This window comes from Gossypium hirsutum, chromosome D02, assembly GCF_007990345.1.
Source record: "Gossypium hirsutum isolate 1008001.06 chromosome D02, Gossypium_hirsutum_v2.1, whole genome shotgun sequence".
Taxonomy (NCBI): domain Eukaryota; kingdom Viridiplantae; phylum Streptophyta; class Magnoliopsida; order Malvales; family Malvaceae; genus Gossypium; species Gossypium hirsutum.
Genome location: NC_053438.1, coordinates 12,657,873 through 12,729,961, shown reverse-complemented (window position 1 = coordinate 12,729,961; position 72,089 = coordinate 12,657,873). Strand labels below are relative to the sequence as shown.

The 72,089-nt window shown below is 32.8% G+C and overlaps 1 protein-coding gene across 4 annotated transcripts; it reads right to left on the bottom strand.

The window, feature by feature from the left end:
* Positions 1-37,006: 37,006 nt before the first annotated feature.
* LOC107910368 (ubinuclein-1) lies at positions 37,007-43,686 on the bottom strand. Of its 4 annotated transcripts, none has more exons than XM_016838193.2 (14): positions 43,069-43,629; positions 42,716-42,802; positions 42,542-42,634; positions 42,322-42,398; positions 41,264-41,870; positions 40,626-40,725; positions 40,428-40,537; positions 40,214-40,297; positions 39,391-39,522; positions 38,850-38,984; positions 38,700-38,747; positions 38,044-38,145; positions 37,587-37,707; positions 37,007-37,495 (listed from the first exon to the last, which is right to left on the bottom strand). In XM_016838193.2, the coding sequence occupies exons 1-14, from the start codon at positions 43,321-43,323 to the stop codon at positions 37,482-37,484; spliced, it is 1,965 nt and encodes a 654-aa protein (XP_016693682.1). In that variant the 5' UTR covers positions 43,324-43,629; the 3' UTR covers positions 37,007-37,481. The 4 variants fall into 4 exon arrangements, with proteins under 4 accessions (XP_016693682.1, XP_016693681.1, XP_016693680.1 ...); XM_016838192.2 differs by having other exon boundaries at positions 37,604-37,707; XM_016838191.2 differs by having other exon boundaries at positions 37,007-37,707; positions 43,069-43,686.
* Between the last annotated feature and the right edge of the window lie 28,403 nt (positions 43,687-72,089).

The following is a 72,089-nucleotide window of genomic DNA, read 5'->3' as shown; positions in this document are numbered from 1 at the left end:
ATGATGTTATGCTCCAGTAACACTCTATATCCCTAATTCGACGACAGATACGGGGCTAAGGGTGTTACATGTGTAGTTGAAAACATAGGTGTGAATTTGGTTAAGGGTTTATTGCTCTGAATATCACAAACCGACTCAATTTTCAAATTTTTTATTCTTCATTGTGCAAGAAAACCAGTCGAACCGGATTTTTTCCATCACCTCGAGGATACAATGAAGCCCAGATTGTTGTGTTGGATCTAGTTCCCTGATTATATTTTTCGAATAGATTAGTTTAATAGAATAACCATTAGTTGCATTAATACCCTTTGTATATTGTCCTCAATGCTTTTGCATGCAAAGCAAAATGGAAAAAAATATTGACTCAATAGTTATTTAACATTTAACTAATTCTAAGGGGTATTACGTGGTCCGATTGTAATAAAGAAAGACAATTTATATTAGTAAATAAACTTAAACATGTCCTTAGTCTAATTGAAAAAGGGCAAACCAACTGAAAAACTAGTATGTTGTCTATCAAGTCCAATTGAGGAGATGCTTTGTCTTGAGCATCAAAGCAAATGAATCCTAAAAGATAAAGACATAGATATGACTGACAAAACTGACACTACATCGAACATGAACTAAGTAGAATAGATCCTAGAATCCTAAAAGATAAAGACATAGATATGACTGACAAAACTGACACTACATCGAACATGAACTAAGTAGAATAGATCCTAGATCCGTTTATGAATTTATTCACTTTTGACGTTTATAGTGTGGCATACCTTAGTCTTGAGTGGATGATGGACTATGTATTCATGACTCATATACTTTGATGCAAGTAAAAGCCTGAGTTCAAATAGAAAAGGAGCCGAAAGCTGGTGCGTTAGGTATACGACTTTTGCAATATGTAGCATCATTCCTAATAGCAAAATTTATAGCCCAACTAATGGGTAAACGATATACTCTCATCGGCACTACATGATATATGAAAAGTAAATGTGGCCACAGGTCTTTTGTCTTTGTGATAAATGACTTGATTGTTATTTGATAGGAATTGATTTTTCATGAAGGAATATGTAATGGTTATCATAAGATAAAATATGATCATATTGGGAGAACTAAGTTATCCCAACAAGATTAATAATATTCTATGAGGGTAGCACACGTATGGCAATGTCATTGGACAAGCACTGATTAAGTAGCTTTTGTAATGGTATGTAATTAGGGAAAGCTAAATCATGTATCATAGTGGAATGAATTCGTTACTAAATAAGTTTATAATTAAGTTGCTTTTGTAATGGTATGTAAACATTCTCTTAAAACGGTGATTTGGTGGAAGATGTAAATTATTACAAGGGTTGGTTACAAAATAGATCTACACGCCACCAGCCCAAATGGTCATGCATGATATAAAATTAGCTAAGTGGCTCACTATCAATAGTAATTATGGCATAGTCCCCTTCTATAGAATCACTTTCTACCTACACACTTGAGAAGGAAAAGATAACAAAGTAAGTTCAAACGAATTTAGTGAGTTCCATACAAAAAGAAATTCACAAACAATGTACAGGGATACCACTAGTAAACAAGCATTAACACTCATAAAGAGTATCGGACCCTTGTGTGAAACCATGAGATTCTAACACAATACGCCAAATGGCATACACATTACTTAGAGGGACCCATTTCGCCAACATAAACACAACATGTGGATGGTCACTACCCGCCAACCCTTCAACTTAACCATGACTTTCCACAATCGAGTACGTTTTCAAATGATCCATCCTTGTGCCAACCACGGACTTAAAAATTCATAATCATATCATTTAGAAATATTCATATACATATACCACCTTAACTCCTCATATCATTTATGTTAAGCTAAACACATGTTTTTGTGATTTGTCTGTCTAGTTTGTAGTATAACTGCCCTACCGGAGGCATCACAAACAAATCTCCTTCTCATATATTACATATTACATATCACATATAATCGACACTGGGCTCGTGCAACAATGAGGGTATTTACATCATAACTGACCATACTCACACAGAACAACACCATTTTATTCACATGTATAACCAAACACCACACCTTAACTTATTAGGAGTAGGAATACTTACCTTACACAGTTTATAGTACTTGGAAATTTTATAATACAAAGGAGTAAAGAAGGAACTCACCAGAAACTCCAGAACAAGAATCTACTCTACAAGTCCTTTGCCTTTATTGCTCGAACCTTCACTAGCTTCTTGAGATAGATGAGAAACAAATATAAATATCATATCATTAAACTATTGAAATTTAACATGCATGCATGAATCGATTGCATGCAACCCAAAATCAAGAAGTTCCCCTTCTTACAACCAGTTCTAAAATTTCATGCATGCACAATTCCAAATACATAAATTCCTTTGATAAGGACATAAGGGTTTACCATAAATTACTAGTAAGCTGGTATTAACAATGGTGTCGAACAATTACTGAAAACCTTCTTCGTTTGAAGCTTTCTACCTTAAGTTTTTTCAGAAACTTAGAGGATAATTATAGGAAGAAGATGTAAAAGTAATACATGCAGGCAATTGATATCCTTATATACCCAGGCAACGGAGACAAGGTTTAGTGGAAGGATCAGAAAAATCCCACTATCGCCCTTGATTTCTGTCAATAAACTTAATATTTTTAAATTCTAATCATCTACAGTACCCTAGTTCAATTCTAATTAGTTCTCAACAAATCTCCAACAATACTTATTGAGCTATCGTATTCACGTTATAACACAAAAATGAGTCTATCGAGCTGCGAACTAACAAGTTTACCCAAAACATCTGGGTTGGTAGATTGCTTAACAGAAGAGTTCGCCAAATGATGAACCCACAGAATACGCCACCTAGTCAAAAATAGATATTTCACTAACTTAATCATTTTCTACCCTTAGTGTACATGACCTAAACGCCAAACAGTGACTCAATATAGTTTGCACCAGGTAGGCTATTACAATTCTCCCCCACATAGAAAATTTCATCCTCAAAATTCCTACCTGTGAATAGCTGAGGATATTGTTCTTTCATCAAACACTCTCTTTCCCAAGTGATTTCCTCCGAATTTGATTCTCTATAATACCTTTACCAATGAAATTCTTTTGTTTCTCAATTATTTCACTTCTCTTGCCAAAATGTGAATAGGTTCTTCTTCATAAGACAAGTTTGGCTCCACTTCTAGTGCTTCGACTTGCACAATGTTTTTTGGTTTTGGATTGATATCTTCTAAACATGAACACGTAGAACACATTATGTATGTTTGACAATTCTGGTGGCGGTGCCAATTTATACGCCACTGGACCGACTTGTTCTAGAACTTCATATAGTCCTATAAAACATGGGCTTAACTTCCCTTTTTGACCGAAGCTTATCACCTTCTTCCAAGGAGAAACCTTCAAAAACACCTTGTCACCTACTTCAAGCGAGATTTCTTTCCTTTTTAAATCAACATACGCTTTCTCTCGATCTTGAGAAGCTTTTAGATGGGTTCGAATGATTGAAACTTTCACCTTTGTTTCTCATACCAGGTCAGGATCAACCATTTTCCTTTCTCTGTGTTCCATCCAACAGATAGGTGATTTGCACCTTCTTTTATACAATGCTTCAAATGGCGACATTCCCAAACTGGCATGATGACTATTATTGTATGCAAACTCTACTAAAGGAATATATTTTTCCCAATTCAGTCTGAACTCTAACACATAGCTTCTGGGATATCCTCCAGAATTTGAATCACTCTTTTAGATTGCCCATCTAAATGAGGGTTAAATGCAGTACTGTATCGTAACTTGGTTCTCAAAGATTCTTGTAGATGCTTCCAGAACCTCGACATAAACCTTGGGTCTCAATCTAATACTATGGATGTTGGAATCCCATAGAGAGGTACAATTTCATAAAAGTAGATCTCAGCCAACTTTTCCAAAAAATAATTCGTGTGCACAAGCGAGAAATAGGCTAATTTAGTAAGTCGATCTACAATTACCTAGACTGAGTTCTTCTTTGAAGGACTAAGAGGATGACCCAAAACAAAACCCATGTTGATTTTCTCCCACTTCCACTCAGGTATCTCTAAGGGGTATAACTTGCTTGAGGGAACTTGATGTTTTGCCTTTATTTGTTGGCATGTCAAACAACTTGAAACGTACTCTGATATTTCTTTCTTCATTCCAGGCCCAAAACCTCTCTCACATCGGGTCAATAACGAGTATTTCATGAGCGTTTTTGACTTAGTACTCTATAAGATGATCTAACCCGATTCAATTTTTCTATTTCTAAAAATAAAATTTAATATCTACATATTAAATAATTTTCTCACCCCAATTTTATCCCAATAAAATATTGACAATTTTACCCCTAGTAAAATATTTACGATTCTAGCCTTAATAAAATTTTGAAAAAATTCGTTCAATATGTCACAACTCAACAGTTCACTATGAACGAATGATTTATTTTCATTTTCGGACTTCAATATAGTCCAAAAACATAAACTCATTCTTCCATCATTTTTTAAGTAATCCTATATAAGATTGCAAGTTTCCATTTTCTTTTTTATTTCCATTTCCATTTCCATTTCCATTTCCATTTCCATTTCCATTTCTATTTCCATTTCCATTTTTGGAAACCTATATTCATTTTGCAATGATTTCATTTCTCCATTTTGGAGAAAACCATAATCATTTCTCAATGTTTCTCATTTCTCATTTTCTGTTCATTCCGTTCATTTATATTTAAACATGCAATTCATTTATGGTTTCAACGAGCTAGCGGAGGGACCGATTGACATATGTGGTTGATGCCCAAATGATTTATAATTAACTTCTGGTTTTTTCCCTATTCATTATAAACTTATTTAGTCATGAAGTCATTCCACTATAATATCCTGACTGAGCCTATCCCCAACGACATACCATTACGAAAGCAACTACTCAGTGCTTGTCCAATGACCTTGTCATTAGTGTGTTACCCTCATAGGATATCATTGATCTCTTTGGGATAATATTCATTCTCCCAATATGATCCTATTTTATCTTATGGTAACCATTACATTTTCCTTCATGAAAATTTAATAATTATCAATAAGTGATCAAGTCATCCATCACAAAAGACGGACAACTCGTGGCCATGTTTACTTTTCATTAACCATGTATTGCCAATGAAAGGCTATCATTTACCCATGTGATACGAGTCACAGAAGCCCAAATTCTTGAAGGCAAGGCTCAATAAGAAGATTCCAAGCCCAATCAAGAAATCCACCCATACTTAGTTAAAAATCAGGCCAAATTGTCAAAGTGGCCCAAGTTGTAAAGTTTTATTTTTATTTTTATTTTTTTTTATTTATTTTTACTTAGTTTAATTTTTATGTAAATATTCAGTCCAAGAGTCCCAAATAAAGACCCTTGGCCGAATTTTCATATTAAAATAATTAGGAGTTTTTTTTATTTTAGTTTTCTAATTAGATTAGGACTAGTTATAAGGCCTATTTAAAGGCATGGCTGGCCACCTTGTAAACAACTTCTCAATTATATCAAAAATATCAGATTTGTTTAAGTGCAGAATTCTCTTTGAGTTTTTCTCCAAGAATTCTCTCTTGAGTTTTCTTTAGAAGTTGTTTTAACAATCTTTTGATTGTGGGAGCCATCTTCAGCCTTCTTCTTGCCATTGATATTCTTTGGAGGGGAGATTAGAGCCGTTTGAAGGGAGTTGTGAGATCTTTCGGGATTTCAAGGCTTCTTAGGACTTATCTTTTAATTTCTTGATGTCAATTCTTTCTTTATTTCTACTTGCGCTGAATCTTTATCTAATTTATTTTCTGTTCTTATTGTGTTTTCAGCCTTTTTCTATCTTAAGGAATCAGCCCAAAAATCCCCAATTTCTAGGGTTCTTCCATACTCTTTTTGGGTGAAATTAGATTGTTGAAATTTGGGGAAAACTATCTTGGTGTTCAATTGGGCAGAATCACAATCTTCTTTAGGGTTTCAAGAACCCTTATTAACACTTATTTCTATTCTCAATTTGATTCTTTGCTGATTTGGGAATTTTATTTCAGATCTGGAAATTCAAAGTTCTAATCTTTTAATTTTCTGTTTCGTTTCAAATCTGATTGTTTAAGGTTTTCGTAGGAGTTTCCCGTGACTTGGCAACTTGATCTTGGTCCGCGTGCAACCCTCTATCATTTGGTATCAGATTTTGGGCGTTTTGGGTGTTCTTGGTTGATTTCTAAACTGATCTCAATTTTTTAAAGCAAAAACAGCAGTTTTACCCAAAAAAATCTTTCAAAAAAATTCATTTGAGTGGGTAAAAGTTTCCCAATTGATCTGAAATTTTACATACATATTTTTGGCACTGTGATTGAATATAAAAAAACTATTCCTGTAAAAAAATCAGTCAAAAAATTCAAAAAATTGAAAAAATATGAAATCCAATAAAAATTTAAAAAAAATATTCAGCGGGTTGAGTTTGGTGCCCAAAATTTCCAAATCAAAAATTCAATATTTAAGGACATTCCAGATTTATTTTCATGATTGTTTGAGATCAGGAACACCTCGAACGAAGTTGTCAAGTTACTCCGCAGTTTTTCGAGTTTTCTGTTTTCAGCAATTTTTATTGATTCTTAGCTGTAGGTTCATTTGTTTGCTTTTTATTCTCCCTTTACAATATCTAACACCTTCTTGTTTCTTGTGTTAGTAGGATTTAAACGTGTGCACAATCCTTCCTCGGTGCAACACGAATCAATTGGTGTCTCGTCAGTTTTTGGCATCCTAGTGGAAATTAGGATTCTTTGGTAGTTTGGTTCATACACTCTAATTGGTTGATATAAACTCTGATAAAGAACTCGCAAGATCGAATTCTACCTCATTGAGAATTTGAATTTTCTTTTTGAGTGATTAACGGTGAGGTTTGCTAACTTTTATTTTTGAGTGTTGAGTGTTTATTTTTTGCAGGTTTTTGGAAAATGTCTAAATATGACCATAATGATACACTTATGAAAGTCGAACAACAGTTAGACGGACATGTTGCTGCAATCACACAAATAAATGCTACACTTCAAGCATTGAATACTACTTTGAATGAGGTACGATTGAATCAAGAACATCAATATCGAGATCCAATCAAGGAAGATAGGGATAACCAGCACCATAGGCGCGGCCCTCGACGTGTCCCTAGAATGGATGATGATCTTCATGATCATGGACAACCCTCTTTGGCAAAACCAAAGAGCGAGCAGCAATGAGAACATCTCTTTCATACTCGCTCCCATGTACAAGGTAAGCTTTGTAGAGTTATTATTGATGGTGAAAGTTCCTCGAACGTAGCCAGCACGACGATGGTGGAAAAGCTTTGCTTAACCACTACCAAGCATCCATGACCTTATCAACTACAAGGGCTTAGCAACGAAGGCCAATTTAAGGTCACTCAACAAGTGCGCATCGCCTTTTCTATCGGTAAGTATCAAGACGAAGTTGTGTGCGACGTAGTGCCTATTCAAGCCTGCCATTTGTTGCTAGGAGAACCATGGCAACTGGATAGAAAGGTCACTCACGATGGTCGTACCAATAGGTATTCTTTCAAGCATCAAGGAAGGAAAATCACCTTAGTGCCGCTCACTCCGAAACAAGTCCATGAGGACCAAATCAAACTAAAAAATGATGTTGTTAAAACAAGTGAGGAAAAAGAAAAAGAGAATGAAAAAGAGCAAAAAGAGATTGAAACTGAAAAGGAATGTGAAACAGACAAGAAAATTGAGAAATAAATTGAAGAAAGAAGAGAAAATGAGTTAGAAAAAGAAACAAAAGAAAAAGACAAGGAAAGGGTAGTGAGGAATGTTTCCACTAACCAAGATATGAATTTTTCTTGTGTTGTTACTTTTCAGGTTCCCGAAAGACCGAAAGATAACTTTCAACTTCAATACCTCTCAAATGAAAGACGCTTTCATACGATCAACATAGGCAAAGATAAAATCACACCACATGAGCTCGAAGAGCTTCGACTACACTATGCCCCCGATGAGCGAAGATTTGTATTAAATGGAAAAGGTAAATCGACCCTTATTATTCTGCTTATAAAGTGGACTCAATTGCCATTAGTCCCGTTCGATCGAGGAAAGTCGAGTCCATTTGATTTTTCAAATTCGAGGACGAATCTTTTTGAGGAAGGGGGAACGATACGAGTCACAAAAGCCCAAATTCTTGAAGGCAAGGCCCAATAAGAAGATTCCAAGTCCAATCAAGAAATCCACCCATACTTAGTTAAAAATCAGGCCAAATTGTCAAAGTGGCCCAAGTTGTAAAGTTTTATTTTTATTTTTATTTTTATTTTTATTTTTATTTTTATTTTTATTTATTTATTTTTACTTAGTTTAATTTTTATGTAAATATTCAGTCCAAGATTCCAAAATAAAGACCCTTGGCCGAATTTTCATATTAAAATAATTAGGAGTTTTTTTTATTTTAGTTTTCTAATTAGATTAGGACTAGTTATAAGGCCTATTTAAAGGCATGGCTGGCCACCTTATAAACAACTTCTCAATTATATCAAAAATATCAGATTTGTTTAAGTGCAGAATTCTCTTTGAGTTTTTCTCTAAGAATTCTCTCTTGAGTTTTCTTTAGAAGTTGTTTTAACAATCTTTTGATTGTGGGAGCCATCTTCAACCTTCTTCTTACCATTGATATTATTTGGAGGGGAGATTAGAGCCGTTTGAAGGGAGTTGTGAGATCTTTCGGGATTTCAAGGCTTCTTAGGACTTATCTTTTAATTCTTTGCTGTCAATTCTTTCTTTATTTCTGCTTGTGCTGAATCTTTATCTAATTTATTTTCTATTCTTATTGTGTTTTCAGCCTTTTTCTATCTTAAGGAATCAGCCCAAAAATCCCCAATTTCTAGGGTTCTTCCATACTCTTTTTGGGTGAAATTAGATTGTCGAAATTTGGGGAAAACTATCTTGGTGTTCAATTGGGCAGAATCGCAATCTCCTTTAGGGTTTCAAGAACCCTTATTAACACTTATTTCTATTCTCAATTTGATTCTTTGCTGATTTGGGAATTTTATTTCAGATTTGGAAATTCAAAGTTCTAATCTTTTAATTTTCTGTTTCGTTTCAAATCTGATTGTTTAAGGTTTTCGTAGGAGTTTCCCGTGACTTGGCAACTCGATCTTAGTCCGCGCGCAACCCTCTATCACCATGCTTTTTCTATTAATTCCACTACTATGAATGGCAATACATACTACAAAATTCGTACACCCAACGCACCAGTTGTCGATTCCTTATCTATTTGAACTTAGGCTTTCACTTACATCAAAGTGTACGAGTCACATATACATAGTTTGCCATCTATTCAAGATTTAGGTATGCCACACTATGAAAATCACAAGTGAATAAATCCATAAACGGATTCAGGATCTATTCTACTTGGGTCATGTCTGATATATTGTCCATCTAGTCAGCTACATCTATGTCTCTATCTTTTGCGAGTCATCTGCTCTGATGCCTAAAACAAAGCATCTCTCCAATTTGACTTGATAGACGACATATTAGTCTTTGAATCGATTTGCATTTTCAATTAGACTAAGGACATGTTTAGGTTCATCTACTAATACAAACTATCTTTTCATACCACGATCTGACCACATAATACTGCTCAATATTAGTTAAACATTTAGAATACCAATGAGCAACATTTGCTTCCATTTTTTTAGTACAAAAACCATGTAAGGACAATTATAAAAATTACATTAATGTAATTAATGAATTTGTTTTATTAACCAATATGTTCAAAAAAGTTACAAGTGCTTATTGATGAAAATACTACACTTAGGGCACTAGATCCAACAGGTCAAATCAATTCCACAAGTAGTGATCCATCATCTGTCACAAAAACATTTGTTCAAAGGGATGCCAAAACTGCCACAGTTTTCTTGCTCAGATGGTATTCAATTGTCAGATCATGATCTTTCAAAAGCTCCATCCAACGTCATTAGCACAGATTTAAATTTTTCTACATCATCAAATACTTTAAACTTTTATGGTCTGAAAACACGCGACACTTCTCCACATAAAGGTAGTGTCTCCAGATCTTTAATGCTAGAACCACAATTACAAGATCTAAGTCATGAGTTGGATAATTCTTTTCATGCGGCTTGAGTTGGCGAGATGTATATGCCACAACTTTTACTCTTTGCATAAGCACACATCCTAGCCCATCTAGGAATGTGTCTATGAACACAGTATACACCACGCTAGATTTTGGTTGGGATAAGATCAGTGCTTCAGTTAGAACTACTTTTAACTTATCGAAACTCTTATGACACGCCTATGTTCACTTGAACTTTTCTTTATTCTTTAACAATCACGTAAGGGGTGTCGCCAACATGGTGAACCCTTTTACAAACCTCCTGTAGTAACCTGCCAAGCCCAGGAAGCTACGTACTTCAGTGAATTTTTTGGTGGATTCCACTCAAAAATAGCTTTTACTTTATCAGGGTCTACTTTGATGCCTTCAGCAGAAATAACATGACCAAGAAAATAAACTTCTCTGAGCCAAAATTTGCAGTTACTGAATTTGGCGTACAACTTTTTTTCTCGCAAAGTTCCTAGTACAATCATTAGGTGTTCCTCGTGATCAGCCACACTTCTAGAGTAGACTAAAATATCATTTATGAATACAACTAAAAAATGATCCAAGTAAGGCTGAAGCATCCTATTCATCAAATCTATAAATACCACCGATGTATTCATTAACCCAAACGAAATTACAAGAACTCATAATGTCCATATCGTGAGCGAAATGCAGTTTTTGGAACATCTTCACCACATAATAGCTAAAACACAGATTGATTTTGGAAGAGATGGTAGCTTCGCTTAACTGGTCAAACAAGTCTTCTATTCGAGGTAGTGGATACTTGGTTTTCACAATCACTTCATTCAGTTAGCGGTAATCAATGTATAAGCAGAGAATCTCATCCTTCTTCCTTACAAACAAGATTGGCGGCCCTAAGGTTAAACACTTGGTCGAATGAATCCCTTGTCCAAAATATCTTGTAATTGTGTCTTTAATTCTTTCAATTCTAGTGGCGTTATTCTATAAGGGGCATAGGATATGAGCACAGTACCAGACTCTAACTCAATAAAAAATTCTACTTTTCTATCTAGTGGCATACTTGGAAGTCCTCCAAGAAACACATCAAAAAACACATTTACAATCAGAACTTGGCTGATATTCATTCTTGACTCAAATGAATCCATAATATACGCCAAGTAGGCATCCGCGTCCTTAACCAATAACTTTCTGACGATTGCTGTAGAAATTATTCTACTCGCCAAACCGGTTTGTACGCCAGATAGTAACACTTCTTTGCCTTCTACAGTTAACAAACATACACCTTCAGCTCTATAGTCAACTACGGCGTTGTGCCTAGTTAAACAATCTAACCCAAGGAAGGCAACGAAATCATAGAAACTTAATAACAATAAGTCCACCAAAAAGGTGTACTCGCCAAAAATTAATGGACAGTTCTTAATCACTCTATTAACTACCGTACTTCAAGCAAGGGGGTTGGTCCCTAACACTGTTAGCTCGATATAAAACATCGAGTATCAGTACCACATAAAAGGGTATAGATAATTTTTTCAATAAATGCTAAATTTAGTGACCGTTAGAGATTCGTTATCAAATACCAAAAATACTTTTATTGATACTTATAAAAAGGTATCAATACCGTATTGATACTTTGTAAGTTTTGTTAGAAACAAAATGTTATTTTGGTATCGTTTTTAAGACGGGATATCGATATTTAAGAAAATATCGATACTTTACCAAAAGGTATCGATACTTAATTGGGTTTTTCAAAAAGAGAATGTTATTTTGGTATCGCTTTTAATGGTATCGATAATTCAAAAATTATCGATACTGGGCCAAAAAGGTATCGATACTTTTTGGCCTATAATAATTTTGACTTGTTTGAAATTTATTTTGACTTGATAAAATGAAGAAAACACTTTATTACTTAGTCAAAATTATTTTAAATTGATTTTAAAATTATTTCAAAAATTTTCTAAAAGTTCAAAGTTGATATTCAAAGTTTTTATCTCTTAGACTTCAATTTTAACAAATCATTTTGTCAATTTTATTTAATTTTAACTTTTATTCAAAAACACTTCAATTTTTTATATCAAAATATTTTATCAAATAAAGCTTGGTTTAAGAAACACATTTTGTCTCAATGGGAACAATTTCTAAACTCATACCTTCTACGACCTTTGTGCAGATGTACGAATAGGTTGACCCTAGATCTATTAATGCATGTATGCTATGGTCAAGAAAATAAAATTTGCCTATTATACCCTCTGGTAAACCAGCATCTTCTTTGGCTTTCATCACATAAGCTCTGGCAGACACTCCAAAGTCGGGCTTAGTGTAGCTTTTTCTCGGAGCTTCTTGAACTGATCCTGATTTTGCTGCAACTCCAGATCTAGCTTCCTGCTAAAAGTTTGAGGGCCCACTCATGGATTGTTCTGATCTTACTTCAAACTTGGAAAGGTAGTCTCTAAGCTAATGGTCTAAATACTCATCTCCAAAACAGGCTCTCACTTTTCTCCAACACTTTCCTCGATGATTCATCCCACAATGTTCACAGACAGGGTCCCTCATCATTTTGGATCCACATGTACCCACTATTGAGGTAGCTTGTCAATCACTTCCATCCCGTCTAAAACTCGTGGGATGAGAATCTCTTCTAGATACAAAGAAACTTATGTCTTTCAGCTTCTTGAAATTCTCTGAGGGCGGTGGACTATAAATTCTATGTTTCATTCTTTCTCTGTCATGCGTTCTACTCTTTCCTTGAACAGTCAACTCCATTTTATGGGCCTTAGCTGTCATGGCCGCTAAACGCTGACATTTAGATGCCGCCACCAAGGCATGAATTTCATCCCTTAAGCCCCATTCAAACTTCACATAAGGCTTTCTCAGTCTAAAACATATTTATTACATAGCGGCTAAGTCTAATGAACTCTCGTTCATATTCCATCACTGACATTCTTCCTTGCTTGAGATATAAAAACTCCTTCATTTGTTCAATATACATCTGGTTCACATGATTTTCTCTAAATTTCTCTAGAACGAATTTTCAGTCTATCTGCTCATCAGGGGTTACACTTGTTAGCGTTTCCCACCATTGATATGCCTCCCCTTCTAGCAAGGAGATTACAAACAAAAGGATGTTTACCAGTGTGCACTTTAACTCATTAATTACCTTGAAAACGCGTGATAACCAATGCTTTGTTATCATAGGGCCATCGCTCTTATCCCCCATAAATTCCTTGGTGACTCGTTTTAGTACCTTTCTCACAAAATCACCTTTAAATTGGGTTGCAGCTGATGCTGGAGGTGCAGAAGGTACTGGTTGTACCATTTCACGCTCAGGTTGTTGAAGTGGAGGTACTTGGGCTACTCCAGATTCCATAAATTGGTCAAACCATTGACCCATCATGACAAAGGCATTACAGAAAGCACTTCTGACTATGCCCTAATCAGGTGCAAGAGCCTGTCCCTGTGCCTGATGTACATGGCTCTCAAATTCTTCACTCGTTGCTTCTCTCAAACTTTCAAACACATTCTTTAGTAGCTGCAACACAACTGAAGTTAATTTTTAAAACTGCATAGATTTTGCTAGAAATATATCTTGCATGATGGGGAGTAACTTAGCATTCAATTTTTTGAGAATTGGCTCAGCTTAGGCTCTGATACCAAAACTTGTAACACCCATGCCTGACCCGATCACCGGATCTGGGTATGGTATGTCACAACTTAAATCCATTTCAGCTTGACAAAGACACTTGAAACTCTTATACCTTTGAAGTTTCGACATATACCCCCAAATTAGCAATAACCTCAATATAACAATGACAAAACATTCAAGTCAATACTACGCAAAGTAAAATAAAACATAGTTTAAACAAACATCTGGTAGAAGCCTTATAAAATTGATAGGGTTATATAAAACACAAGGTGAGTTATTTCCCACACAAAAGTTTCAAGTGCATCACTAGCAAATAAATATCATTTAAATCAGTATGGCTTATACGACTAAAATATGATTTCATAAACCATAATATCATTTAAATAGTGATTTGGTGAAAGATGTAAATTATTATAACAGTTGGTTACAAGACAGATCTACACGCCACCTACTCAAATGGTCATGCATCATATAGAATTAGTCAAATGGCTCACTATCAATAGTAATTCTGGCGTAGTCCCCTTCTACAGAATCTCCTTTTACTATCTACACGCCTGATAAGGAAAATATAACAAATTAAGTTCAAACGAATTTAGTGAGTTCCATACAAAAAGAAATTCACAAACAATATACAAGGATACCACTGGTAAACAAGCATTAACATTCATAAAGAGTATCGGACCCCTGTGTGAAACCATGAGATTCTAACACAGTATTCCAAAAGGCATACATATTATTTATACGAACCCATTTTACCTACATAGACACAACACGTGGGTGGTCACTACTCGCTAACTTAACCATGAAATTTCACGATTGTGTACGTTTGCAAATGACCCATCCTTGTGCCAGCCATAGACTTAGAACTTTTGAATCATATCATTCAGCCATATTTGTATACATATACCACCCTAACTTCTCATGTCAATTTTGCTAAGCTGAACACATGTTTTCATGATTTGCCTATCCAATTTACAATATAATTTTCCTACAGGAGGCATCACAATTAGATCTCCTTCTCATATATAACATATTACGTATCATATATAATCGGTACTAGGCTCATGCAACAAGCAGGGTATTTACATCATAACTGACCATCCTCACGTAGAACAACGCTGATTGATACACAAAGTATAACCAGACACCACACCTTAACTTATTAGGAGTAAGAACACTTACCTTACACAGTTTATATTACTTGGGAAGTTTATAATACAAAGGAGTAATAAGGAACTCACTAGAAATTCCAAAATAGGAATCTACTCTGCAGGTCCTTTGCTTTTATTACTCAAATCTTTTCTAGCTTCTTGAGCTAGATGAGAAACAAATATAAATATCAGATCATTAAACTACTGAAATTTAACATGCATGCATGAATCAGTAGCATGCAACCTAGAATTAGGAACTTTCCCTCCTTACAACCAATTTGAAAATCCTATGCATGCACAATTACAAATAAGTAAATTCCTTCTATAATGACCTAAGGGTTTAGCAGAAATTACCAGTAAGCTAGTACTAACAATGGTTTTGACTAATTACTAAGAACCTTTTTCGCTTGAAGCTTTCTAACTTAAGGTTTTTTAGAAACTTAGAGGACAATTCAGGGAAGAAGATGTCAAAGTAATACATGCACACAATCAATATCCTTATGAAACGATTTAGTGGTTCAATTCTAACTAGGTCTAACTAGATTTTAAATTCTAAAAATTTATAACATCCTAGTTCAGTTCTAACTAAGTCTTAGTTGAACTCCAACAATACTTACTGAGCCATTGTATTCATGTTAAAACACATAAACGAATCTGTTAGGCTACGAAATAACGAGTTTGCCCAAAACATCTCGAGTTGGCGTATTGCTTAACAGAAGAGTCCACCAAATCTCAGAGTTTGCCAAATCCTGGAGTCTGCCAAATGATGGACCCACAAAATATGCCACCTTGTCAAAAAATGGATATTTCACTAACTTACTCATTTTCTACCCTTACTGTAAATGACCTAAACGCCAAACAGTGACTCGATATAGTCTTCGCCAAGCGGGCTATTACAAACCAAGTGACATAACTTTTGGTATTCAAGATACATTACTTATCACTATGAAAAGTGACAACTCTTAACCAAAAGTTACAACTTTTGGTTACTTGCAAGTTTTCACTTGTAACTATTAGAACACTACATATATTTTGAAAATGTTCCCATTCCTAGTGAAGTGTTCAACAATTTTCGTTATTGACCAATAATCTTTCCAAGACTACTCTACAATAGCCAAGCTAAAAAAAAATCAAAAGGGCCTATAACCCTTTGGAGCATTATTCTCGCTCACAATAATCAGAATTAGATGATGATTAGATTTAAGACTTTCAAGATGGTAAAATTTAGACAATGGGAAAAAATCATCTCGTTCTTGATTACAAAAAAAACTCTACCCAATCTTTCAAAACTATTACCCTTGTTCTAAGTAAATTTAGCCCTATAAAACCCATATCACAAAGGTTGCAATCAAACATGAATTCCTGAAACCAATGGCACCCATGTAAAGTTAAAGCCACCCTCTTTGTTTCTTTATCGTAAAGAACAAAATTGAAGTTTCCTGAAGAAATCCATAGACCTTGCACTTCATTTGCAACCTACGAAGACATTGTTGGTATGTAGGCATAAAAATAAACTTTTGAAAAATTAATAAAGACTTCAAGGCATACATCAATGCCATTTTCTTTAAGGTTCTATCCACCTCAACCTATATTTTAGTGTGTAAAAGAGTTACTAGCAAATGAACCTTGAGGACACAATGAAGCCAAATGACTATTGACATTTTGCATTGACGTAAAAAGTCCACTAAGCATTGACTGGGCATAACAAGAATATCAATTTTCATAGAGAACTTCTGAATTAATTCCTTACAAAATAATCTAAGAATATTAGAAGATGGAGGAGAACATAAAGAAGTTTTTTATTTTTTTCTGGTGTACCAAATAATGAATTTTGACTCCTATTTATAGGATTTCTCATGTCTCTTTGTAAAGACATAACTATTCAAATGAATAGTCAAAACTTTTAGCAATAAACATTATTATTCAAAAAATATCTACTTGAATAATTATGACTCTTTATTAATAGTCAAATGACATAACTTTTGGTAACAAGAAGCATAACTTATCACTATGAATAGTGACAACTCCTGACCAAAAGTTACAACTTTTGGTTATGTACAACTTTTCATTTACAACAATTGGAACACTATATATATTGAAAATGGTCTAAACAATCTCCATCCATTTTCAAAATATTCTATACTTTTGATAATCTTGGAAATCAATTGCATAAATTAAGGTGTCTTATAACTGAACCTTCAACCAGTGAAAACATGTTAAAGTTAATCAAATTTACATGGTAGACTAAGCTTTGAACCAGCTATTCCATTTGACTAACCAAACACATATCACACAACAATTTCAACACCAGTCAGTGTACAGTATCCAAGGACCCTCTTATGGCAATGTGTTTGTAACCTCTTTTCTTGAGTGTTGTCAAAGCCAACCTTTTGAACTCCTAGAAGCGACTACACTTCCACTCACATTGGTAGATCCCATCAAAAGTATTCCTGTAATTATAACACTCTAACATATTTATGTTATGGGTCTATTAAGAGTATAATATTCCCATCCTTTCCTTATCAATATAGATACCTAACACTTTTTACCTTAAGATGATATATTATATAATATTTTATACTACTAGCAATCACATATTGATGATGTCAATTATCTCATTGAACACAAGATGTGACGTTTTACCAAGTGCAGAGTTGAGTTTCCAGCATAGGTGACTTAAATATTTCGCAATTGCACCTCATCCCTAAATTTTCAAATTTCCAACATACCTATGTTAATTTTCTATATCACATGATGAAAATTTATATTTATTTGTGTTGTCACACCCCAACATCGGTGGATTCAAGAAAAAGGGTAAGTAGGCATTCATGTTACCTGTTTTGACGCACCATAATAGCATAGTTCGCCATTTTATAGAATTCTGGAGTACAAAATTTTGGCTCATAAAGTATCCACCCGTGGAAGTATCTAAGTATTTCATCTCGGGGTATTCTTCAGTTGAAGAAAAAGTACGAAAAGTGAAGAGTACGCCTCAAACTTTGGCTAAGCATGAAGCGCCTACTAAGTATACGAGAAAGATGCAGGCGAATAAAGTACATTTAAGACCAGCCACATACGAGTTACCTCTAGGGGTATGCTAGCTCGGTTTACTCAAAAACTGTGCAAGTAGGTCCTACAATAAGATTGGATAAGAGTCAACTGAATAGACTTGACTAGTTAAATAGTAGCTGCACCAGAATTTCTTTTTTATATTCCTAGTTTTGGTAGGGAATTTAAGTGACGATTTCAATATGCATTTGACACTTATCAAGATCCACTAAAAGGGAAACTTAGTAAATATAGTAGGAAGGGAACATTTCAGATGGTATTTCTTTCCTTCTGCTCTACGTTCTAGTTCTTCTTATTAAACCTAAGCAATCTCTTCTTCTTCATTAGGACTGGATGTTTGGTTTAATCAGTGGATGTTCAATCTCCTGCTAAGCTCTATACTTCTGCATGTTGAGATTTACAAAGAATAGGGATGTTATAAGGCATAATAACAGTAAAGTATGAGTGGAAGGCCTTGCATGGGGGTCGCATGAAATTGATATGTTGGTAAATTTTCTATAAATGGAGTTTTAATGAAACTTCCATGATCTTTTAAACAGTTGTTATTGCTGGTTCTGGTAGGACTATTAGAACAGGAACTCTGGGTCGAGGTAAAGGTAAGTTTCAAGTGAGTCTTTAACTTGACTCATGCATGTTAATTTAGAATGGTTGTTCATACGTTGATGTCTTCTAGGATAACTGATGAATGTATGTGCGTGAAGTATCGTAAAGTTAAGCATGTTCACAAATGTGGTATGATGTGTTGCATGAATAAAATGATATGTGGTGTGTATACATGTGAAATTAGGTATTGTAAAGTATGAATCTATCAGGAATATGAATGAAATCTAAGTGTGTACAATGTTAAATGATAAATGCCTAAAAATTTTGAGATATGTAAAAATGTAAGAAAAAGATTTGTTTGTGTTGCCTTCGGTAGGGCAGGTACATTGCAAACATAACAAGCAAATCACTGTGAAAATAGAGATTTATTGTGTAGTGTTCGATGGGGTAGCTATAATGCTAATCGAACTGGCAAATCATGAAATAAATCTATAGAAAGACCATAACCATGGAACTTTCAAGAAAATCAACACAATAAGGTTAATTTTGTTATGCCTTTGTGGCATATTCCGTAATTCCTTTAAGGAAAAATCTAGCTAACTGCATTCATGGTGAAATTTTTATTTACCCTAGGGGTATTTCTTGAAAGAGTTCTCAACAATGTTTTTGAATAGTGAATCTGCCATAGTAGTTCGTCAGTACAGAGAACTTAACGTATTCGTAATTATGGATGGTCTAAGTGTCCACCAGGCCTGAGTTTGTCTACGCTATGTATGGAAGTTATCTAAATTCTATGGTATCCTTCAAATCAGGGTATTTTCATTCTATGAATAGAGGTTATATAGAGCCTAAGTTGTCCACAAAACTTGGGCGTTCTCATGATATGTAATATGGTTGTCCATGATTCAAGAGGATGAATTAGAATGTTTCATCCATTAGAATAAGTTGTGGTCTGGGTTTATTTAAGCATCTAACTGGTATCCTGATAGCTGCCAAATTCAATATGAGAATCCTCTAGGGCTAGGATCTGTATGAAGTTCATTTTAAAATATCAGTTAGTATAAGTGTTCACCAATGTTAGTATTTGTGAGTACACCATCCTAGATGAAATGTTCAACATCTGTCTATGTGAGAATCTGTCAAAGGTAGATTCTGTGAATATCTTTCTGAAGTAATGCATCTATTTTCTGAAGAGGAAATGTGATCTGCATTGAGCAGAGAAATTTATAATCTACCTAATAAGTGAATTGGCATATGTGTAAGTGCTCGGTATTAAAAAAGTATCTACCAAAGACTGAAAAGAAACCCAAAATCTTCAAGTTGAGGAATTCAACAATAAATGTTTAAAGGTAACCTGGATTAAAATTCACTAAGTTCGTTTGAATTGAAAAGTGTCTATTTGTGATGCAGGTTCTGATTAAAAAGTTGGTATGCCAGGAGGGACCAAGCTAGGAATGCACTAGGGTGGCAGTTCGAGTTGTGGTATTATGCATACAGAGGACATCATAGGAACATGGCGCTTAGTACTCTACACCATGAAAAGTCTATATTTGACAAAGTTTTAAGTTGTAACCTCATACGTTGTTTTTAAAATTTTGATATATTTATTAAACATTCTATTTCCTTAATATTTTGTTTTAAGGACAGAATATAAGGAAATAAGAAGTATGTTTTAAAATGGTTTTACACCTTTTGAAAAAAATTTGCTAAGTATTTAAGTTTGTAACATCCGATATCCGGATCCAATAATTCAGGCCGGGTATAGGGTATTACATGTATCTTGAAAGTTTATGAGGCCAACATCCTCACTATATTTAATTATTAATTCTTTCACAAAAGAATGCTATCAAGGATACCTATTGTATGATTACCAATTCACAATGATCACTTTATTGTTATTATCGTGATGATTTCATATGTGGCTACTTTATTTCTTGATACCCGAGACATTAATTTCACAATCACCAAATATATGAAACCATATATTATGTCTTTTTCACCAAGTTGTTATAAAGAGGCCTCATATCCCTTGATGAAATAAGACAACTTATTTGTTATATTTCATATGTTCTTTTAATAGCTAATAAATGAACTTTATAACTTATCATGCATGCATACTCAAATATTTCTCAGCAAACCGAGGGTGTTTCAAATATTTTAGTACATAGTCATATTAGAGGACCATCAATTACATAGTTTGACTATAACATTACACAGTTACACCTTTTATCATGGACATTATTAGTCAATTTGTGATTATGGTTAAAACCATCACCACCACCTAAATGGATCAAGCAGCATTAATATTGTTATTTCCTTATTCACGAGATCTTTGATTCATAGCTTCTAAAGTGAATTTCTAAATTTCACAATATCTCAAATTTATAGAACCATAAGATTATAAATCATATCCAAGCCATATATATAATATAAAATACCATATGTGTAACACCTCATACCTAGTTTGGTTGTCAGACCTAAGAAATAAGGTGCTAGAAACAAAAACAAAACATTTGATTTCATTTCATAGTCCAAAATTTCAATTCAATAACAATTTATTCATATATAATCAAGAACAACATGTAATACAACCAAATTTGGGTCTATATCGAGCTTACGAAAGCTTTAACCTAACCTGGTATCAATCAGGGATCAAACTGCCACAAAAACAAAAGGAGAGGAAAAATATGTAAATAGGGGTCACACACCCGTGTCCCCTGACCGTGTGAAAGGCTGAGACCGTATGGGACGAGACACGTGGCCATGTAAGAAAGCTGTGTGGAGATAGAGTCACGATTGTGCGAACAAACCGTGTAACTCACTATTGCCGTGTAGGCTAAAAGTGTAAATATTCAAAAATATGTCACAATCTTGTCGTTGGGTCGTGTAACATACAGTTTTCGTGTGCATCAAAAATTACCCTAAATGTGCAACCCACACGAAGTGCCATATGCATGTATGGCACGCGACCATGTGCTAGGCCGTGTATCATGTCGTGTCTACTTGTAAATACCTTCCAAATCAAGCTTTTATACCCTAATCCATTTATACCACAAGCAACACTTATACCAAGTTTCAACTAGTTCAAAAGCATCAATATTGTACCAAAAAATATCACTTATAATAATCAAATTAAGTGCCTAACCAATATAACACATTTGGCACCTCAATCCAACAATTCAAGTTCAAACATAACACCATATTCAAACAAATCTAATATGCCTTTCAAGGCACCTCAAAACAATTAATATAGCATGCATCATTTGACCATTTTAAGCACTTTATAACAATGATTCAGTATCAAGCATATAAACATGCACAAAGCCACGCCAAATCATTCAACCTAACATGAACATACCATTCATTAACTAGCATATTTCAAGTATATTACCTTATCAACTTATAAGAGAAAATGATGTGTTATGAAACTAACTAAATATTTGACTAAGGCAAGTGCACCTATCAATTAATAGTATAGTTACAGTGAACAAAGATATAGTTCCCACTAGGACTAAAAGTACTAGTAATTATTGTCTTTCTATTATTTAACCAAATAATTCGAGTAATTGATTAAAAACTAAAATTAACTAAATTAATTAACTAACAAACACGACAAAGAACAAATCAGGAAAATAATCAATTAACAACCAAGAAGTGAAACAATACCTAGGAAAGAATCTGCCTAGATTTCATCTGTCACTATCAATCTAAATTACGCAATTTCTTTACTTGGCACCTTGATCCATAGAAATCCTTAAATTATGCTAATATCTCTTTCGAGCATAAGAGCAACTAACTCTAGGTTGATTAATTGAAATTTCTTTCTAATTAAAACCATTATTAACGCATTAACTCGTGCTATGGATTCCCCTATTAGATTTGACTCTAATTCGATAGATTTATGTCATCCCATTTCTAGGATTGTATACAACTCCACTCAATTAAGCAATATCTACTCTTAAACAGGATCTATTCAACCACCAATTTAAGCTTATCGAACATGGATCAATACTCTAGAAATATTAAACCAAGAATTAAGCACACATAATTGAGAAAAAGACACTAAGTATTTATTCCGTAAAATAAAGATCAAACAACAGAACCCATCATAGGGTTCATCTCCCCTAGGTATTTAGAAAATTAGTTAATGCTTGAATATAAAAAATCCAATAGACAGTATAACAGGAAGAAATAAAGAAACTCATGATAACTTCCTAAGAAATCAACTTGGAATCTTTAATCTTGACGAAAATATGCTTCAATGATGTTTTTCGAGTTGTTTTCTTAAGTATTCTCTGACAGCTCTCCCCTATCTTCTTATTTTGGTCATATATACATCTTAGAATGCCTGAAAAACCTAAAAATTATGATTTTCCACTGTTCAGTGCGCAATCTTGTGAAATCGACATGGCCTACCACATGTCCGCGTGGGTCACCAGCCAAGTGGTCTGGCCGTGTGGAATGGTTCAACCCATGTGGCTCCTATAGCTTGTTCTAACACTCCGTTTTCACTCCTTTTTCTCCCAAGCTCTCTATTAAGCATTAAACATGAATTTAAAGGATTAAGAGATAAAATTCATAATTAACATCGAATGATCACCCAAAAATATGTTAAGAAGAGGTTTAAACATGTTACCTTTAGCATTTATCAAAAAACACCAACCAATTCAACAAGACAACATTGCCATAACTCATTTATATATATATAAGCATATGCACAAGGTTCTCAAAATACAAAAAAAAATTCCAAGATAAACATTGTTTACCCAATGGCTCCTTAGCCATGACCAAAATAAACTATCACCAACACTTGAGTCCAGAATTGTTGTTGGATGCTGAAGTTGATGATTGAATTAAAAAGTACCTAACTTGCGCACGAAAAAAAAACCGTACGTTGAGTCTACTCAGTGGTATTTCTATAATCTGAACATTAAAACATAATGCAATTCATTCAAATGCATAAGATAAAAATAATTAATATTATGCAAACTATCATGTAAACTTTTCTATTTCATAGCTTTATTGTCCAACTTCAACAGAAGGCATTACTATGCATATCACACTTCCATTTTATATCCATTGAAATATCAAGCATTAATATCTCATCCCATTTCAATTTCCATTGTAAGCATTCAAGATCATATTCATGTTTATTTCTATTTGTTTCACATATCATTATTTCAATTTACATGTTTACTTTCCTATTAACATAACTCGGACTTAAACGGATATGTGAATCCAATCAACACACCAATTTAGCATCCAGTGCCTATTAGATAAATCTGAAATAAAAAGTTATGTCTTGTGTTGGTCGGTAAAAACCAAAAAATAGAAGTGCCCAACACTAGTCGGTATGCACAAAAAATGGGGTGCCCAGCACTCCTCGACACGTAGTCGTATAACCCTGAACTCTTCCTATCCTATGGCATGTCAATTATACCCGACCCTGCCCAAACAGTTAATAGGGTAACAATTTCTCACATTCATTTATAATCAATTATTCATTTCAATACCATAATCATAATCATCCAATCCATAATTCTCATTTATAACAGCATAGTTCATCACAACATTAGCACAATTTCACATTTCAAATAATATCTAACATTTCTAAACCTATTCAATTTAGTAATTAATACAAATAACCAATTCAATCACATCATTTCAACTCATTGAATCAAATATAATTCACCATATGAACTTGCCACACTTGCAATACAAAAATGCAACAATTGAGATAGTTCGGATTATAGAAACACAAACCGTAAACTACAAGCTATTCGTCGACAACTTTATCTTTTCCTCTCTTATTTTTTAAAGATCTGGGTCGACATTAGCTGCAAATTAAAACAAACATACAAAATTATCAGGACACAAACAATTTCACATTGAATTGCTAATTCATGTAACTTTTGCATTTTATTCAATTTAGTCCCTAAAATTTGGACTAACATGTCTTTTAATTTAGAACCCGTATTGTCAAATTATTTTCACTTTAGTCCTTCTAAGACTTCCTATTTCTCATTTTTAACAGAAATTTTGAAATTTGTGCACTTTAATCCCTATTGAAAAAAACCATCAATTGACTTTACAATTTAGTCTTTTTTCAAATCTAACTTAAAATCTATTAAATTAACCCCGTAAACATTCAACTATTCATCACTGGCAACTTTCTCAATCTTTAACACTATCAAAAAATACGGCATGGGTCAGCTAGCTTAAGCTCCTGGGATTCTGAAAACATAAAAATTACAAGAAAATGACTAAATTGCACAAACCAATTTGAAGATTTAAACCTTGAAAACCTTAGCCATTCTTCTTCTTCTCTTCTTCTATGTTTATGTTCGGTTTTTACATGAATAGATGAAAGGAAATGTTGTGGTTTTCCACTAAATTTATTTTTATTACAAATGGTTTAATTTTAATTTACTTTAATGTTATTTTATACATTAATTAAACAAAAAAATTTATTATAACCACAATTAGAAATCGACCAATAAAGTCCTAAGGCATAATTACTATATAAGCCCCTTACTTTGTATTCTTATTAAAGATTCCTTAAGAATTGAACTTTTAATTTTTTACAATTTAGTCCCTAAGCCTTAATTAAGCACTAATTTGACAAAATCTGAAATCCAATTCACTTTACATATCACTACGTAAATATTTAATAAAGATATTTACGAGTCCATTTTATAGAAATAGGATTTGAGAACCACACTTTCCCACACTACTGACTTTCAGGATGTTTTAATTCCCCCTTAAGAAATTTTGTCCCCGAAATTTACCTGAAAAGAGGTGGGAATACTAAGATCTTATCGTCTTCTCCAGTTCCCAGGTCACTTCTTCCACACTATGGCTATGCCACAAGAATTTCACGAGTGAAATGCATTTAATTTGTAATTCTTTTACCTTGTGAGCTAAAATTTCAATCAGTTCTTCCTCGTAAGACAACTCAAGTTGAATTTCAATTTCTTCCGTCAAAATGACATGAGGCAGAACCGATCGATATCTTCTAAGAAGCGATACATGAAAAATGTCATATATTTTTTGTAACTTTTCTAGTAATGCCAACTGATATGCAACTAGTCTAACCCTTTCGATGATTTCATACTGTCCTATAAATCGAGGACTCAATTTTCCTTTTCGGCCGAATCACAAAAGCTTTCTTCCACGGAGATACCTTTAGAAATAATATATCACCCACAACAAACTATATATCTCGATGTTTTAGGTTCACGCATGATTTCTGTCTATCGAAAGTTGTTTTCAATCTATCTCTGATCACTTTAACTATATCTTCTATTTCCTGAATCAATTTCGACCCAGCAACTTTTCTTTCGCTCAAATCCGACCAACAAATAGGAATTCGACACCTTCGACCATATAATGCTTCATATGGAGCCATTTGAATACTTGATTGGAAACTATTATTATACACAAATTCAGCTAACAATAGATAACATTCCTAGCCTGATTCAAAATAAATTACACAAGCTCGAATCATATCTTCCAAGATCTGAATAACTTGTTTCGATTGTTCATCTGTCTGCAGGTGAAAAGCAGTGCTGAAATTAGTCTCGTACCTAAAGATTCATCTAATTCTCTCCAACATCTTAAGGTGAATCAGGGATCCCGATCGAAAATAATAGACATAGGTACGATGTGCAATCTGACTATTTCTCGAATGTTCACCTCAGCTAGTTTTGAAAGTGACTAGTCAATTCTAATAGAAAGAAAATGAGCTGACTTTGTTAGGTGGTCAACTATCACCCAAATAGCATTTCTTTTGCTCGAAGATAGCAGTAACCCTATCATGAAATCCATTGTTATACACTCCCATTTCCATTCAAGAATCGAGATAGGTTGAAGAAGTCTAGTAGGAACCTGATGTTCCACATTAACTCGCTGACATGTCAAACATCTAGACACAAACTCGACTATCTCTTTTTTCATACTGGGCACCAATACACTTCTCCTAAGTCATGACACATTTTCGTTCCGCCAAGGTGCATAGCAAAGGGGCTATCGTGGGCTTCGCAAAGTATTAACTCTTTTAATTCGACAAAATTTGGAACACAGATTCGATTACGAAACCTCAAATAACCACGATTATCAATACTAAAGTTTTCTACTATATAATGCTGAACCAATTCCTTTTCCCCTGACAACTTGGCATCAACAATGTGTGCCTCTCTGATTTGTTCGAACAACACAGGTTTAATTTTCAATTCGGCCAACAAACTACCATCACTGCTAATATTGAGTTGAGCGAACATCGTCTACAATTCAACTATCATCTTTTTGCTCAATGCGTCAGCTACAATGTTAGCTTTACCAAGGTGATAATCAACAACGTAATCGTAATATTTTAGAAGTTCAATCCAACTACGCTATCTAAAATTCAAATCCTTTTGGGTTAAGATCTATTTAAGACTTTTTTGATCGGTATAAATAAGACATTTTTTACCATATAAATAATGTCTTTAAATCGTGCGTTGAATAGTTACGTTCATGTATTTTTAGCTGGCAAGACGCATACGTAATTACTTTTTCGTCTTGCATCAAAATGCAACCTAGACCGCTCAACGAGGGATCGTTATAAACCATGCATATTACATATGACATTTATTTTCTAGTCAAAACCACTTCTAGTCCAACATTTGTAATGGCTTAAATTCAAGGTTATCGGAACAGTGGTTTCGGGACCACAAATCTGATGAGGAAAATTTTATTTTTCTTATATTTTTATGGTATACGATTTCACAAAATGATTTCATGAAAATTTTGTTTGAAAATTTCGACGTTTGGGCACTTAATTTAGTCAAAAGGACTAAATTGTAAAAAGTGCAAAAGTTGAGTTCTACATGTTAGAGGTGTCCAATTGTTATGAAACTTTAAATTGGAGGTCCTTATATGGTAATTATACCATTGGTTAAGTTGGTAGACAAAAATGGACATGAGATAAGTGAAATAGGAAATTTTTAAGTTAGGGGCAATTTGGTAATCTAGTAATAAAAAGAATTAAAAAGGGAAAAAGATGGCCAAAAATATCATCTTCTCCATATTGAACGAAATAATCAAGGAGGAAGCCATATTTAGGGTTTTTCAAGGTTCCAATCTTCATAGTAAGTGATTCTAAGCCTCGTTTTTAATACTCTTTACGTTTTTGAGATCCTAGTAACTTAATTTAGTTATTTCTAGCAATAATTTAACCTAGGGTTTTTATTTGAAAAAATACCCATAGGTGAAAACTGTTTGTTTTGATGTTTTAAGGAAGAATATGAAGCTAGAAATTATGTTAAACAATTTTTGCTAGTCGATTTTAAGCGAAAACGAGTAAAACTCCATAATCGGTAAAATACCTAATGTTCACAAGTACATGTTAGAGTGAGAATTTGATGTTGCCATAGAAGATAAAAATGTTCAGCATGTTATAAAACATAATAATAATAGATGAAGTTTAATTTCCGAGCCATGGGGCAAAAATGTAATTATGTAAAAGTTTAGGGGCAAAATTGTAATTTTGCCAAAGTTAGATTCGAGGGCTGTTTTGATAAATTTGAGTATTAAATGAGTTAAATTTTCTATTTTAGATCAAGAAGAATGAAACTCGAGGTTAGACAAAGGGAAGAATAGAGTTGAAGACTAAGTTAGTGAATTGGGCTATATTTGGTACCGAGATAAGTTTACGGTAAATAAATGCAATATTTCAATAATTATTACTAATGCTTCCATTTTCCTGAAACTATGAATTTATTCCATGAATTTATTTGATGTTGATTCAAGTATAAAATGATAAAGAATTTAATATTAAAAAGTCTCGTTGATACATAAGGAAAGTACTGGATACGAATGTCATGACATTTGGGTAAAGAGATCTCATGTAAGACCATGTTTGGGACATGGCATTGGCATCCTTGAGATCATGCGAGGTCCCATGTAAGACCATGTCTGGGACATGGCGTTGGCACCGAGATGAGAGGTCCCCCGTAAGACCATGTCTAGGACATGGCTTTGGCATGTTATGATCAGAAGAGACACAAGTATCCTTATTATTCCAATGTGGCTCAACGGGCTAGTAAACGAATCATGTACATGAAAGTTCAGTTAAAAGCAAAAATGGCAAGCTCAGGTGAGTTATAGGAGTTAAGAATTTATTAAATTAACAATTGATGTTCAACGATGTAGCAAGAGAAGAGTAAGTTATGCACACAAGTATACTAAGTAAACAAGCAAGAGAACTAGAATGAGATTAACTAAAGAGTAAACTAGAGATATTGACACTTGAGTTTAATTATTTGTGTTTAATGTTGTTATTTATTTGCTAGTAAACTTACTAAGCTTTATGCTTACTTCTTTTATTTCTCTTTCTCTTATAGTATTGCAAAGCTACTTCAAGGATCCTAAAGAAGGCAAAGATCGTCCACACTATCAACCACAACAACTCGGTATTTTATGATGAACCATGTTTGGGTTATGGCATGTATAGGGACTTAGTTATTTTGAATGTTGTATTTATGATTTTGCTAAAGAATATTATGTAAGTATTTGATGATGACTGGTTGTTAAATATGGCTAAGTATGAAGGTGTTTGTTATTGCAAATGTCTAGGTGATAAATCACGCATAGAAATCATGAAAGGGTAAAATTTGCAAAGAAACAGATTTCAAGCAGCAACAGTGACTTGACTTTGAAAAATCACCTAGGATAGTATATAATGATTTAGAAGGTTAATGATATATATATTGAAATCTTATTGAGTCTATTTTCATGGAAAGTTAATGGTTTAACAAAAGAAATTTTATATTTGGATATATGTGAATTTTAGTGAGACAATGTCAGATCTGTTTTTGGAGTCCCCTTGTTCTGAGTTTAGAAAATCATTAAAAATTGTAAAAAAAATGTTTATGAGTTATATTTTATATGTCTAGATTCCTTATTGAGTTTATTTTCTGTAGAAACAAGTAAGAACTTTACATGAAAATCCTATAGTGAGAAAACTTATTTTTAGTGGTAAGAGGTTAGGACAGTTAAGTCGTGAAATAGAGGAGACTTTAACTAATAAACTGTACTAATTGGCTAAACCAAAAATTCTAAAAATTTTATGGTAGGAAGATATATGAGTTTACTTTCAGTGAAAATTACAGAATTAAATTTTGAGTCCCGTAGCTTGAATTATAATCAATTTAGTAACTGCTGCGCGATTAGATAGATTTGCTGTAAATAGTGAAATTAATTTTCAAAACAAGTTTTTATGCTCCAAATTAGTAAGATAAGCTAAGTAATGCCTCGTGCTCGACTCCGGCAACGGTCTCGAGTAAGGGGTGTTACAACATTTATAACATAGACTAAAGCATGTGCAATCATATACCATTTAGCTTATGGTTATTTTAAATCAACCAAGATAACTCATATTTTATGGTCATCTATAAACTTAGATTCAATGTATCATTTAGCAATGAATATACTCAGAATAATGTCTCATGAATAACATACAAATCTGCTACTATTAGTATCATGATTTGAATAAAATAAATAACTTTATATCTCAAGTTAAATATATATCCTGAAAAAGAAAGAATATTTTTTGTACTAAAAGGTTCCACTCACAAATTGGATGGAATGAATTGAATTTCAATTCTTCAAACTTATTGTCTATTTATAATGCAACAATAAGTGCTTAAGTGGCTTTTTAAAACATCACTTTCCAAGTTGCACTTTTTTATTTGAAGAAATACCTAACATTTTAAAAGTAATTGTTAGATTCAATAACATAACTTTTTGGTTTGGGAAGACTCTCCTGATTGATCATAATGCTTCTACTGGATAGAAGCTTGTTCAGCTAATGTTTGAACAATGTTATCACCATTCAAAATAAAAATATTTCTTTATTAATAGATCCTTTCCTAACCATGCATTTTCATTTCATCCATGCATTCCATCCATTTTCATTTCATTTCATCCATTTTAACTTAATTGTTGAAATCTTATTCATGCAACATGAGTAAAACAACAAATTTGACATACCTTTCTTAGCGATAAAGATTTCTTCAAAATCAAAATTTGACAAGATTGCTACCTCAATGTTGTTTCATTGTCAATAGCCTTCCTAATAGTACCAAATTTGTAGTGCCATGTGAATATTTAGAAAATGACATGTCTTCTTTAATTTCTCATAAATATGTAAATACAGAACCTTAAAATTGTTAGTGTGTAGAGATAAAAATAAACTTATAAGAAATTAACGACGGCTTCAAGGCATATAACAATGTCACTTTCTTTAAGGTTCTATTCACCCCACCTATATTTTGGTGTGCAAAAGAGTTACAGACAAATGAACCCCGAGGATACAATGGAGCCCAATAACTATCGTTGTTTTACACCGACAAAAAAAATCCACTGGTCATTGAGCGGAGCATAGCAAGAATATCAATTTTCATAAAGAGTTTTTGCAATAATTCCTTAGAGGACAATATAATAATACTAGAAGATGAGGGAGAATAAAAAGAAACTTTGATATCTTTCTAGTGTACCAAATAAATGAAATATGACTCTTTATTAATAATTAAATGGCATAAATTTTTACAACAAGATACATAACAAATCACTATGAATAATAACAACTCTTGGTCAATAACCAAGTGACATAACTTTTGGTATTCAAGAGACATAATTTATCACTATGAATAGTGACAACTCTTGACTAAAAGTTGCAATTTTTCATTTTCAACTATTGAAACACTATATATATTTTAAAAATGTTTCAACATACACCAACACAACATTTTCCTCTTACGTTGATCAAAGACTAGCATAAATGATAGTGAAGTAAATAGTCAAACTCCTTCCTCGAAAACAAACAAATAGCAAATGGTTATAAATAGCTTCATTAACAGAGTTTGTATCGAGGATTCTCTCAAGCTTGTAGCCAATCACTTTGGAAACCAAAGGGTATATTTGCAATAATAAATGTGAATTTTAAGAAAATGTCATCTCTTATTTTTGAAGGATTAATTTAAAGGAAGTAGAATTGATTTGGATTTACTTCAGCGCATTATTAAATAATGATAAGAGGCAACCTGATCAATTAAGGTATTTAAAATGTAATTTATAAATATATAATCTCAAATTTATTTAAAATATAAGCTAAAAAATTATTTTTTCATTTAAAACTGTTAATAAAATCTAATTGTTTTCCTTGTTTCTAGGCAAGTAGTTGCTGCACATCAAGGATTTAGTGGTTGAAAATTATGGGTTTATTTTGTTTAAATTTTTTCTCTAGTTATTAAGAGTCCTTTGTGAGTTTTATTTTGTTAATACCTAATTTTTAGTTTTTATGTTATGTAAAAGCCTATATAAATAGGCTATTCCCTTTCCTTATTATCTTCATCTTGTTGTTATCTCTTTCAGTAAGTTAACAGTGGTGTCAGAGTTGGTTAAAAGAATAGTGTTTTTGGAGAGAGGAAAAAGTTTATGGTCCTTCCTATGGCTTATGAAAATTTTGTGCAGCCAGCTATTCCATGTTTTGATGGTCACTATGACCATTGGAGCATGCTGATGGAGAACTTCTTACGGTCTAAGGAGTATTGACAGGTCATTGAACTTGGTGTAGTAGCACCAACAGATGGACAAAGGTTTACAGAAGCACAGCCAAATGACCTAGATGGGCTGAAGCTGAAAGATTTGAAAGTAAAGAATTACTTATTTCAAGCTATTGGTTGTTCGATTCTGGAAACCATTCTTTGCAAAGAAACTTCCAAGGAAATTTGGGACTCTATGAAGGTAAAATATCAAGTTTCTTCCAAAGTGAAGTGTGCACAACTTCAGACCCTACAGAGGGACTTTGAGGTTTTTCAGATGAAGGATAGTGAGTGTATTACAGACTATTGTGCACGAACCATGGGAATCGAGAATAATATATGATTTCATGGTGAGAAGATGAATGACACAGCCATTGTTGAGAAGATAATGTGGTATTTATCACCAAAGTATGATTATGTTGTCTGCTCAATTAAAGAATCCAAGGATATTAATGCACTCACCCTTGATGAACTTCAGAGCTCCTTGTTGGTCCATGAGCAAAAGATGAATAGAACTTCTACCTCAATATAGCAGGCTTTGAAAGCTTCAACTCATTCTTTCAGAGGAAGAGGCAAAGGTCGAGGAAGGGGAAAAGGTAGAAGAGACAGTTGGAATAAATATGGTGGCAGGAATGCCAAACCAAATGATAAAGGCAAACAACGGGATCAACAATTTGATAGGTCAAAGGTAGAATTTTTTAGATGTCACAGGTTTGGTCATTATCGTTCTAAATGTCATACTAATCTGTCTAATGATAAGGAAAAGGGACAAAAGTCAACACTTGTAGAAAAAGAAGAAGTTGAAACCTTGTTGATGGTAGTTCATAACTAGTAGGAGGAGTCGCAGAACTCATGTTTATGGTGTGTGGATACGGGCTGTAGCGACCACATTTGTGGTACTAAGTCTTCTTTCTCTTATCTAAATGAAGACTTTCATACTTTTGTGTCTTTTGGAGATAAATCTATTGTTGATGTAGTGGGAAAGGGTGATATTAGTTTAAGAACCAAGAATGGTTTTGTAGAAACAATTTTCAATGTTTTTTTTGTGCTTACTTTAAAAGGTAATTTTTTAAGTACTGGTCAATTGCAAGAAAAAGAATATGTAATTACGATATCAAAAGATGTTTGTGAAATTTATGATCCTTCTAGAGGTGCTATTGTAGTGGTTCTTATGAGTTCCAACAGGTTGTTCCATTGGTGATTAATTGTGTTCAACCTTGCTTGATGGTTAAACTGAAGGGCAACACGTGGCTTTGGCATTTCCGCTATAGTCATCTTAATTTTGGAGGTTTAAAGACTCTTAATCAAAAAGAGATTGTCATTCCATCCCAGGTGTCTGAAGATTGTGTTGTTGGCAAACAACATCATGAACAATTTCCCAAAGGAAAGTCTTGGAGAGCAAAACGTGTGCTGGAATTGGTTCATTCAGATATTTGTGGGCCAATAAAACCATCATCTAATGGAGGTAAAAATTATTTCCTTACTTTCATTAATGTTTATTCCCAAAAAAAGGTGGGTTTGCTTCTTGCAAGAGAAATCAGAAGCATTTAGTGCACTTACTAGCTTCAAGGCACTTGTTGAAAATGAAACCAAGAAAACCATTCAAGCTCTTTGCACTGACCGTGGTGGAGAGTATTACTCTAAGGAATTTGGAGCATTTTGTGAAGTCATGGCATTCGAAAAGAGCTTACCACTGTATATACCCCTAACAAAATAGTGTATCGAAAAGGAAAAATAGAATCATACTTAATATGGTGAGGAGCATGCTTACTAGTGGAAGGGTCCCAAAACGATTTTATCCAGAAGCAGTAAATTGGAGCATCCATGTCTTGAACAAAAGCCCAACTTTTGCTATTCAAAACATGACACCTGAAGAAGCTTGGAGTGGAAGAAGACTAACGGTAGATCACTTCAGAATTTTTGGTTGCATAGCTTATACACATGTTCCAGATGCAAAAAGAAAGAAACTTGATAACAATGGAGAGAAATGTGTCTTTCTAGGTGTAAGTGAAACATCTAAAACATATAAATTGTTTAATCCTTTAATAGAGAAAATTGTGATTAGCAGCGATGTAATTTTTTATGAGGAGAACACTTGGAATTGGAATGACCAGCAACCTTCTCAAACCTTTGTCAACACAGAAATTGAATATGAAAGGTATCAACCTTTAGATTAGTAGACTCAAGTAACACTTGAGCTTGAGAGTTCACCAAATGAAGCTCCAACAACCACCGAAGTAGAAGTAACCAAACCTTGTCCCAGTCGTATTCGACGAAGACTAGCTTGGATGGGAGATTTTGAGGTAACTGACATTGGTCAGACTGAAGATCCAATCATCCACTTTGCCTTATTTGCGGATTGTGATCCAACAACATTTGAAAGTGTTGTAAATGAGTCAAAATGGAGAAAGGCAATGGATGAAGAGATTGCAGCTATAGAAAGGAATGATACATGGGAGTTGATTGAGCTTCCAGAAGGGCACAAGATAATTGGTGTCAAATGGGTGTACAAGACAAAGTTGAAGGAGAATGGAGAAGTTGACAAGTATAAGGCACACTTGGTAGCCAAAGGTTATAAGCAAGAGTTTGGGGTAGATTATAAAGAAGTCTTTGCTCTTGTTGCAAGGCATGATACAATCAGATTTGTGATTTCGCTTGCAGCCCAGTACTCTTAGCCTATCTTCCAATTAGATGTGAAGTCGGCATTTTTACATGGTAAGCTTCAAGAGTAGGTATTTATTGAAAAACCTGCTGGTTATGTTAAACATAAAAGTGAAAATAAGGTTTATAAACTAAAAAATTCTTTATATGGATTGAAACAAGCCCCACGTGCCTGGTATAGTCGAATTGAAGCTTATTTCTTGAAAGTTGGTTTTACCAAGTGTCCTTATGAGTTTACTCTTTTTATTAAAAGTGTGATGAAGAGAAAATGCTTATTGTGAGTTTATATGTTGATGATCTTATTTTCACTAGAAACTATAGTTCCATGTTTAATGATTTTAAGAAGTCTATGATGATTGAGTTTGAAATGTCAGATCTTGGTATGATGCATTATTTTCTAGGCATAGAAGTAGTGCAATTAGCTGATGGAATATTTATTTCTCAAAGGAAATATGTTCAAGATATTTTGAACAGGTTTGATATGAAGGATTGCAATCCAGCAAGCACCCCCATTGAGTTTGGTTTAAAGTTGAGAAAAGAGGGAAAGAAAGTGAACGGTACTCTTTATAAGCAAATCATTGGCAGCTTAATGTACATGACTGGTACAAGACCTGAAATAATGTATTCTGTAAGTTTGATTAGTAGGTTTATGGAGAATCCTACTGAGATGCATTTATTGGCAATCAAGAGAGTCATTCATTATTGTAAGGAACCAAGGATTTTGGGTTGTTTTACAGAAAAGGAGAAATTTCATATTTATTTGGGTTCACTAACAGTGACTTTGCAAGAGATCTGGATAATGGAAAAAGCACTTCAGGTTATGTTTTCATGATGAGAATCAAAGTTGTTTCATGGTCATCCAAGAAATAATCCATTGTTCCTTTGTCAATGACTGAAGCTGAATTTGTTGCTACAATAGCCTGTGCTTGTCAAGCTATTTGGCTGAGGAAAATCTTGGAGGAGCTAAAGTTCAAGAGAATGGAAGCTACAACAATTTTCTGTGACAACAATTCAGCTATCAAACTCTCAAAAGATCCAGTATTACATGGTAGAAGCAAGCATATTAATGTAAAGTACTATTTTTTTTTAGAGATCTTAACAATGATGGGGTAATTGATCTCAAGTACTGCAATAGTGAAGATCAACTGGCTGACATATTCACCAAACCTCTCAAATTGTTTTCCTTCCAAAATTTGAGGAGGTTAATGGGAGTTTGCACTTTGGAAGATCCTGTTTGAAGAATGGCACCAGTAAACTGAAGTTTAAGGAGTTTTTCAGTTTAGAGGAGGGATTGTTAATAAAATCAGATTGTTTTCCTCGTTTCTAGGCAAGTAGTTGCTACACATCAAGGATTTAGTGGCTGAAAATTATGGGTTTATTTTGTTTAGATTTTTTCTCTAGTTGTTAAGAGTCCTTTTGTGAGTTTTATTTTGTTAGTGCCTAAATTTTAGTTTTTCTGTTATGTAAAAGCCTATATAAATAGGCTCTTGTATTATGAATCAATGCACTCATCATCTTATTTTTCTTTCAGTAAGTTAACAAAAATAATATTTAGTACATTGTCAGTAGTGTTTTTAGACTCCACAAATAGGATCAGGGATTGACAAGTATCTATAGTAAAATATTATAAAAAAAGACAACAATTTTCTACAACTATTTGTAGAATAAAAAAAGTACATTACTAATATATCAAATACTAACCCTTTATATATTATAAATAATATATTTGATACCACCATGATGTGATATTAATAACGCTTTCAAGTTCATGAGACAGGTTAATTTCTTATTGTATTTACATAAGTTTAAAGGTAAGAAAAGGTAAAAGTATCTAATGAGCAGAAAAAATATAAAAATATATTAAATTTAACGACAAGGATTGAGCGGCACTTTATCTTAACCATTAATTCGTTTTGAATTTTTTTTAAAGTTATAATTATTTAATTAAAAACTATAAAATTAGTGAAATATATAGATACCTTTGTAATAAAGTTTGCTGTTTCTGAAAGTTTTGATTTTTTTTTTAATTAATTGCACATCCTATTAACTAATAATAACTCACTCAAGACTTCATCAATATAAATAGTATAACTAAATAAAATTAAAGAAAGAACTGTTCCATGCGAATAAATGCTTAAATTTGTGTAATGTTTAACTAAAAAGACAATGCAGCACTCTGTTGTCTTTTTAAAAGATTAAATATCAAATTTAATTAAAATATTAAGAACTTTATGGATGCAATGAAAACATAAAAATTTAAACTAGTAAAGTTGAGAAATCTAAAAAAGTAAAAGCTAAAAGAAGAGTTGCCTAAGCCTAGAAAATTACATGTGCAGGAGAATATTACAACCTTTTCGCTCTCCTTTTTAACACCAGTTATTGAGGAAAAATATTTAATTACAAAAAATGGAACTCAGAAACAATGAAGCTCTCCGCAATGTAAATAAAATTAAAATTAAAAAGCTGAGAATGTGAGTGTTTATGTTAGCTGGAGGGTTTGATTTCGCAAGAAGATTCATAGGCTATTTGATGGACTTGTTTCGGTCGTTGCTGCCCTGTTGCGGAGGTAACTTTTCTGGCCGCATATAAGATTCATCCAACTGCATTTCTGGTTTCCTTTTTACCTTTTTCTTTGGCAGTGAGGCTACTGCCACCTTCATTTCATCGTCCATGGCACTGCTTGAAATCCCCTTTAATTTATCCTGTTTTACTCTGTCAAAACTGGAATCATTTGTTGGACTCAGAACCGGAACAGCAGCAGCTGCAGTTGTGTGCGAAGTCGATGTATTAGTTGAAAGTAAAGCTTGAGTACCGGAATCACTACCCGACCTCTCTCGTGTGTGCTGCGATTGTGCACTTGAGGCAGAGTCCACTCGAACACTCTCCTCCGGTCCTAGTGTCAACATCTTTTCCCTCCTCATTTTCTCTTGATCCTTTTAAAAATGACCAAAAAATTGAACACAATAAGCAAACATCAATCAACCTGAGAGAAATCAGACAAAAGGAGAATGGAAACCAACAATCAATAAATCAGAGACCCATCAACTGGCAGGTACAGCTGGTACTAGTTCATCTGAGAATCAAAACCCTAACAATAATAGCAAAAATGGGCTCAAGCCTAAGGAAACTTCAAAGCTCACGAGTACATAAAGCTTTGAGATGGATTGCATTTAGTCTGCAGAAGACTTGCCACTTAAATTGAAAACTTATGCACACCAGTTAAAGTATATATACCGAAACGAGGGCAAAATGACCAGAAGTGTGCATACCTTGCGTCTATTGTATCTTGCTCTCCGCCTTTCTTTCGCCCTACAAATTGCATGTTTAATCTCATGGTTGTTCATCATACCATCTGGCCAGAGCTGTGCAAGCTGTTCAAAGATGAACTCCAAATGTAAGATGAAAATATAACAGAAAAAGTAGAACCATAGTCAAGCATTAGGAACAATAATCAATAGCTTTATCACTAACAAACTAAAAGCAAAAGGAACATGATCTAAACAAAGAACGAAAGACCGTTTAAGGTTGACAGCAAGATATGAGTGCCACAAAAACTACAAGATCAATTAAAATTATTTGAAAAAGAACAATAGTAACAATGTAGAATTAATTCTGTTGTGCAACGAGCAATAATTTTAAGGCATCTTTTAGGTATAAATAATGGGAATAGAGTGTAATTGTACAAAAAGAAAAGAGATAGGGAAAAACAGAAGAGAAAAGGTTAGTCAAAGAGAAAGAGACAGAGTAGTCTCATGCACGACTCTCATCCAAATGGCAAGAAAATGATACTATCAAAAGCTATCATGAAACAATAATTGCAGAGACATATTTGTCCACATTCAGACACCTAAAGCCAGCAATATAAAGATTTCTGTTATGATTACAGTAGCTTTGAGAGTAGAGAAAGAATTGATAAGTTCCCAACCTCTACATAAAACTTTCTGATTTGCGCACCAGCATCTTCATCTAATCCCTGCAGGAAATAAAACGATAGAAATGCAAAGATCAGATCCATTACGAATAAGATTTTCCCCAGATGAATTTTGTCGAAGGTCAAAATAGGACATGTGATTACATCAACATAGAGGTCATAAAGTTCACAAATCTTGTTCTCCATCGGTGCGTCCATGTTAAATTTTCTTCTAAACGTTCTTTCTTCGGAACCAATTTCTTGAAAATCATCAGTAGCTCTAGCTTGTGGCTCCAATATCTGAAAAACAATTAAGCATTTTTTTCATCAAGAATGGAAAAATTTTCTAACTTCAGTTGATAAGATAAGAGTACTATGAACAAGATAAAAACCCATGATCTTATATACCAGGATGGAGAGATAAGAATAGTCATGGAATCTACAATGAAGAAGAATCTAGAAAAGAATATTCAAAATAAGGATACAAAATGAAGTAAATGCGGGCAAAGTCGCAGGCTCTACATGGAACAGTGTCGGATTTTATATTTTTTTTTTTTTTTGGTGCTTTTGATCATAAGAAAAGCCAAATAAAAGCAATATTTATTACAGAGAGGGAAAAAAAAGGTAAAAGACTGTTAAATCAGGAGCAACTAAGAAAGGATAAAGAAAATGAAATAAAGTAAAATTCATAAAAATGATGACGAACCTTTGTCTCAAAAGAAGGAATTCTTGTCTTTATCATCTCAATGGCTTCCTTCTTGATCTGTTGAAATCTAGCATCTTTTTCTTGCTTTGCTGTTGGTGACACACCCATATTAATCATGATTTTTAGGTTCCTCTGCATCCAAAATAGTCTCAAAATTCGTAGATGAGTAGTTGACAAAGGTGATTCAAATTGGTAAAACGAATTTATTGGAAAGGATAATCAAGAGCAAACACAAGGATCTAATCTCTCATAAATAAAATATATAATAATGCACAGAATGTGTATACGGTTTTGCACTGTTCAATATTCTTTTACCAGTTCTGCATTTCAAGGCATGGAGATAATAAAAGCAAAGGAATCCTTCCAAAATTCAGAAATATTCATCACATATTTGACAGCCAACAAACAGTCTCTCAAGCAGCAATGGTTCTAAAATGGGCTGCCTAAAGAACATGGATTTTAACCACAAGCAAAAAATGTCTTCATGATCTCACAAATTTATTTGCATGATTCAAAACCAAAATATATGCAACAACATTTTAAACCACCCAAATTGCAATTCCAATGGTCACAAATAGTCAAATGCAAGGTATACAAAAGTTTCTTCACTGAAACAAAAGGAACCACATCACAAGAACTAAAAGCAAATGCCATGTCAGTAGAAAGGGAGATTTAACAGAAAATATTTCTAGGCTTGGGTGTTTTTGGTATGTTGGCATGCACTCCATGGTAATATTCCAAGCCTTTTACAAAACCTAATTAAGTACAAAATGTTGGAATTGTGATTGAAAATTTTTACTCATTCATAAACAAGGGAAGATACCTTAAGTGTTCTTAGCTGTATTAAATGACCAAGGATGCTCATAAGGCGATTTAGTAACTCCTTGGAAACTTTCCCCTGGCTTGCCTGCCACAAATATCAAAATGAAACTGGTAAAACTTAATCCTTCCTGAAGGCATCACCCCATTGAAACAAAATTGACAATCTGAAAATGAGTTACTTTACAGGACAAAACATGTCAATAACAATTTCATACCGCTAATCTAGCAACTTTAGCAAGCTTGAGCTTTATTTCTCTAGGCAATCTCCTCTTAATCCCCTGGGATGAAGTATCTGCCTCTTGATTTTCCATAGAAGGTGGCCTTGCTGTGATATTTTAGACAGGAAGGAAAAGGAATATTACTTTAGAAGGAACTATTCATAATTATATTGTACAAGATGCGTACACACTTACATTCTGCAACTATCTTCTCTAGCTCCCTAATGGCCTTTTCAAGCACGGAACTTTTGGGCCTAAGAGTAGAACCATCCTTTCTCAGCATGTGTGGAGATTTCTGCACATAACACATAAAACCAAAATCAATATGATAACGATAAATAATATCTAATGCAAAACAAGTTTCTCATGTCTCTGTGATGTTCAATAATTTGGACAGAGCAGAAGCCTCTACTCCAATTTCTTGCAAGACACACGGTGCACACACACTCACAAAGAGAGGTCTAAGTGGTCCCTGAACGTTCTAGGGTGTTTCCTATAGTCCACACACTATTTAAATGAAATTTGAGGGACCATAAAAAATTAGCTCAAAATTGTTTCTATTGTCTCCATACCTATGGCTAATAAGAAGCACCATCTTTCAGTTGAATAGATCTCATGTAAATCTATATTAGAGCTTTCTATTACCATAATACATACACAAAAAGCCACTTAATTGCTAGTGTTTCAGATATTGTAGGTTGTTATTAACAGAAACAATCTTCATGTCAAAACTCCAACTAGGTTATGGAGCTACTAACTATGACTAACAGAAACCAGCCAATGGAACAAATTATTTAAAAAAAATGTTTGAAGATTTAAAGAGAATAACTTACTGCTGTATGCATAGCATGTATGCCATCAGAAACATTAATGTCTGGCAAGTCATGGATGCCATTGTTTTCTCTCAGTCGAACTGATTGTTCAAGCTTATCAACATTGCTGCTTAGTTTTCCATGTTGGGATTTCGATTGAGCGAGATCACTTTTATCATGGTATTTCTGATGCAAAACATCAGAGGATCCAGTTGCATCTTTCAATTTGTTACTGACAACACCTTTTGACTGCAGAAATCCCATCTTCAAATTCTCAATATCCTTGACATCTGCCAAAGGTGCAGAAGTGTCACTATTTGGATCTTTCATATATGAAGAAGAATCCAATGCTAGTCTTGTCGCAGAAGATTTCTTCTTGGAAGAAACACCAGAAACTGATAATTGATTCAGAACTTTTCCATCCCTGTATTGTTCATCTACTGCAGTAAAATTCTGAGAACTAGAATTATTCTTCCCCAGAGATGGTTCAGCCCTCCCTGCAACCATCTTTGCTGCCTTCGCATGTTTATTTGACACATGACCATCATCATTCTCACTAGGAGGTTTTGCAGCCTCTTTTCTTCGCCGTTTCTTGGGCTGCTGGTTAGGTATTACAGGAGGTTCATTTCTTGAAAGAATGAAAAGAAATCAGTGAAGCAAAGTTAGAAGAAATCCACTACTAATGGACTTTTAACATTAAAAGCTAGAATTTGGTAATGTAAAATAAAGCTTAGCCCACGTTGTAATTAGAAAGAATCATAAAATTAATATGGAATAAAATGTGCAAGGGGGGCGTGACAACCACTAAAATTGCAACATTCATGCTATCAGGAAATGAAGTCATCAGCCTAACTGTGAATCCAATTTTATTTTTTATCTTCTACCCACATATGTGCCTATTTAACAGAAAGTAGCTCATAAATTAACCCAGCTTTAACCAATAAGAGATGTGTGGTGTACAGTTGCTCCTGTTATGCCATAGGATGCATATGTATAGGCATCTAAACAGGATCCTTACTAAAACTTTGTCACCAATAGGTGGAGAAGAAGCAGAATAAGAACAATTCAAAGAAACTCACATTTTTTCCAATTTTCCCCTATTCACAAAGAATCCATCATGTTTTATAGCTGAATTATCAACTTCAAAGTACTCATCCTGCATAACGAACAATGAAGCAACATTATGAACCAATAAAAATACATTCCGCCCTCCTTGTTACAATAAGAATAGCACTAACTACAGTTGCATAAAACCAAAAAGACACATAAAAGATAGAAGTAATAGATTTTAGTGTTTACCAGCTCGGCATCATCGATAAAAGAGTCTTCTGTATCATATTGATCATCATCTGGAGTCTCATCCAGTTCTTCCTCATCACTGCTATCTTTACCCTGAAAAAGAATTTCACTTCACATTAACATATTAAAAGTGCAGCTCACAATTCTCGCAAACAGAATAAAATATATAAATACCATGTAAAGACGTTCAATCTTCTCAATAACAGCACTGAAACGATTTGGGGCTGGCTCGTCTTTTTCTTCTTTTTCAGTCGTTTGTCCCTGATAATGTCAAACATGGTTAAGAACGGGTGAAAAGGGGAAAAAGCAATTACCAAAATTTCTTTCAGTTTCCCACATTTTCTAGGGAACCAAGTAAATACTAACGCATTCAGATATACAATAAAACAAAATTCAAGCACAATTAATTGAATAAACTACAAGAAAACTACTAAGTCAAAATTGGAGTAATTACGCATTTTAAGAACTTTAAAAATAAGGGAAAAAAATAAAAAGTGAAAATTAGGGATTGAATAAGCGGCTCTTACAGGAGCGATGCGAGACTGGAGATTAGGGTGGGCATTCGGAGGCAGCTCAGGTGCCGGCGCCGCCACTGCAGACGCAGAAGCGGCAGAAGATCCACGGGCCCGGTTGGCGTCTTTGACAAGCTTCCTCCACGAAACATATGTTGTCTCTCCTGGTCGGAGCTCAACCGTGAAAACTTGCCGGTCACCAGCCTTCATCACCTTGGGTGCGACCACTCCGGAGGGCTCACCGGCACCACCAACACTATTATCTTCCATAATCAATTCCGGGTCGGGTAAAACCCAGTGGGTTGATTTATTTGGGAGCAGAGACGCTGCTGGCCTAGTTTAGAACATTAACAAGATTTGCTTTTAATGATGATCACATAAAAGAGAGGCAAATGCATCAAATGCAACGAGAGAATTTCAAAAGAAAAAAGAATTGGGAACTTAAGTTTCTGATATTTTCTTTGGATTTTTTTTCGAGATGAGATAAGAAATAATGTAATTTTGGTAAATCTTTTGGAGGTTGGGTAGAAATTGAAGTCTTAATTTAGTTCTTTTATTTTGTATTTTAATGATATTTTTTTTATACTTAGTATAGTAAAATCAGTATTTTTAATAGAACTTTTGGTGATCTTGTTTAGTAAATTGAGTATCTTTGGTCCTTTTTGTAGCAAATCCTGTTTCTTCTTATATGCGATCAGTAATTAAATTCAAATTATGTTTTTATATTTTATTTGGATAGTATTAGATAGATTTAAGTAAACACTGATTAAAGTCTCAAATAAAGTACAATCACTGAAAGATAAAAATTACAATAAGAACAAGACAGATGTCCAAGAGGCCTATAAATTTAATATCGCGAAAATCAGCAAACTTTATTAATAAAAAAGAGTTAAAGGGCGATGATCATGATACATAGATCCTCGATGTCTGTTTTCACCGCTGTTGCAACCTGAAACAACATATGCGAAAAGCTCAGAGTAAATCAGGTAACTTTAGGAAGCCTAAAAAAAGCGTAGATAGTTAAGTGTGACCATTACTTGCGGGAAAGCAATTATAATTCTAGTAGATGTCTCTTTAATAATTGATGGGCGTGCAGTAATCGGAGCTAACAACATAGACGTGGAGTATGAGTGTGAGCGGTTCCTAGATATCAAGTCGTCTAAAAGGGAAAATGAATTAAATGAAATGTACATTGTTGAAGAGGTATCTCAAACCGGTCACTCCACCACATGCAACTTTAGAGGAGATGGATTGATATGCCAAAGCTATGATACTTTCAATACAAGTTTGGCGACAAGATCCATATCATCCTCTACTAAAGTCTTTTGAGATGGTCGATACGTCCAGCTAAGGTTCAACGACTCTGGCATATTTGTACAGAGTGTTTTGTAGGCAACTCAAGAACCAATCGATGAAGTAAATGATTATTGTTGCGTCTGCAAACATGGGCGTAGATACATATGTCGTGATTAGCACTCATTCCTTCCCAATCTTAGGAATTCTCTCTTAATATAAGGTAAACATATAATTGTATATAATAACTTAAAATGTACTCAATTACAAATATTTATAATTTGCCATTGCATTAAATATTTGAATAGATTTAGGGGTCACTCAGATCATAGTGTTATAGAATGGACCTTACTTGGATGTGACGAGAAGTCGATCAACAAGCCAATAAAGAGGTATGTTGATATTGTGTTCACATCCAATACAATTCATTATTCTTGTTAATGAATGTATTTGCATATATCTGCAATTTTTGTGGATGGTGTGTACCTAGAAAAAAGTGTTCACTATCATACTTGGGACAATTTTTAAGCAATAAGTGTTATTATTAGGTTGCGGGTGCTTATCATTGTTTCCATAGCATGGAGTGCTAGCATCCTGACCAATTGAAACGATAGTTTGGCTTTGTGTAAGATCTTTTGGAAGACCTACAGAACATCAATTGGCTTTTTAGGGTAAATATGATAAAGCAAGAAAAGTATTGGCCAACAAAGCATGTACTATGGATTTGATTGCATGCCAGTGTACAAACACTAGGCAAAGAAGTAGCACAAACTAAAGAGATTTAAAAGCAGCTTTGACTACAAGTGTGACAAGTCAATTGTAATATTTGTAAGTGTACAATGGAACACTTAAAGTATTCCAAGTATCAAACCCAAAGGAGATCGGATGATATGGTGAATGGATAACGATTAGGCATGCATTTAGGAAGTCTAGCTACCTAATGGCTAAGTAGTATATTACGGCAATCCATAAAATGAGGTGGATTAAACTGAATTATATCTAAAATGACTAAATTGAATAAACACCAAAATCAAAAAAATATATTAATCAGATAAAATAGAGTTATCGATTAATATCCATGTTGATCATTAGTTCTCCGATTAGGGATCTAAATTGCTTAAACTCCTAATTGGTCTAGTTTTACCTCTCAGTCACCATTTTACCCAATTAGGCAATTTAGTCCAATTTACCTCTCAACCTCACTAGACTAAATCGGGAAAATTGAATTTGTTCACAATAGGATCTCCTATCGATCTCACTTATTTATATGTTCGCTTAGAGTTTTCAATTCTAAGTTTTTTAGTTTATTCGATTTAATTCATTTTTTACAATCTAGTCCCTAACCCTAAAATTAATCATTGAACATTTCAATCAATAGACCACAATAAAGTTTGGTTCCTGCTTATCATCAAAACATAAAGCCTAATCGATTTCATGCTCAAATGAATCGTCAAATAATCACAAAAGAGGTAAGGGTTAATAAATATTTAGTAATTCTTGAAAAGACCCTTGATGGAATTGACAACAAGCAATAATAATCCATAAATCCACATGCCAAATTAATACTTTACAACTTTGAATAACCAAAACATTTAAATCTATTGACTATGAAGAAGAACTCAAAATGACACAAGAGGTTCTTGTACCTTTTTTAGTTAAAGAGGAAAAGTGCAAAAAAATGAAGAATATGGCAAAATAAAGTCTAACCTAGAAAAGGAAAAACCTAGTAATCTTAAATGATTGAGGAAACAAAAAGATGATGATAATATCGAATGTCTTAGCGTTTTGTTTCATAAAGAGGGTTTAAATGGTAACACTCCAAACCCGAGCCTTAAGAAGAACTGGGAATGTCGTGTCACAACATAAGATCAATATCTTTAAAACCATATTTGGTGTAAACCAACTTAAAACTATAGTTTAATTTAATAAAGAATGTAAATAGTATCATTTAAGGCTAGATAAAATGTTACACTTTAAGAACCATAAAGACTTCATTGAAATTTTATGGAAACCATAGTTTCATGAGCACAAGTTTAAATACAAAATTCATTCTTCAAAATGTAAGCGTCTTGATGCCACCCCTATGCCATGCATAGTACACAATACTAGAAGTCTTACAGCAGTGATTGTCCTCTAGTGTAATCTTCAAAAATTCTTTTACTTCATCAGCAGGCTTGAGAAGGAAAGGTAACTAAGTAACTTCAAAGAACTTAGTGAGTTCTAAAAGTAGATGTTACATCAGTTATACATGATTCAAACAAAACCTTTCCAACTCAACGCAAATACCCAGTTCACCAGTTGGTGGGTAGCAAATCACAAACAAACAATATGCCAAACATTATTCCCTTCAGCGTGTACATCATACCCATGTGACCATACAGACAACCTTCTTCATGTTAGCCACGTACCCTAATCCATAGTTAAGACATATGGTTCATTTCATTCACATTCCTTTGTCATGATTTGCCAATTTGCTTTGCAACATAATTTTTGCCCCACCAGAGGCTACACGACCATTTTCATGTATCATGATCTGTCAGTTCAATGCTTAATCCATTGAAGGCAATGCCATGAATTCATTTTCATTTTCCAATCCATATTATCCTTGTTAGAAGCAGAGAGTAGTGGCTTATGTAACACTCCTTACCCGTATTCGATGCCGAAATAGGGTACGAGGTATTACCAGAACACATAGACTTTTAACCGTATTAAATCGAGTTGTAAAATTTCATCTAAATTAAAACTTTCAAATTGTTATTCTTGAGTCGCTAATTAGGGTTTACATGGCCCAATATACTCACAATCTTTCACTTCCTTGTCGTATGAATTTATAAATTTTCAGTTATTTTTTGATTTCATCACGAGTACCTGAATTGATCCATATCATTACATATTCTCATATCGTCACATTTTTCTTAATTAACTATTGTAATAAATCAATTACTTAATATCTCATAAGCTAAGTGTCACATATACATTATCCATTCATCTCCCATTTAACTATCAATATTCGCCACAAAGATAGTACAAATTTTCTCTATTCGATGTTAAACCAAACCTTATTATTTTATTACCAACTAACATTACTAAATATACACCTTATACTAGCCCAAGTGTTTAACCATTCACCCATGACATAAATATATTTTATCTATTATTGCCGAATATAGATATGCTTCACAAATCATAATTCACCTCACCTAGTTGCCGAATTAATCAATGCAACCTCAATGATGTAATCATCCTTTTAACTTACTTAACCAAGCCAAATCATACCATCATCTCACACATAAAATGAACCACCTATCATACTTCTCAATTATGTCACTTAATAGACCAAATATACCTAACCTTTATCATCAAGATCAATCCACAACCAAAATACATCCATATATCAAAATTACCACACATATATATACTATGATTAAATTTCTTAAACATTTGATCAATTGGTTTTCAATACCGCATTAATTCTTTCAATATCAATACGTATTTACCATTCAATTTAACATTTACCGATTATAATCGGGCATATAACCATTTATACACAATTCATCCATATATTTTATTATCCTCCTCCTTCTCTCCATTCTACATCCTTAATGTATATAACACGCTTAAACAACATTAACTATATTTTCACTGTTTACTTATATGTAAATTCAAAGCTGTCTATCCGAGTCAGAGTCACTAAATTATTTATATCTCAAGCTACAGAGCTCGAAATTAAGATCTGTTAATTTTTCCAGAAACTAGAATCATATATATTCTTACCATAAAATTTTCATAATTTTTTTCTTAGCCAATAAGTACAGTTTATTCTTTAAAGTCTCCCCTGTTTCACTATTTGGTAGTTCTGACTTTTCTTCACTAAAAATTAATTATCTCATTGTACAAAGTTCGGATGACATTCTCGTTTGTTTATGTTGAAAATAGACTCCTTAAGGATTTTAAAAATATAAATTATAACTCATAACTATTTTTTTACAATGTTTAATGATTTTCCAAAGTCAGAACAGGGGATTCCAAAATCATTCTAACCCTATCTTACTAAAATTCAAATATCTCAAAATATATAACTCTTTTGCTTACTCTATTTATTTTATGTGAAAATAGACTCATTCATATTTAATTTCATATATTATTCAACCTCTAATTTTGTTTCCACCATTTTTGGTGCTTTTTCAAAGTCACACAATTGTTGCTGTCCAAAACTGTTTTGTTGTTAAATTTACTCTTTCATAATTTCACTTACTCTATTGCACTGATCAAGGTCAATTTCTCGTCTTTCTTGATTATAATAGAAATTTAGTTTATTTAATACTCACATTTATCAAAACAATTTTTGACTCAAACTTTGGCAAATTTATGATTTTGCCCCTAAACTTTTACATATTTACATTTTTGCCCCAAAGCTCAGAAAGTAAACTTCATCCCTTATTATTATGTTTTATTACATGCTGAACATTTTTCCCTTCTATGGCAACATCAAATTCCCACTCTAACACTTACTTGTGAACATTAGGTATTTTTACCGATTATGTCATTTTACTTATTTTCACTTAAAATCGCCTAGAAAAAGTTGTATAACATAATTTCAAGCTTCATATTCCATCATAAAACATCAAAATAAACACATTTCACCTATGGGTATTTTTCCAAATATGAACCCTAGGTTAAATTATTGCTATAATAAGCTAAATCAAGTTACCGGGACTCCAAAAACGTAAAGAACATTAAAAACGGGGCTTGGAATCACTTAATATGGAGCTTGGAAGCTTGAAAACCCTAACTATGGCTTCCCCCTTGCTATATTCAGCCACCATAGAGAAGATGAGCACATTTTACCATCTTTTTTCCCTTTTTATTTCTTTTTATTACTAAATTACCAAATTACCCCTAACCTAAAAATTTTCTGTTTCACTTATCTCATGTCCATTTTTGTTCATAACTTAACCAATGGTCTAATAATCATATAAAGACCTCCAATTTAAAATTTCATAACAATTGGACACCTCTAACATGTAGAACTCAACTTTTGCACTTTTTACAATTTAGTCCTTTTTACTAAATTGAGTGCCTAAACATCGAAATTTTCGAACGACATTTTCACAAAATAATTCCATGAAATTTTAGACCATAAAAATATAATAAAAATAAATTTTTCCTTGTCAAATTTGTGGTCCCGAAACTACTGTTTCGACTAGGCTCAAAATCGGGCTGTTACAGCTTAAACATGAAGAAAGGTTCTTACACCTTTAACACTGACAAGCCAAACCAAAATAACAACTACAAACATCCATCGCTCATGTACAGACATTTCATCTTTACAAAATATGAATACTTACCTTACACAAAAATAAACAAGGCATTACACATACATGGAAGTAAGAAGGAACTCACCAGAAAATACAAGTCTAAATAGCAGGACCTTTACCCTTATAACAATAACTTTTATGAGTGTTTTGAGCTATAATATAAATAGTTAAACTTATCAAATCGTTATACCAGAAAACTAAACAAGCTTGCAAGAAACATTATCACAAAGCCCAAATTCAAGAAGTTTCATTCCTTACACCTTAAATTGACATTAAAGCATGTAGCTCTAAGGTCACGTAAATAACCATGAAAATAACCTAAGGTTCATCAATATTTACCAAGTGTTAAAACAACGAAGGAGTTGGCTCAGTACAGTGAACCCAAATTTTCAAGCAAGTTTCTGGTCTAAGGTTTTTCGAGAGAAAGTGTAGAAAAATTTTGAAAGGAAGAATGGATGCAAAGAAAAACATAAAACTTACCTAAGAATCCAATACTAACTTTAAACAACTAAACACGAAAGCTAGGTTTAGTGGATAAGTCAGATTATCCCACTAACCTCTTTGATTCTCGTAACTGTAAACTTTCTCTCTCATCATAAATGTGAGTCTTATTGACTGCAGTAACTTAGTTCTATTCTAACTGATCCTCATCAGACCAACTAAGTTATCCAACTAGAGTAATAAAAATAATAAATAGCCCTTTCAAACAATGACTTAACCCAAACATTTAGCAACTGGGGTGGCGTGTTCTTTATAGAGGAGTCCGCCTAACCACCAAGCTCGCCAGACACAGACTTTGCCCATAGGCACAATCACATACTTACATACCTAGCCACAATTAATACCTTACTCACTTAGATTTTTCTATGCATATCATACTTCGATAAACAGTAACCGAACACTAGGACTTCGCCGGATAAAATATATGAACCATGTCAAAATCAATTATCTCATTTACTGTATTATTATGCATGATATATGAGTAAAATATATGTTTGTTACATCTGTAACATCCTCAAAACCCCTTTTTTAGTAAATAATATGAGATAAAATCTTAGCGAAAAAAAGGTATAAGATCAATGAAAACAAAAATTGCAAGATATCAAAAGAAAGTTAAATCAAGAAGCAATACATAATGTATTAAATTAAGGAATGGACTAAAATTGTAAATATGTGAAAAGTTTTGTGGCATAAGTATAAATATGGAAAACTTGAAGTGAAAGGCCAATAGTGCAAATATCTTAAAGGTAGAAGGACCTAGAAATTAAGAAAATGGATTAATAGTGACCAAATTGAATAAGCAAAAAAAAGAAAAAAGTATAATGGACTAAATTGTAATTTTACCAAATTAAGTGATGATTCAAAGATGGAATTTTAAAAGATCATAAAGGGCAAAATGGTCAATTAGAAAGAGAGAACTCTAGAAGGAAATGATGATGTTGGAGATATTTTGATGATATTTTATAATTATTTAATTAGATAAATATTACTTTATTAATATTTTAATGAGATATTTTACTAATATTTTATTATAAATAGCTAGTATAATAGGAGAGAAAGATGAAGAAAAAAAGAAAAAAAAAAGATCCTCCCATCTTTCCAACATGAGTGAGGGGGAGAGAAGAAGAAAATTTTGTTGTCTTTACAATTTGGTCTTTCTACCAAAAAAATCCACCATTTTCACCTAGAATTTCAAGGAATTTTCATAATCACCAAGAGAGAAAAGTGATAAGGAGACTATGGGGAACAAGAAAATCACCTTGGATTCAAGAAAATCGAAGTTGGAGGAGAGAGAAAATCAAGTTAAAGTTTGAAATCAATAGGACAAGGTAAGAACATCAAGATTTCAATATATTTTTAAGTTTAATATTATTGAAAAAGCATGAAAATGATGTTAAAGTAGAAGTTTCTTATATAAAGTTTTATATTCTAAATATGTTAGTGAAGGGAAATAAGAGGAGTGATGAGAAATATTGTAGAGAGAGAAAGGAGGGTGTTATAAACTTGGTTATCAACATTTTACACTAAAATAGTTTTGGACAACAGCAGTAGTCTGACTTATAAACTACTGACTTTGAAAATTTATCAAAAATTGTAGAAATTGAATTAGAGGTTAATTAAAGTATAAAATTATAGTATATTGAGTCTAGTTTTACTTAAAAGAAACGGTGTAACCAAAAGAATTTCATATTATGAGATATATGAATTTTTTTGAGACAAGGTCAGATTGATTTTGGGTTCCCCTGTTTTGACTTTAGAAAATCATCAAAAATTATAAAAAAATATTAGGGGTTTAAATTTATATGTTTAAAATCTTAATGAGTCTATTTTTAAGAAAAACAAACAGAAACATCATCCAGACCCCGTACTAAGAGATAATTAATTTTTAGTAAAGAAAGGTCGAAATTGTCAAGCAGCAGAACAAGGACAGCTTTGATATGAACACATAAGTAAATAGTGGAATTATAGATAATGTTACATATAAGCATGTTATATACTAAAAGCTAAAGATTTTAACAAATATATACATAAAGGATGTGGAATGGAGAGGAGGAGGAAAAAATATATCAACATATATAGTAGATGAATTTGAAATGTTTCGAAATGGTTGTAGGTGATGGAATAATTAATACATGTGAGTATATTTTAAACGAATTGATAAAATAATAAGTAAATAATTGTTAATTGATGTGATATTGAATTCTTTGTTAAAATTTTATGAAGAATTAAATTGATTGGCTCAATTTAGAAATAAATATGAAATATACATAAAGTGGGTAAACTAATTTTTCAAGTGCAAGCCCTCTAAAGGTCTTATTTGTAAAACTTTAATATTTGTGTTAATTTAATAAACTTTGTTATCTTTGATTGAATATCATGTTTTTATGAGGACTTGAGATTAGAAATTATGTATGTAGATGATATGTAAATTGAAGTGGCGGTTATGACATCTGAATACGATTCAAGTAATGATATAAATTAAATAAATAAAAATAAAGTGTGGATGTAACACCCCTTACCCGTATTCAACTCCGGAATAGGGTATGAGGCATTACTAGAACACTTACACATGTAAACGTATTAAACCGAGTTACAAATTTCATTCAAATTTAAACTCTTCAAAATTTTAACATGCTTTTATAATTCTTTACAACATATCCTCAAAATATTATATTCATAACAAATAGGGCATACAAGACCCGATACTTACTCATGTAATTCAAAGCTCCATTTCCATTTTATTCAATTCACAATCTTTCATGTTCACAATTCAAATCAATTTCTCAACCCAATATATATATATATATATATCAATACTACACTCTCATACTATGAAACTTTATTTTCCCACATGAGCTTAAACCATGATCATCACATATCAAAGACAAATGTTCTTGACATTTCCATCACATAGACCGAATTAATCAATGCAACTCAATGATATAATCATCCATATATCATTATTATCACTCACACACACACACACACACACACACACACATATATATATATGTCATGACTAAATTTCTTAAACATTTGATCAATTGCTTTTCAATACCGCAATAGTTCCTTCAGTACCAATACGTATTTACCATTCGATTTAACATTTACCGATTATAATCGGGCATATGACCATTATACACAATTATTTCATACATTTTATTGTCCTCCTCCTCCTCTCCATTCCACATCCTTTATGTATAAAACATGCTTAAATAGCATTATACATAATTTCACTATTCACTTATATTTAAATTCAAAGCTGTCTATTTGAATCAGAGTCACTAAATCATTTTTATCCGAAGCTACAGAGCTCCAAATTAAGATCCGTTAATTTTCCATGAAACTATACTCACATGTCTTCTTACCATAAAATTTTCAGAATTTTTTACTTGGTCAATTAGTACAGTTTATTCTTTAAAGTCACCCCTTTTTCACTACTCAACATCTCTGACCTCTCTTCACTAAAAATGAATTATCTCAATGTACAGAACTCAGATGATATTTACGTTTGTTCCCTTTGAAAATAGACTCATTAAGGATTCTAAGCATATAAATTATAACTCATAATAATTTTTTTACAATTTTTAATTATTTTCCAAAGTCAGAACAGGGGATTCCGAAATCAATCTGACCTTACCTCACTAAAATTCAAATATCTCAAAATTTATAACTCTTTTGCTTTCTCTGTTTCTTTTATGTAAAAATAGACTCCTTAATCTTTCATTTCATATCTTATTCACTCTTTAATTCAATTTCCACCATTTTTGGTGATTTTTCAAAGTCACACTATTATTACTGTCCAACATTGTTTTGCTGCTAATTCTACTTTTTCATAATTTCACTTTCTCACTTTTAATCACTATTCAATTCAAAATTCACTTTTCCATTTTCAAGTCAATATTCAATTCAATTCCACACATATATTCATTATTCAATTACACTTAATCGTTACATGATCTCATGTATTTTCACTTAGTCAATTTCCTGTTGAACACTCGGAATATATACGGATACATAGAGAATTAGCACATAAGTGCCACACTGATATGTAGCCGAAGCTACCACTGATCAATAACACTGGAAATGTCCACGGGCCTGCTCACACAAGCTGTCAGGTGTCTGCAACACATGCTAGATCACCCAGTACCCGAGACTCACTGTAACACTGTAACACTGATCTCTAGTGACATGTCACTTGTATCCACTTCTATTCCTAAGTTCAACCGGGAATTTACACTTAACACTTTATTTTCAACACTTTAACACTTGAATAATTCATGAATAATTTTCCTTCCACATTAAATATTGATTCACATATCAAATAAAATTCACAATTTATAAAAATATATTACTATTATTTACACATAACTTACTTTGATGCAACAATATAAAAATTTAGCAATTTAATCTTTAATCTTTTCTTTTCTCCGGTCAATGTCGATTCCACTTCTTTCTTGATCTATAATAACACATTTGAATTATTTAGTACTCACATTTATCAAAACAGTCCTTAACTCACACTTTGGCAAAATTATAATTTTGCCCCTAAACTTTTACATATTTACACTTTTGCCCCAAAGCTCGTAAATTAAACTTCATCCCTTATTCTTATGTATTATGACATGCTGAACATTTTTCCCTTCTATGGCAACATCAAATTCCCACTCTAACACTTACTTATGAACATTTAGTATTTTTATCGATTATGTCGTTTTACTCGTTTTTACTCAAAATCGCTTAGCAAAAGTTGCTTAACATAATTTCTAGCTTCATATTCTACCATAAAACATCAAAATAAACACATTTCATATATGGGTATTTTTCCAAATATAAACCCTAGATTAAATTATTGCTAGAATAAGCAAAATCAAGTTACCGGGACTCCAAAAACGTAAAGAACATTAAAAACGGGGCTTAGAATCACTTACTATGGAGCTTGGAAGCTTGAAAACCCTAACAATGGCTTCCCCCCTTGCTGATTTCGTCCAAATGAAGAAGATGAGCACAATTTGCCATCTTTTTCCCTTTTAATTCATTTTAATTACTAGATTACCAAATTGCCCCTAACTTAAAATTTTCACTTTATCTCATGCCCATTTTTGTCTACCAACTTAACCAATGGTCTAATTACCATATAAGGACCTCCAATTTAAAGTTTCATAACAATTGAACACCTCTAACATGTAGAACTCAACTTTTGCACTTTTTACAATTTAGTCCTTTTGACTAAATTGAGTGCCCAAATGTCGAAATTTTCGAACGAAATTTTCACAAAATCATTCTGTGAAATCGTAGACCATAAAAATATAAGAAAATTAAAATTTTCCTCGTCGGATTTGTGATCCCGAAACTACTGTTCCGACTAGGCCCAAAATCGGGCTGTTACAGTGGAACTTGTAGGAAAATGGAGACGATGTCACGTTGACAAGTTCGCCATGTCACGATGTGGAAATCCCAACGTCGCGACAATAGTTTAAAAATCTTTATGAACTTTACAATTTGGCCTTTGATCAATTGTGGATGTTTTAATGAGCTCCTTTAACTCATAATTAGTTCTATTGTAAATTCAATTATTACTATAATTAGTCATGGATCTACATTAATTAAATAATATGATAAATTGATCTAAAATTTTCAGTAGTTGCTTCGGCAACGAATGTGACATCCTAATGCCTTGACTCAACGATCGGGTCGGGTATAAGGGTGTTACAGCATCTATATTTCTGATTGTATGTTCAACATGCCATAGGATACCGTTAAATCTAATACGTAAAAAGCATATGTTTTGCTACTTATTAATTAGATAAAAGCATACCTTTTATTGTCATATTGATCTATTGTAAGTATTTTATTCTCTACCATCTTAATCTTTTATAAGCATGCCATGATGCATTGTATGGGGCGGGACGCTTTGAAAGGGGAAAGTTCTGGCAAATTAGTAAATCTACAACTATGGTGGTTTATCCCCAGCCTATCTAGTAGCTTTTATCTACAATTATGTTGTGTATTCACAACCATCTGGTAGCATATTAACCAACAAAATTGGTGGTTCATCCTCCCACATTCTAGCAACTCTCATATGTAAATATGTTGTGCACTTACAACCATTTGGCAGCATATTAACCTACAACTTTGTGGTTTATCCACAACTCGGTGTGTACGGATGAACAAGTTCTAGGAAACTCTTACTATACTAGAAGCAGTAGGGTAGGATCTTTTCTATTAAACCAAAATTGTATTGCATTCATAAAGCACTTCCATACAATTTTGAGATTTTTTAGATATTATATATATACTATGGTGATGTTTTGGTATGAAATGCTAATGGTGTATGAACACTTTGAATACCATTTCTTTGATTTTAAATGTGATATTGATGTGATTATTGAATTGTAGTGTCAATGAAGATACATTGGTTTGTCTATTAGGTGTTTGAATAGGTGAATTTTGGCATGAATTTAACTTTTGAAGATGAGGTTTTACCATTTTAAAAACAAGTATCGATACTTTGACATTTGGTATCGATATAGTTTTAAAACAAACAGAATGCGAAGATGGTATCAATTTTTATTTAAGTATCGATACTTTTTCATACAATATCAATACCTTAAAATAAATATCGATGCCATTTTTTTTTGCAAAAGAAACAATATTCAATTTTGGTATCGACTTTTAGAAAGATATCATTTCAATATCGATACCAACTATGGATTTTCAATATTTTCATAAAATTTTAGAAATTTTGTAAACCTATCTTATTATATGCTTGGATTTTACAATTAGGTACTTTTAAAGTTTAAAATTTAATATGTTTGATTATATAGAATATCAATTATCAATAAGTAAGTATTGTTTAGTAAGAGGTTATCGGTTGTTGAATGTTACTATAGCATCTCTTCACTCGGGTCCGGTGACCGGGTCGGGTAAGGGGTGTTACATTTAGTGGTATAAGAGCTACGATTTAGTCAATTTTCAGACTAAACGTAACGTGTTTAAATTTTAGAAATTACATGTCATATATACCTGTGATAGTATGATATTGATTGGTCTGATCTAACTATTGTTTTTTTTATAGATATTAAATATGTCAGCAAAATTTGATCATGCTAACCTTGATGAGGTTAATAGTAATGTTTCGACTACTGAACAATAAGCGAGTCATAGTTTACGGATTCCCCAAATGTTAGAAAATGAAGTAAAAATGTTTTCTTTGGGTTAATGGGTCAATAGTTCACAGAATTCATGCTAACTACTCTTGTGGCTCAAAAACCTCTGCTCCTTGTAGTACCTCATGTGTTAGTTCCAACCCCTCAAACTACCGAAACAAATCGACAGATCCCTATTGATAAAGTTAGAAAATGTGGGGCTGAGGAATTTAGAAGTAGAACTCATTATGATCCTGCTAAAACTGAATATTGGCTTAATAATATCCAACGAGTTTTTGATGAAATAAACTGCTCACCTAACGATTATTTGAGAAGTGTTGTATCGTTATTAAAAGATGAAGCTTATAGTTGGTGGTCGACGTTGATAGCTATAGTACCACGGGAAAATGTTAATTGAGTTTAAAAAGAATTATGTCGGTAATGTTATCTAGATCAGAAGAAGAAGGAATTTCTTGAGCTAAAATAGAGAAACAAATCTGTAGCTGAGTATGAAAGAAAGTTTTTACATTTCAGTAAATATGCTCACGAAATTGTTCCGAATGGGGAAGAAATGTACAACAGATTTGAATATGATTTAAATGATGAGATCAAAATGATGATTGGAGGAACTGAAATACGACAATTCGTGGTATTATTTGACCAAGGTCAAAAGATGGAAGAAGTGTATAACAATAAGAAAGAAAGAGAAAGAAAGGCTTGGGATTTTGCTAAAAGAAGTTTTTCCAAGTCATTTTCTACTTCGCCGACAAAGAAGTAAAAAGAAGATTTTAGCCGTATTACTTCACCATCTAGATTTTTGAGTAAAAACAAGTTAGTGCATCATGATTCAAAGTCTCAGATTAAACCTGCTAACAGAGTGGCTAGTGTCTAAAATGTTCCGAGATCTGTGTGTAAACATTATGGTAGATTACATGCTGGTGAATGCAGGGCTAAAATAGGTGCATGTTACAGATGTGGTTCAACAAATCACTTTGTGCGAAATTGTTCAAGGTTAGCCTGAGAAAATGAAGAAAAGAATGAAAAACAAATGTCAACACCTTAAAAGAGTAGACATCCAGGCCAAAATAGTAATACTAGAGCAAATCACAATGGCACTAAAGACACAACTGTCCGATCAGAGGCTAGAGCTCCTGCACGAGCATACGCTATTCGAGCTAGAGAGGAAGCTACTACACTTGATGTTATTGATGGTACATTCTATCTCTTTGATATTACTGTGTTTGCATTGATTGACCCCGGGTCAACTCATTCATATATTTGCACTACATTAGTAACGGATAAGAATTTACCTATTGAGTTAACAGAGTTTGATGTCAGAGCTACAAATCCACTAGCTCATAGTGTGTTAGTTAATTCAATATGTCATAATTGTCCACTGAGAATTCAGGGCTGTGATTTTCCTACTGATTTTATGTTATTACCCTTTCGAGAATTTGATATCATTATGGGAATGGAATGGTTGACGCTACATGATGTTGTGATAAACTGTAGACAAAAATGGATTGATTTAAGATGCCAAACATGTGAAATGATTACAGTTGAGTCTGATGGATTAGACATTGATACTAGAGTTATTTCAACTCTCTGGCACATAAACTAATTCAAAAGGGTTGTGAGGTGTTTTTAGCCTATATTCTTGATATTTGAGATTCAAAGTCAAAGCTCGATCAGGTATCGGTTGTAAATCATTTTATAGATGTATTTCCCGAGGACTTATCGAGATTGCCTCTAGAATGCGAAGTTAAATTTGTTATTGATTTGGTACCTAGAACTGCACAGATATCGATCTTGCTATACCGAATGACTCCAAATGAACTAAAAGAACTTAAAGCATAGTTGCAAAATTTATTAGACAGAGGCTTTATTCGACCGAGTGTATCTCCTTGGGGTACACCTGTGTTATTTGTGAAAAAGAAACACAAGTCGTTGAGATTATGTATTGATTACAGGAAGTTGAACAAAGTTACAATAAAGAATAAATATATTTTATCTCGGATCAATGATTTATTTGATTAGTTGAAAAGTGCGACAGTATGCTCGAAAATAGATCTCAGATCGAGTTATTATCAGTTACGAGTTAAAGATGTCGACGTACCGAAAACTGCTTTCAAAACTTGTTATGGTCATTATGAATTTCTGGTAATCCATTCGGATTAACAAATGCTCCTGCTGCTTTTATGGATTTAATGAATTGAGTTTTTTAACCTCATTTAGATAGATTTGTAGTTATATTTATCGATAATGTCCTAATCTATTCTAAAATAGAATCCGAGCATGCTCAGCATTTACAGATTGTTCTACAGATTTTATGCGAGAAACAATTGTATACAAAGTTCAGTAAATGTGATTTTTGGCTTCATGAAGTTGGATTTCTCAGTCACGTAATTTCCACGAAAGGGATTCATGTTGATCTAAGTAATATTTTTGCTATCGTTATCTGGAAAGCTCTAAAGACTATTTCTGAGGTACGTAGTTTTCTAGGCTTAGTTGGTTATTATCGTCGTTTCGTTAAGAAATTTTCGGTAACTACTTTACTAATGACCAAGTTATTACAGAAAATGTTGAGTTTATTTGATTGGAGAAATGTTTGCAGAGTTTTGAACAGTTGAAAAATATGTTTACGGAAGCTCATGTACTAACTGAGCCTAAATCCAGGAAAGAGTATGTTGTTTTTAGTCATGCATCACTCAGTGGATTGGGTTGCGTATTGATGCAAGCCGGGAAAGTTATAGCATATGCTTCCCACCAATTAAAGTATACGAAAGAAACTACCTAACTCATGATCTTGAATTGGCCGCAATCATTTTTGCTTTGAAGATTTGGCATCACTATTTGTATGGTGAGAGATGTCATATATTTATGGATCACAAAAGCCTGAAATATTTAATGACTAAAAAATAATTGAATTTGAGGTAGCGACGATGGTTGGAATTGTTGAAAGGTTATGATCTCATTATTGATTATCATCCGAAGAAAGCTAATGTGGTTGCAGATGTACTGAGCAAAAAATCATTATTTGCTTTGAGAGTGTTGAAAGCTCAATTGATTTGGAACCATGACTGTTCACTTATTGCAGAATTAAAAATTAGATCGGTATTTCTTGAGTGAATTCATGAATTACAAAATAAAGATATGAAATTATTAGCTAAATAAGATCATATTCAAAATGATTAGTTTGCAGAATTCAGGGTTGATTCAGATGGTATGTTGTACTTTTGCAATAGATTATGTGTTCCAAACGATCCAGAATTGAAACGAGATATTTATCTGAGGCTCACAGTAGTACATACTCAATTCATTCGGGTAGTACTAAGTGGTTTGGTGATTTGAAACAAACGTATTGGTGGTCAGGCACGAAACGAGATATTTCAGAATTTCTGGCAAAATGTCTAGTTTTTTGGGAAGTGAAAGCTAAGCATCAAATATCGTCTGGGTTATTATCGTCGATTATGATTCCCGAGTGGAAATGGGAACGAGTAAAGATGGACTTTGTTTCAGGTTTACCTGTATTGCCGAGAAAGAGAGATTCGATCTAGGTTATTGTTGATAGATTGACGAAATTGGCTTATTTTATTCCGGTCAAAATTGATTATTCTCTTGAAAATTATTTGAGTTGTATGTATCTAGGATTGTTAGATTACACGGAGTTATGATATCTATTATTTTGGATCGAGACCCGAGGTTTACATCTAGATTCTAGGGTAAACTTCACAAAGCTTTGGGCACTAAACTCAATTTCAATACAGCATTTCATTTGCAGTCAAATGGACAATCAGAACGAGTGATATATATTTTGGAGGATATGTTACGGTGTTGTATTCTTGAGTTTGAAGGTAGCTAGGAAAAATATTTGTCATTGGCGAGATTTGCTTATAATAATAGTTATTAATCCAGTATTAAAATGGCACTGTTTGAAGCTTTGTACGGAAGAAAATGTAGAACCCTGCTTTATTGGTCAGAGTTGAGTGAATCTATGTTAGTTGGCACCGATTTAATTTGTGAAACTGAAGATAATGTTCGTATTATTCGAGATTGTTTAAAAGTTGCATGTGATCGTCAGAAGTCATGCACAGATTTGAAAAGAAAGGATATAGAATATGTTGTAGGTGACCGAGTGTTTTTGAAAGTTTCACCATGGAGAAATGTGCTTCGGTTTAGCAGAAAAGGGAAATTGAGTCTGAGGTTTATCAAACCATATGAGATTATTGAAAGAATCGGTTTTGTTACTTACAGATTAGATTTACCTTCTGAACTTGAGAAAATCCATCATGTTTTTCACGTTTCGATGCTGAGACGGTATAGACTAGATCCTTCGCATGTGCTTACTTCTAGTGAAATTGAGTTACAGCCAGATATGTTGTATTTCGAAGAACTAGTGAAAATTTTAGCTCGCGAGATAAAAGAACTTAGAAATAAACGAGTACCATTAGTAAAAATTGTGGCAATGACATGGTGTAGATGAAGCTGCTTGGGAAACCAAAGAATTAATGAGATCGCAATATCCGAATTTATTCTCAGGTAATAATTTCAAGGACGAAATTCTTAAGGGGGAGAGTTGTAACCTAAATGAAACACCCTTACTCGACCTAATCACCAGACCCGAGTAAAGAGATGCTATAGTAACATTCAACAATCGATAACCACTTACTAAACAATACTTACTAATTGATTGATAATTGATATTCTATATAATCAAACATATTTAATTTTAAACTCTAAAAGTACTAATTGTAAAATCCAAGCATATAATAGGATAGGTTTACAAAATTTCTAAAATTTTAATGAAAATATTGAAAATCTGTAGTTGGTATCGATACTGAAATGATACCTTTCTAAAAATCGATACCAAAATTGAATATTGTATTCTTTACAAAAAAATGGTTTCAATATTTATTTTAGGGTATCGATATTGTATGAAAAAGTATCGATACTCAAATGAAAATTGATACCATCTTGACATTCTGATTGTTTTAAAACTGTTCATATGGTTAAGTATCGATACCAAATGTCAAGTATCAATCCTTGTTTTTAAAATGGTAAAACCTCATCTTCAAAAGCTCAATTCATGCCAAAATTCACCTATTCAAACACCTAATAAACTAATCAATGTGTCTTCATTGACACCACAATTCAGTAATCACATCAATATCACATTTAAAATCAAAGAATTGGCATTCAAAGTGTTCATACACCATTAGCATTTCATACCAAAACATCACTCTTTTCAATTCATAATTCATCTTGCCATATTCACACATTCTATAAGTCTTATACCAAAATACCAAACAAATTCTAAACTCACACATATACCAAACCAAAACATATTTACATATATTCAACATCCATCTCAAACAAGTATCCTCCAAACTATTAACTTCACAAATTACTATCATAAATTCAATTTTCCTATTACATGTCATATAACCTAAAACGAACATTCAAAAATACCAATATATTTCTAGATACTGTGATTCTTGAAGTTGAGCCAATCGCCCGAAGCCTAAAAAAAAATCTATAAAGAAGCAATAGAAAAGACACAAGTAAGCTTTCTTAAGCTTAGTAAGTTTCACGGATTAAACAATTAACTTACCGAATAAACTTAATCAATACAGAATACAAAATAGTTATAAATCATAGTCCTATCGTTCATAATTAAACCATAGGTGAGTCATAAACTTGTATACAAATGAATCAATTCAACCAATTATGTTATATCACTAAATATACCCGATGAGCGTTGTAATAGATTCAGATACGCGGTTAACCAAACAAACACACAAAACCACTCAAATGAGATAACCATCTGAGAACACACCTGGGCACCAAGTGCTAAGCCCGTAGGCTTTACATCCTCTCCCAATACACTTGAAACACTGTAGTTTAACGTAATATTCGCAAAAAATGTTGAACTTTGGTATATTCAGTAAGCATGTAAAAAACCAGAATCATCATCTCAACAACAACCAATCCCATACCGCACGCGATATAACCTAATTGCATACCAATCGTATCCTATCCTACGTTCATCAACTCAACTATTTAACAGATAACAACACATAATTTAATCAGTTTCTCAAATCAATTTTCTTAATATGATTCAACACTTTCAAGTCATTAATAATATCGGTTCATAATAATGAAATAACTAAACAATACAAAACTATGTCATACGAACTTACCAGGCCAAATTGCAGAAACAACAAAAGTTCAAGGACTAATCAACAACCTTCCTTTTTCACGATTATCAACTTGATCTTGACCTATAATATAATTTATTTCAATTATTAGCCTCAATTTCATATTCTATTCAATTTAATACACATAATTCCCTATTTATAATTTTACACATTTACCCCAAATTTTTACATTCTATTCAATTTACTCATCAATATTAAAACAAATCTATTTTCACAAATAGTCATTAAATATTGTGTTGAATTCATATACATCCTTAAAAAATCCACACATGCTAAAAATTTTCAACAAAAACATGCATAGTTTAATTTATTTGAATATAAATCCCTAAACTTTAAAATTATAAAAAATCATCTAACAAAATATCTCAATTAAACACCCAAACACCATATTCTACCATTAAATTAAAGAACACATCAAATATCATAAATGGCATTTTCCACAATATTTAACAGTTTTACAAATTAACCCTCGAGCTAGCTAGATTACGCTAAATCGATCCCAAAAACATAAAATTCATGAAAAATAGATGAAAATTATACCTATATGCAAGAATTCCAGATGTCAAATGTTCAAGCTCATCTATGGCTTTTCTTTCTTTCTAATTTGCTGCAAAGAACAAGAAAGATGATAGGATTTTACTTTCTTTTAATTAATTTACATCTTACTATCTATTTACTATTTTGCACTTAAAACATAATTTAACTATCAACTAAACTTAGTCCATAATTTTCCACCCACGTTCCATATGGTTTAATTACCACATAGATCCATCAACTCCCATAATATTAACCACTTAATACTTTTAATTATTGATACCAACTTTTCAAACTTTTACAATTTAATCCTTTTTCTTTAATTAACTAGCTAAACAATAAAATTTCTTAACCAAAATTTAATATGACATTAATGACTTTGTAACTATTAAATAAATAATATTTATGGACTGACACATCAGAATTATGGTCCCGAAACCATTGTTTCTGACACCATTATAAATCGAGATGTTACACAAAGTGTATGTGAGTTTGTGTAGAATATCTGGAAGGGTGGATGTTTGGAGGGTTGGCCTAATAGAACATTACTCATGTTAATTCAAAAGGTGGAAAATCCTAAATGTTTATCTTAGTTTCATCCTATTAGCCTCTGCATTGCTTTTTACAAAATTGTGACAAAAGCCATTGTGAATAAATTGAAGCCATTGATGCAAAAATGGGTTCTTTCGAACCAATCAAGCTTTGTCTCTAGTAGAAGCATAACAGAAAACATCACCATTGCTCAAGAGATCATCCACTATTCTCGTACCACGAACTACTTCAAGTGTGGATTCGAACCAATTGGATCAAAACACAAAACTAGAAAAAGTTTTCCTTTTAGGGTGAAAACGAAAATTCCCTCTTCTATAATAGAAACCGATAAAATTATTATTTTAAAAATTATATTTATAAGTTAAGAATAAATTCTCTTTATTTCTCGGTAGAATAACAATCTCTCAAATGTTGTATTCATAGCTTTACCGGTGCCATCTATTTATAGGAAGAGAAGGTAGAACCCTTGTAAAGTTGTAAAAGTTTATTTCCACTAAAAAATAATATGGGGTGAAAATCCTAGTTAAAGATACTAGGTTTTTTACCATCCTACCTCCTTACATGAAGGGTTTTGGGCCTCTCTCACATCGAGTCCAATTACGAGTACTTTTTTGGCCTTTTTAACCCAGTACTCTGTATTATGATCCAACTCAATTCAGTTTTTCTATTTCCAAAAATAAACTTCAATATTTACATATTAAATAAGTTTCTTATCGCAAATTTACCCCAGTAAAATTTTTGAAAAATTTACCCCCGATAAAATTTTGGCGATTTTACCCTCGATAAAATTTTGAGAAAATTATTTCAATATGTCTCAACTCAACATGTTCACTATGACTGAATGATTTATTTTCATTTTTGGGCTTCAAAATAGTCCAAAAACATAAACTCATTCTTCCACCATTTTTTAAGTAATCCTATATAGGATTGCAAATTTCCATTTTCATTTTTGGAAACCTACATTCATTTCCAAATGATTCTATTTCCCCATTTTGTAGAAAACTATAATCATTCCTGAATGTTTCCCATTTCTTATTTTTCTATTCATTCCATTTATTTCTATTCAAACATGCAATTCATTTCTAGTTTCAACGAGCTAGCGGAAGGACCGATTGAACATATGTAGTTGGGGCTCAAATGATTTATAATTAAGTTCTAGCTTTTTGCCTATTAGTTATAAACTCATTTAGTCACGAAGTCATTCCACTATAGTATCATGACTGAGCTTTTCTCAATGACGTACCATTACAAAAGTAACTACTCAGTGCTGGTTTAATGACCTTGTCATAAGTGTGTTACCCTCAGAAGATATCCTTGATCTATTTGGGATACTATCCGTTCTCCCAATGTCATCCTATTTTATCTGATGGTAACCATTACATTTTCTTCATGAAAAGTCAATCATTATCAAATAGTAATCAAGTCATCCATCACAAAGATGGACGACCAGTGGCCACGTTTACTTTTTTATCAACCATGTAATGCAAATGAAAGGATATCATTTATCCATGTTTTGGACCATGAATTCCACTATTGTGAATAATGCTACATACTAGAGAAGTCGTACACCCAACGCACCAGTTTTCAGTTCCTTATCTATTTACACTCAAGTTTTTACTTACGTCAAAGTGTATGAGTCACACATACATAATCTGCCATCTACTTAGGATTTAGGTATGTCACACTATAAACATTACAAGTGAATAATTTCATAAAGGGATTCAGGATTTATTCTACTTGGGTCTTGTCTGATGTATTGCTAGTCTAGTCAGTCACATCTATGACTCTATCTTCTTGGAGTCATCCACTCCAATGCCCAAGACAAGGCATCTCTCCAATTGGACTTGATAGACGACATATTAGTCTTTCAATCAGTTTTCTCGTTTATGATTAAACTAATGACATATTCTGGTTTGTCTACTAATAAAACTTGTCTTTCCATACTATGTTCTGATCACATAATACCGATTAATATTAGTTAAACATTAGAAATCCAATGAGAAACATTTGCTTCCACTTTTATTTGCGTGCAAAAACCATGTGAGGAAAATACACAAAAAGTATTAATGTAATTCGTGAATAATTTTATTAATCAATCTGTTTGAAAAAATTACAAGTGTACTTAGACGAAAATACTACACCCAGAGCACCAAATCCAACATTTCAACGAGGCAAGGTGGTTCCACAACAACTTACATTTTGCTACGTTAGGACTAGCGTAAACAGTTGTAAACAAAATAATTTGTTTCATACCTTTCTTGGAGCAGCAACAATGGATAAATTGGCTTGAAACTTCAATCACATCAGTCCTCATTTTGTCTTTCCATAAAACCGAAATACCACCAGAAAAGCCCTTTGCTTCCATTCTAAACGAAAAATCGAAACTTGTTCTCTGAATAACCTCATCTTCCTTTTTCCCACTTATTCTTGTTTCCACTAACACTAAGATATCTGACTTTTGAGACCTCAAGATATTTTTCAACACAATACCAAATTTAGGACTAGCGGCCCATTGACAGTTCCAACGTAGTATCTTAAAATCCATATTAAAATGTAAAAATATTGTACTTAGTGGCCCAATAAAGAGTCACCTGCCACCGAAGCTTCCTTCACATTATTCTCAGAATCTATCCTATGATTGATCAGCTTCCTCCCATCTGGTACCTCACCCATAGATATTACTTCTATAGGTACATCACATTCAGTATTTGCATTGCTAGTTCTGCTCGAACTATCTAAAATTTTTTAAAACATTTCCACCCATTCTGTCAAAATCGATTTAGTAAGACGTTTCTATTCAACCCTTTTGTGGATTTTATGTCCCTTTTTAGTGATCTCCTTCATGGTTAATTCTTTATTTTTTTGTGCTTGAACTTTACATGGTTCATGCATAATAACAATATTTTCAGAACATCCAGCACCGTTTTTAATCAAGATAGCCCTATGGTTCATAATGGGGAGACTCATGAGTCTTTCAATAACCTTAGGGCCATTTTGTTCCAATCCTACAGCTAATACACCACTAGGCCCACCTGTTTCAACTTTAACATTTCCACTAGGTCTACCTGCCCAAGTTTTTCTTAATCACACCAATCCATATTAAGAGTTCGATCCACCCTTACATCATCATTAAACTCTTGAACACCAGCCACTCCTTTATCGTTAGTCATTCATTTGTTTATCACTATCTGCTCCTTTCTTCTTTGTTTCTCAATTCTTTTCTCCCATTTCTTTCCATTTCCACATCCCTTACCACCGACAAAATTTACGTTCCCAAAATCCCGTGATTCTTCAATTATCGTGTCATCCAAATCTACAAGAAGATCAAAACGAGTATTTTCTAGGGCTAATTTAACACCATCTTGTTTTTTCCCATAATTGTTTGCTGCCAATTGTTTTGCCCGTCGTCGTTTCTGGCCAGGAGCTTGCATCCACAGACCAAAGCAGTTCTGGCCAGCCATTATCTTCTTTATCGACAATGAAGATGGTCTAGATTCATTGTCCGCAGGTCGGGTCTCCTCTGATTCCTTTCTTTTTGATTGAAAACGCTCTTGAAGGTGTTTATAACAGTTGCACTCATAACAAATCGAGGGAAGCCCCTCATACTCAATGCAAAAAGGGATGTCGTTGATTCCAACAAAAGCCTTTAGTGGTTTCTTTAGATCTACAACAATTGAAAACCATACAAACTTCCCTTTCTTTCTTTCTGTTGTGTTACAATCCACATTCATCAATCCCGTTATTAGTCTCAACAGCTTCTTGTTATAATACCTATACGGGAGCCCCGACATTCTCATCCACACCACTATCTTTGAAGGATGTTGCTCATATATAGAGAAGTCCCGACTCTAAGGTTAAACCGTGACGTAATTCCCATAAACCATCCATGGTCCCTCTTTGTGTGCTTTGGTATAGTCTTGACTCAAGGCAAACTTCACCAAGTAATAATCATTGTCTCTGTCAATCACCTGAAACGACCCAATATGTTTCCAAAGAGTCTGTATTATATTGATGAGGGTTTTGTACCCAATTGTTCGTCCCAAAAGCCTAACTACTACTATTAAATCCATGCTTTTATCCAATATTTTTGCACCTAACCTGAGAAGAAAAACTCTGGATACAAACCTTCCAATGAAACTCTGATACCATCCTCCATTATTTCTAAGTCATCATTCACCATCACCACCTCTGTAGCCCCAATCTTGTTACCTACGTTCGCCATCAATTTCAACTTAAACAATTTTTTCCCCACACCAGATTCCTCCATAGTGAGGTCCCTTGGAGAAGGCTCATTACACTCCTTATTTTGGACTTTTTTAGTAACTCGTTCAATCTTTGAAGGTATCGGTGAGCCAAGCCATTCAAAAACCGACCAGGTTGCAACAACAAAATCTATTACACTACCTAAGTATTTTTTAATACTACTAATCCTTATATTTAAAGATGTTTATTTATTTATTTACTTATTCTCAATGTATGTACTGGAGTGAGCCCAACAATTAATCCTCCGTATTTAATAGGCCCAGTAACTAATCTATTAATTTTATGGCATTTGATCCAAACACGTCACTAATCCTTTGATTTAACTTATCTAATAAAAACCACAATATTCCTAATTTTCAAATTACGAATAATTTAGATTACTTATTAATATAAATTGTTTTATTGTATAATAATCTATTATTATGATATAACTTAATATTAGTTAATTTTTAGGTATCAATGAATTAATATTTACTTATTCGTTTTTCTTTTTATGCAAAACTTAGATAAACATACAAAAATAATAATTTAATTATGAAATTTTATTTAAATTTAAAAAAATTACAAACATAATGATATCAATGTATGAAGGAGACAAGGTCCTAGCAACTTTATTATTATGATGGAAAATTAAATATATTTACGTTAGTTGAAAAGTTTTTTCATACTTAAACATAGATTATAGACATATATATAGATTAGCTTTGTGTATCAGATTTATATTAAAATAATATAAAAATAAAATATGATTATGATTATGATTATGATTAAAATGATAAAATTGAAAAGATAAATATAGTGATGTTTTGTTTCAAATCGCATCAATGATTTTTTTTATTTAAATGTAAAAATACATAAATACTTTTATAGTATTATTTTTTAAAATTGTAAAAGAAATTCTTTTGGATAATTTTACAATTAAATATAAATCATGATTAATACCAACTCAATCAAAGAGTTAAATAATAAATATAAATAATTATTAAATTAAAAAAATTGTTACGAATATCTTATTAAGTAGATGTTCATCATGATCAAGATAAAGTTTTGATGTACTTTATATTCTAATAGTTATTAGAATTAGATATCTACTTCTTTTATACTTCTTATGCCTATAAATAGAGACTCCGGTGAAGTATTGTAAATCATCCTTTTGATTAATAAAGTACATTTTCTGTTGCTTTCATATTTTCTTTGTTCTTTATTCTCCCCATCTCTCTTTATTTTATAACATGTTATCAGCACGATGATTCTCTATTTTTTTCAAAATCTTTCGAAGTCATCCCACAAATCAATTTCCTTTCACCTTAAGCTTTCTCCCTTACAACTTCATCTTCAGGATGTTGAAAGATTCAATCTCAGAATGGATTGTGGTTCTTATTCCCGATCTTTGATTTATAATTGTACAAGCATGGGTAAAGAATAGATTTTCAAGGTGATGATGATGATATTAAAGATTTTCAGGTATATTTTACTATATTTTATTTATTATATCATGTTTATTATAATTGGAGATTAATCATGACAATATGAATAGATAGATTCTAATTTAAAATTCACGCATGTTTGCAATGGGGATTATGAAATAAAGAATCTATTGGGATGTTTATAAGTTCGTCCTACTAGATTTATTACATTCCTCGAAGTGAATGTAAACATAAAGAAAATAAAAGATATACTCATGGACCACTAAAAATGGGAGCATAGTAATAAATAAGAGAACAATGAATGTTCTCAAGATAACTTTTTAAAGGGTAAGGATAACTTATGTTATCAATGTGATATGAAAGATTATTGACCACATATGTGGCATATGCCCAAATATTTTGTTTATGTTAATATTCTTTGAGGAATGACATGAAAATGTAGTAATGAGTTCTATCATTATAGATATAAAATATTTATCTTATTTGGTACTGAAATAAACAAATATTATTCCAATATTTGATAGTACAAAATTAGTTGAAAGCTCCAGAAGAGCTAATATATCACTATCTAAAAAGCACAAAATTTGTGATGGTTAATGCATTACTTTTAAAAGTTATTTGTAATGGATCTCATATTGAGATTGTGAATGAGAAAAATATTATATTTCATATGAATAAATAAAGGGGATTGAGTTACTAATTTATAATCTTTGTGATATTCTTTTGTCATCATCTCTATTTAAGGGTTGAAAGCAAAATATTTGACTGTGAAAGATCTACTCATGAGCAATAGAATATGATAATTCTATCTAAAGCTTATTATGGTTTGATGCACCTAAAGTTACAAGTTTTTTTTAAAAAAACTGTGAGTATAATTTTACAATATTTCAGAATAAGTTCTCAATTAAAATTATGTGGCAAAATATTACTGATGAGAACTTGCAAGAGAGAAAACTTATATATGAAAAGTTATGTACCTATTGTAAACCTGGAAAATAAGATCCACTCTCAAAGTTTGCTATTAATAGATTTTTGGGCATTTGAAGATTTTGGCATATTCCTTAAGCGAATACTGCATATAATTATTTGAAAATTATATTTATTGACTTGGAGGCATTATAGACTTCACATTGATGTAGACATTTCTAGTAGTAAATGTCACAATAGTACTTATATGTGGATACGAATTAAAAGGAATGATAATAAAATTATCAATTTGTTACAATTTAGTACAATTGAAACACATGTTAAAGTAAATCAGAAGTTTAATTATAGAAATGTGCTTACTACTTGGCATGACCAGTTAGACCATCATGGATCGTATATGATGTGAAAATTAATTGAGAATTCATATAGACATCCATTAAAGAACTAGAAGATTCTTTAATTTAAATAATTCTCATTTGTTGCTTGTTCTCAATAAAAATTGGTTCATAGAAACTCACTAGCTAACGTTGAGATTTAATGTATTGCATTTCTAAAATGAATATGGGCCAATTCATCCACCATGTGGATGGTTTTGATATTATATGATTTTGGTAGATGCATCTATAAAATAATCACATGCGTTATCAACTCGTAACCTGTCGTTTGCGAGATTGCTTGTTTAAATGATTAATTTCAGATTATGCAACTAAAACAATTCATCTTACTAATTTTGGTGAGTTTACATCCCAAGTTTTTAATGATTATTGCATGTGAATTGGGATAAAAGTTGAACATCCTGTAGCTCATGTTCACACACAAAATGATTTAGTTGAATTGTTTATCACATGCCTCCAA

What these genes read in the sequence shown, in the direction of transcription:
- LOC107910368 (XM_016838191.2), bottom strand. Translation starts at nt 43,323, where the DNA reads ATGGAAGATAATAGTGTTGGTGGTGCCGGTGAGCCCTCCGGAGTGGTC. An exon ending in AGATTGAACGTCTTTACATG is followed by an intron (nt 42,635 to 42,715) that starts GTATTTATATAT and finishes ATTCTTTTTCAG; the next exon opens with GGTAAAGATAGCAGTGATGA. An exon ending in TTATCGATGATGCCGAGCTG is followed by an intron (nt 42,399 to 42,541) that starts GTAAACACTAAA and finishes TTCGTTATGCAG; the next exon opens with GATGAGTACTTTGAAGTTGA.